At 40.5% G+C, this 60,948-nt stretch overlaps 2 protein-coding genes across 2 annotated transcripts in view; one reads left to right on the top strand and one right to left on the bottom strand.

Annotated features, from left to right (window-relative positions):
* Positions 1 to 8,462: 8,462 nt before the first annotated feature.
* On the bottom strand, positions 8,463 to 28,019 carry cnga4 (cyclic nucleotide gated channel subunit alpha 4). Its single transcript, XM_034187125.1, has 6 exons — positions 27,921 to 28,019; positions 27,732 to 27,838; positions 25,848 to 26,431; positions 22,699 to 22,944; positions 15,069 to 15,234; positions 8,463 to 9,127 (listed from the first exon to the last, which is right to left on the bottom strand). The coding sequence occupies exons 1-6, from the start codon at positions 27,962 to 27,964 to the stop codon at positions 8,463 to 8,465; spliced, it is 1,812 nt and encodes a 603-aa protein (XP_034043016.1). The 5' UTR covers positions 27,965 to 28,019.
* Positions 28,020 to 47,924: 19,905 nt separating this feature from the next.
* Positions 47,925 to 60,948, top strand: part of fam160a2 (family with sequence similarity 160 member A2) — a 34,655-nt gene continuing 21,631 nt past the window's right edge. Inside the window, 5 exon segments of the mRNA XM_034186279.1 lie at positions 47,925 to 48,227; positions 53,528 to 53,956; positions 56,641 to 57,001; positions 57,004 to 57,044; positions 57,182 to 57,412. Of these exon segments, the coding sequence (XP_034042170.1) occupies positions 53,828 to 53,956; positions 56,641 to 57,001; positions 57,004 to 57,044; positions 57,182 to 57,412 (762 nt within the window). The 5' untranslated portion in view covers positions 47,925 to 48,227; positions 53,528 to 53,827.

The following is a 60,948-nucleotide window of genomic DNA, read 5'->3' as shown; positions in this document are numbered from 1 at the left end:
TTTTCCCCTTTTGTTTTGCTCACTTTAATTATTGTCTGCCTTAAGAACGTCACATTTTCCACCATTAGTTTTCCACTCACTTAGCTCTCTGCATTACATTTTCCTGCCCTCATCCTCTCGCACCTGTTCATCTGTTAGCCACGCCCCCCTTTCCAGATCTTTCGTCCTCATGTGCGTCTTGTTTTCCTATCACCACCTTATTTAAACTGTGTCTGTTCACTCACTCGTTGCTCGTTTGTTGATTTTTTTATCACTTACCAGCACGTCGTCTCGTCCTGTTTATGCCAAGCTTTTTTTTTTTTTTTAACTCTGCTCTGTGTACTGGATCCTGCTTTTTGCCTCAGCTCTGGAAACCCTGACCCTGCTTGTTTTTTGACCATGTCCTCTGTCTTGCCCTGCCTGGTACTTTTGCACCGCGGACTGCCTTCCTGTTTACTGAACCCTTGCCTGCATTAAAGACCATCCTTTTTACTCATACGTCCTACATCGTGAGTTTGCATTTGTGTCCAGCCTCTGCCTGTGCCTCACCTCCACTCAGCCTGACAGAAATTCCTTTTTTTCAACAATTACATGCACTGATGAAAAGCACTACATTCCAAGCATGGACACAAAATAGGAAAGTGAAAAGAAGATTTTATAATATTCACTTTAATGTAAATTTATAGAAAACACCAAATATTTAGTCACTCATTGGACACAGTTTGGACTCAGGCGCCATGTGGAAATTCCCCAATATAAACTGAATTACATCTATAGGCCCCAAAACAGGAAGTTTGCCTCTACTCAATGTATATTTGTGACATCACAAAATTAGATTTTCAAGAGTGTTAAAACAAAAAATGTAAAACAAACAAACAAAAACTATATAGATTTGTGACATCGTAAAGTAAAATTTTGAAGAGTGTTAACTTTTAAAGGAAAACAAATTGAAACAGAACACGTATGAATTAAATTGTCCCTCATTCCAAGAGTCTTCCTGCAAACATTCAATAAATTTTGAAATACCCCACCTCAAATAAAAGATGAAAAAAAAGATACACAAATAATCTTGACCCTCCTCTGTTGCAAAAGAAACAGCACTATACAGTTTAAGCCTTTATATATGTGAAATAGAAACAATTAAAAATTGTATTAATATGTGATCATTTTAATTATTCACAATTATCACATTAAAAACCGCCTATAATGATTTCTTTGCATCTCTTTTCTTAGCTCATTAGTCAAGACTTGCATTGTCAGGAGACATTTGTATTAATATCAATCCAGCTGCTGATATCAATAAAACATTATAATAAAAAAAAGACTGTCGTGACTTTTCATTCAAGTGGGATTAAAGAAAGAAAGAGAGATAGAAAGAAAGACATTTTGACACAACCTGTCAGACATTTTAAGGGTTTAATGACAAATGCTGCCACCTAGCGGTCATATTCCATATCACCAGAAAATGTCTGCCGTTTGTCAGGACGGGCGGCAGCCCAGCACCGGGAGCTTGTGGACCCGCAATACAGACTCCCAGACTAGGCTTAGGGGTGGAGGAAAACATGGTCTTTATTCCAGCATCGGGTTCAGTACACATGTAGGCAGTCAGCGCGGCAGAGGTACAAGCAGGGACGCGCTGAGATGCAGTCAAAAACGAGCAGGGTTCAGAGGTACGAGCAAACACCAACATCTGGGATGAGGCAAGAGGCATGGTCGAAGACAACAGAGCAGGATTCGGAACACGGCAAGACAAAAATCAGGACTATGAATGGCGCTGGAAAGTGTACGAGACAACAATCTGACATGGAGGTGAAGGACTGTGAGATTTAAATACAGGTGGCGTTAATGAAGTGCAAGTGAGGAGAAGGATCTAGAAAGGGGGTGTGGCTAGTGAACAAAGATACTACATTGTGCAAGACAGTGAGGGAGGACAACACAAGGTGGAGAGAAGAAAAGACAAAGATATGTGAACAGGTGCACAGAGCGTGAGTGAAAGGAAACACAAAGCAGACAGAGTCACAGACAGAGACACGGACACATGGCAGGTGCAGAGAGAACATAATCAGAGGGGCGTGAGGAAAACAGAGAACAGAGACGGAGGATAGAATAAAATATAACAATGAAGAGGAACATAGCATAGGTCATGAACATGAGAACTAAAATAAGAACAGAACATAATAAGCAATAAGAACCTGCATGAGACGTGATTAGAGAATAAACAGTTGTTGTGTGGGCCACCCGAAGAGGAGGTACTGCTGGCCAACGCCAGAGGGCGCCCTGCCTGTTGTCGGGTTTCAGGCACTAGAGGGCGCAGTGGCCACCCAGGAGCCAGGACTGACAGCTGTCAATAATTATCATCAGCTTCACTATAAAAGCCTGGAGGAGACACCACATCTCTGCCGAGATATCAGCTTACCTCACAGGTAAACACTCAGCCGTGGTTTTGTGTCATACAACTTTCTGAACATTTGCAGGCGTACCTGTTTGACTGGTCAGCAGCTGGAAGCTGGGAGGAGACGACGTCTTCGCTCCTCGGATAAGTAGTCCTTCAGGCGCTGCACGTTTTTGTTCCTGTGTGACTGTGATTGAGAGGTGGAGGTGTTTCCCACCCTTAACCTGTTTTTGTTCCTGCCAGCAGTACCGGATCTGACAGCTGGAAGCAGAGGCCACCTGGGGACTCGGGACTTGGCGGCTTCGGTATACTGCAGGTCTTCGTTGGTGGCGGAACCTTGTGGACCCTGGCTCTTCTCTGGATAGGCGTCTCCTACCCTCGGGCCTGCCCACACGTCACTTATTGTATCTTGTGATTGATTGTCTAAAAGCAGTATTCGACCTGTTGTGCACATTTGCCACAATAAATTGTATTTATTGGATTATCTATTGACCGTTCATTTGTGCCCCCTGTTGTGGGTCCGTGCATTACACTTTCCCCAACAGGATATCTCAGCCAACGTCATGGATCCCGAGGGGCACAACCCACCCGTTGAACAGACAATGGAGACGCAAGGTGCACAGGCTTCTGCAGGAGGAATAATGGGTGAGTTGCAGCAATTCTTGGCCGCCTTCACTGCTTGGTTGGATTTGGTAACCGAGCAGAATGTACTACTCAATCGTAGGTTGGAGGCTCTCACCGCACAGGTGGAAGCGCGTGCACAGGGCACGGCTGCTGCTCCTCCTCCTGCCGACCTGTTGCAGAACAGGGACCCTCCAGTGGTTGTTCAACGGACCCCCACCCCCATCCCCGGAAGCATACATAAGTCCCCCGGAGCCGTACGGAGGCTGTGTAGAGACATGCGCGGACTTCTTAATGCAGTGCTCGCTCGTCTTCGCTCAGCGTCCAGTAATGTACACATCAGACTCCACCAGGGTGGCTTATGTTGTCAATTTGCTTCGAGGTGAGGTACGCGCCTGGGCTACGGCGCTTTGGGAGCAGAATTCACGGCTCCTAACGACATACACTGGGTTCGTACGGGAATTCAGACAAGTGTTTGATCACCCTAATCGAGGCAAATCTGCTTCCACTCTGCTGCTGTCCATTTGACAGGGGCGTCGGAGCACTGCAGAGTATGCAGTCGACTTCCGTGTCGCGGCTGCGAGGGCCGGCTGGAATACGGTAGCGCTCCGCGCCGCCTTCGTAAATGGACTGTCTTTGGTCCTGAAGGAGCACCTGGTGGGTAGAGATGAGCCGCGGGATTTAGACGGGCTTATTGATTTAGTCATACGTTTAGACAACCGATTGGAAGAACGTCGACGGGAGCAAGACGAAGGATGTGGCCGGGCACGCGCCGCCCCTCTCCCTTCACTGTCCGAAGCAGCCCTGCCTTCCCCGCGCTCCAGAGCCAGAATGCTCCGTGTGACGACAGCTAACCCCTGCTGACGAAGCTATGGACACGAGCAGGGCCAAAATAAAATTAGAAAACAGACAGAGGAGGCTGGCCCGCGGAGAGTGCTTTTTCTGCGGCTCTAATGAGCATTTGCAGAAACAATGCCCCAAGCAGTTAAACACCAACGCTCACCCTTAGAGACTGGGCTAAGGGTGGGCCATAACACACACGCGGGTAATGCACGAAAATCCGCACGAATCCCAGTTGTGATCCTCTGTGGGGATTTAACCCTTCAAGCCCCAGCACTAATCGACACGGGGTCAGAAGGGAATCTGCTAGATAGCAGATGGGCTAAAGAAGTAGGGCTCCCTCTAGTGGCCCTTCCTTCACCAGTGAGGGTACGGGCACTAGATGGCACCCTCCTTCCACTAATAACACACCAGACACAGCCCTTAACACTGGTTGTGTCTGGAAACCACAGGGAGGAGATCGTGTTCTTCGTAACACCTTCTACCTCCAGAGTTATTTTGGGATATCCATGGATTAGTAAGCACAATCCCCGGATCGATTGGCCATCTGAGGTTGTGGCTCAATGGAGCGAAGCCTGCCACCGGGAGTGTTTAAGATCCTCGGTCCCACCCGGTGTGACGGTTAAAGAGGAGGCTCGAGTCACTCCCAATCTCACGGTGGTGCCAGCTGAGTACTACGATCTTGCTGACGTTTTCAGCAAAGATCTGGCACTCACGCTTCCCCCGCATCGACCGTATGATTGTGCCATTGATTTGATCCTGGGCGCTGAGTTTCCGTCCAGGAAACTGTACAACCTCTCACGCCCCGAGCGCGAATCGATGGAGACCTACATCAAGACTCTTTAGCTGCCGGGTTGATCTGGAACTCTTCCTCCCCGTTAGGTGCTGGTTTCTTTTTTGTGGGCAAGAAGGACGGTGGACTCCGTCCATACATTGATTTTAGAGGGCTGAACGAGATCACGGTTCGCAACCGATACCCGTTGCCCCTATTAGATTCAGTGTTCACGCCCCTGCATGGAGCCAAAATATTTACAAAATTGGATCTTAGGAATGCGTATCACCTGGTTTGGATCTGGAAGGGAGACGAATGGAAGACGGCATTTAACACCCCGTTAGGTCACTTTGAGTACCTGGTCATGCCGTTCGGCCTCACTAACGGCCCTGCGACGTTCCAAGCATTGGTAAACGACATCCTGCGGGATTTCCTGCATCGGTTTGTCTTCGTATACCTAGACGATATCCTCATCTTCTCCCCGGATCCTGAGACTCATGTGCAGCATGTACGTCAGGTCCTGCAGCGGTTGTTGGAGAACCGGCTGTTTGTGAAGGGCGAGAAGTGCGAGTTCCACCGTACTTCTTTGTCATTCCTGGGGTTCATCATCTCCTCCAACTCCGTCGCCCCCGATCCGGCCAAGGTAGCGGCGGTGAGAGATTGGCCCCAACCGGCAAGCCGTAGGAAGCTGCAACAGTTCTTCGGCTTCGCTAATTTCTGTCGGAGGTTTATCAAGGGCTATAGTCAGGTTGTTGGTCCCCTTACAGCCCTGACCTCCCCAAAAGTTCCCTTCACCCGGTTGGATCGGTGCGAAGCCGCGTTTAGGGAGTTGAAACGCCGGTTCTCTACTGCGCCAGTTCTGGTGCAGCCCGATCCTAGCCGCCAGTTTGTTGTGGAAGTAGATGCCTCTGACTCAGGGATAGGAGCCGTGCTGTCCCAGAGCGGGGAGTCCGATAAGGTTCTCCACCCCTGTGCCTATTTCTCCCGCAGGTTGACCCTGGCAGAGCGGAATTATGACGTCAGCAATTGGGAGCTCCTTGAGGTGAAAGAGGCCCTGGAGGAGTGGAGACACTTGTTGGAGGGAGCTGTGGTTCCATTCACGGTTTTCACTGACCATTGGAACCTGGAGTATATTCGGACCGCTAAGCATCTGAACCCCAGGCAAGCCCGTTGGTCTCTATTTTTTGGATGTTTTGACTTCAGGATCACCTATTGCCCCGGGACCAAGAACCAGCGGTCAGATGCACTGTCCCGGGTGCATGAAGAAGTCAAAACCGAGCTGTCAGATCCATCAGAAAACATCATCCCGGAGTCCACTATCATCGCCACACTGACGTGGGACATGGAGAACATCGTCAGGGAGGCCCTGACGTGTCACCCGGACCCCGGCGCTGGACCACCTAACCGTTTGTACGTCCCACCAGATGCTAGGACTGCAGTTTTGGACTTCTGTCACGGTTCTAAGCTCACCTGCCATCCAGGGGTGCGAAGGACAGTGGCAGTTGTCCGGCAGCGGTTCTGGTGGGCGTCTTTGGAAGCCGACGTCCAGGAGTATGTCCGGGCCTGTACCACCTGTGCCAGGGGCAAGGCAGTCCACCAACCGGAGAAGGGACTCCTCCAGCCGCTGCCAGTGCCTCGTCGCCCCTGGTCCCACATCGGCCTGGACTTCATCACGGGTCTCCCTGTGTCCCAGGGAATGACAACCATCCTGACGATAGTGGACCGGTTCTCCAAGGCGGCCCACTTTGTGGCCCTCCCAAAGCTCCAGATGGCCCAGGAGACTGCAGACCTCCTGGTCCACCACGTCATACGTCTGCATGGTATCCCTGCGAACATCGTCTCAGATCGTGGTCCCCAGTTCTCCTCGCAAGTCTGGAGGAGTTTTTGTAGGGAACTGGGGGCCACCGTGAGCCTTTCGTCCGGGTACCACCCACAGACCAACGGACAAGCAGAGCGGGCTAATCAAGAGCTGGAACAGGCCCTACGGTGTATGACCTCCGCACACCCGATGGCCTGGAGTCAACATCTGGCCTGGATCGAGTACGCTCATAACAGTCAAGTTTCATCAGCAACCGGCCTCTCCCCATTTGAAGCGTGTTTGGGGTACCAGCCCCCATTGTTTCCGGCTGTGGAGGGAGAGGTCGGGGTTCCCTCGGTCCAGGTCCACCTCAGGAGGTACCGTCGGGTGTGGCGAACAGCCCGCTCTGCCCTGCTGAAAGCCCAGACGAGGGCGAAGAGCCATGCAGACCGCCGACGCGCCCCGGCCCCAGAATATCAGCCCGGGCAGGAGGTCTGGCTGTCAACAAAGAACATTCCTCTCAACACGGAGTCACCCAAACTGATGGACAGGTATATCGGACCATTTAAGATCACCAAAATCATCAGTCCAGCCGCAGTGAAGCTGAAACTCCCAGCTTCGCTGCGGATCCATCCGGTTTTCCATGTATCCAAAATCAAACCATACCACACCTCGGACCTTTGCACCCCCGGACCAGCGCCGCCTCCTGCCTGCATCATCGACGGCGAGCCTGCGTGGACAGTCCGCAGGCTCCTGGATGTTCGCCAGAGGGGTCGGGGTCTCCAATATCTGGTGGACTGGGAGGGTTACGGACCTGAAGAACTCCTCTTCAATCCTGGGTGAAGAGGAGCTTCATCCTGGATCCGGCCCTCCTGGCCGAGTTCTACCAGCGACATCCCGACAAGCCTGGTCGGGCGCCAGGAGGCGCCCGTTGGGGGGGGTCCTGTTGTGTGGGCCGCCCGAAGAGGAGGTACTGCTGGCCAACGCCAGAGGGCGCCCTGGCTGTTGTCGGGTTTCAGGCACTAGAAGGCACAGTGGCCACCCAGGAGCCAGGACTGACAGCCGTCAATAATTATCATCAGCTTCACTATAAAAGCCTGGAGGAGACACCACATCTCTGCCGAGATATCCGCTTACCTCACAGGTAAACACTCAGCCGTGGTTTTGTGTCATACAACTTTCTGAACATTTGCAGGCGTACCTGTTTGACTGGTCAGCAGCTGGAAGCTGGGAGGAGACGACGTCTTCGCTCCTCGGATAAGTAGTCCTTCAAGCGCTGCACGTTTTTGTTCCTGTGTGACTGTGATTGAGAGGTGGAGATGTTTCCCACCCTTCACCTGTTTTTGTTCCTGCCAGCAGTACTGGATCTGACAGCTGGAAGCAGAGGCCACCTGGGGACTCGGGACTTGGCGGCTTCGGTATACTGCAGGTCTTCGTTGGCGGCGGAACCTTGTGGGCCCCGGCTCTTCCCTGGATAGGCGTCTCCTACCCTCGGGCCTCCCCACATGTCACTTATTGTATCTTGTGATTGATTGTCTAAAAGCAGTATTCGACCTGTTGTGCACATTTGCCGCAATAAATTGTATTTATTGGATTATCTATTGACCGTTCATTTGCACCCCCTGTTGTGGGTCCGTGCATTACACTTTCCCCAACAACAGTAAGACAAAACGTAAGAGAAGAGAGTGGCTAAACAAAGTATAAATGAAACAGACTCAGTGATGAACAAAACCCAACACTAAAGCAGAATAGATAATATAACAAATGAGAACAAAATGGAACAGACAATGGCAGTAGTATGAAAAGCAACAAAAAACAAAGCAACAAGGCAAAACTAGAACAGAGAATAACCAAATCATGAAAATAATTAATAAAACAAAGCCAGGGCAGAAGGGCATGAATAAAGAGGCAAAATACAGATGAAAGCCTGGATCAACATGACACCGTTGCTTTTCTTAAAAATAATTATCACGTGTTGTAATGAAGAGTTTATTTGTCTGTTCGATGTCTGTTATTCTTGTTTCTTCTGTTTTGAATCTTCTGGTGTTTCTCGCGCCTCTTCACGGTCCTTTTCTTCTTGTCTTCCTGTTGGGTCTCGGCTCCGTCCCCTTTCCTGGTCTGTTGTCACCTCTCTCTCGGTTTTGTCTCTTACCTTCCTCCACCATGCTGTCCACCTCTCCCTCCGTCCTCTTGGTGTTCTCTCCATCCCCCTCTTTGGTCACCTCACCACCATCCTCGTACTGTTCTTTGACTTTTGTCTTTGAACCCCCCTTCTCTTCCTCACCCTCAGCTTCTTCTCGCTCCCCCTCTACCTCGCCCCCGACCCCTACACCTCTCCCCCATCCTCTGTCTCTTTCACCCTCTGGGGGCGGAGCCTCAAGCGTAGTCACGTGGTGCTCCAGCTGCTTCACTCTCACCTGCATCTTGCGGTTGCTGGACTCTAACTCCACCATGAGTCGAGCTAGTTTCGTCTGCAGGACCTCCAGGCTGATTTCCAGCCTTTTCAGCTTGACTTCCACTTTCTCCGCCTCCTCCTCCGCTCCGTCCTCGGTGTCCTCCAGCATTCCCATCTTGGTGAGGATCTGTCGGCCTTTCTCCTCCAAGAGCCGTTTGGCTGCCGGGAACTCGGACAGCACTTCTGTCAGGTCTTCTTTGGACAAGCTGAAAAGGTCAGAGAAGCCAATGCTTCGGATGTTGGCAGTGCGACGGTTACCCGACTTATTCCCTGAAAGAAAACGTACATCCGATCAAAAGCAAGTTATCAGGACACAGGTGACCATCCCTGCTCCTAGAGGTCACCAACACTGCTCCTAGAGGTCACCAACACTGCTCCTAGAGGTCACCAACATTGCTCTTAGAGATCACATCCCTGCTCCTAGAGGTCACCAACACTGCTCCTAGAGGTCACCAACACTGCTCCTAGAGGTCAACAACACTGCTCCTAGAGGTCAACAACACTGCTCCTAGAGGTCACCATCCCTGCTTTTAGAGGTCACCATCCCTGCTCCAAGAGGTCACCAACACTGCTCTTAGAAGTCACCAACACTGCTCCTAGAGGTCACCAACACTGCTCCTAGAGGTCACCAACACTGCTCTTAGAGGTCACCATCTCTGCTCCTAGTGGTCACCATCTCTGCTCTTACAGGTCACCAACACCGCTCCTAGAGGTCACCAACCCTGCTCTTAGAGGTCACCAACCCTGCTCTTAGAGGTCACCAACCCTGCTTCTAGAGGTCACCAACCCTGCTCTTAGAGGTCCCCATCCCTGCTTTTAGAGGTCTCCATCACTGCTCCTAGAGGTCACCAACCCTGCTTTTAGAGTTCACCATCTCTGCTCCTAGAGGTCACCATCCCTGCTTTTAGAGGTCAACATCTCTGCTCTTAGAGGTCACCAACCCTGCTCTTAGAGGTCACCATCCCTGCTCTTAGAGGTCACATCCCTGCTCTTAGAGGTCACCATCTCTGCTCCTAGAGGTCATCAACACTGCTCTTAGAGGTCACCATCTCTGCTCTTAGAGGTCACCAACACTGCTCCTAGTGGCCACCAACACTGCTCCTAGTGGTCACCTGCCCTGCTCCTAGAGGTCACCTGCCCTTCTTTTAGAGGTCCCCATCTCTGCTCTTAGAGGTCACCAACACTGCTCTTAGAGGTCACCAACCCTGCTCCTACAGGTCACCAGCACTGCTCCTAGAGGTCATCAACACTGCTCCTAGAGGTCACCAACACTGCTCTTAGAGGTCACCATCTCTGCTCCTAGTGGTCACCAACACTGCTCTTACAGGTCACCAGCACCGCTCCTAGAGGTCACCAACCCTGCTCCTAGAGGTCACCATCCCTGCTCCTAGAGGTCACCAACCCTGCTCTTAGAGGTCCCCATCCCTGCTTTTAGAGGTCACCATCACTGCTCCTAGAGGTCACCATCTCTGCTCTTAGAGGTCACCAACCCTGCTCTTAGAGGTCACCAACCCTGCTCTTAGAGGTCACCATCTCTGCTCTTAGAGGTCACCATCTCTGCTCTTAGAGGTCACCATCTCTGCTCTTAGAGGTCACCAACACTGCTCCTAGAGGTCACCTGCCCTGCTCCTAGAGGTCACCTGCCCTGCTTTTAGAGGTCACCATCTCTGCTCCTAGAGGTCACCAACACTGCTCTTAGAGGTCACCAACCCTGCTCCTACAGGTCACCAACACTGCTCTTAGAGGTCACCAGCCCTGCTCTTAGAGGTCACCAGCCCTGCTCCTAGAGGTCACCAACCCTGCTCCTACTCTAAGAGATGAAACACAGGGGTTTTAAACGTAATTAATACTGTTATTTTCAATATACTTGCAATTGTTAATTTTAGGGATTTAAGTAATAATATTTCATTTGATTTAATTAATTTCAACTACAATATTGTTTTGCACTTAGTTGGCAATGTTATGTGGAAAACGTTACCTTAACTTTATCAATTAAATTCAACATTTTCTTAGAGTGTAGAGGTCGCCAACCCTACTCTTAGAGCTCACCTGCCCTGTTCCTAGTGGTCACCAACTCTGCTCCTAGAGGTCACCTGCCCTGCTCTTAGAGGTCACCATCTCTGCTTCTAGAGGTCACCTGCCCTGCGTGCTTTCTGCTGGGGTCACTGCTGATTCGCCAAGTGATATCTCTTAGCTCTTGATTGGCTGAGCACACCTGACCTGGTTAATCAGCAGTGGGAGGAGCAGCACTGGTGCTTCCTGTGTTTGAGGGTCAACATTTTGAAAAGATGCTTGTTGCCGTGACACTTTGTCACTCTTCCATCTCAGCCAACATTCATGATCAGCAGCTGGAGCAGACTCATTCTGTACAGCGGCGGCTCCACAGCTTTTTGTCTTGGTGGGGTCATTATTATTTAGTAACCGAGAAAAATAAGTATGAAATCTGCAATCGGGCCCCTTAAAGTAAATTGTAAGTTCCTAACATATCCATTTCATTAACTCACACACACAATAGAAAAAAAAAAAGGTAAACCAAACGTCCACCTTCCATACATTTGAAGCCTCAGACACAACGGTTAGAGACTGTGACTGATCGTAGCAGAAAGATCACCATATCTGTGTCAGGTACTGGTGGAGTAGCTTTTGCCATCATTGTGCAAGTGAAATATTGACCCTAGGACCAGTGGACCCTAGGACTAGTCCAAAGCTTATATACACCTACCCCTTTTACCTCAGCAACTTTTACTTATCACAACAAAACCAAAAACAAAACAAAGTGAGCAGAACAGCAAAACACAGACATCGTAAAATAATCAGTAAACTCAAATTCCTCATCATAGCCACACCAACAGCACACTTTGCATAATCCAAAAAAAAACTCCAACAAAATTAATAACTTAATTGTCTATACTTTAACCAACAGCTATATACAGTGAGGAAAATAAGTATTTGAACACCCTGCGATTTTGCAGGTTCTCCCACTTAGAAATCATGGAGGGGTCTGAAATTTTCATCTTAGCTGCATGTCCACTGTGAGAGACATAATCTAAAAAAAAAAAAAATCCGGAAATCACAATGTATGATTTTTAATAATTTATTTGTATGTTACTGCTGCAAATAAGTATTTCAACACCTGTGAAAATCAATGTTAATATTTGGTACAGTAGCCTTTGTTTGCAATTACAGAGGTCAAACGTTTCCTGTAGTTTTTGACAAGATTTGCACACACTGCAGCGGGGATTTTGGTCCACTCCTCCACACAGATCTTCTCTAGATCAGCCAGGTTACTGGGCTGTCGCTGAGAAACACAGAGTTTGAGCTCCCTCCAAAGATTTTCTATTGGGTTTAGGTCTGGAGACTGGCTAGGCCACTCCAGAACCTTGATATGCTTCTTACGCAGCCACTCCATGGTCATCCTGGCTGTGTGCTTCAGGTCATTGTCATGTTGGAAGACCCATCCACGACCCATCTTCAATGCTCTAACTGAGGGAAGGCGGTTGTTCTCCAAAATCTCGCAATACATGACCCCGGTCATCCTCTCCTTAATACAGTGCAGTTGTCCTGTGCTATGTGCAGAGAAACACCCCCAAAGCATGATGCTTCCACCGCCGTGCTTCACAGGGACGGTGTTTTTGGGATGGTATTCTTCTTCCTCCAAACACGGCGAGTGGAATTAAGACTAAAAAGTTCTATTTTGGTCTCATCTGACCACATAACTTTCTCCCATGACTCCTCTGGATCATCCAAATGGTCATGGGCAAACTTAAGACGGGCCTGGACTTGTGCTGATTTAAGCAAGGGAACCTTCCGTGCCATGCATGATTTTAACCCATGACGTCTTAGTGTATTACCCACAGTAACCTTGGAAACAGTGGTGCCAACTCTCTTCAGGTCCTTGACCAGCTCCTCCCGTGCAGTTCTGGGCTGATTCCTCACCTTTCTTAGGATCATTGATACATCACGAGGTGGGATCTTGCATGGAGCCCCAGTCCGAGGGAGATTGACAGTCATGTTTAGCTTCTTCCATTTTCTAATAATTGCTCCAACAGCTGGTCTTTTTGACCAAGCTGCTTGGCAATTGCCTCGTATCCCTTTCCAGCCTTGTGGAGGTCTACAATTTTGTCTCTGGTGTCTTTGGACAGCTCTTTGGTCTTAGCCATGTTAGTATTGGACAGGTGTCTTTATGCAGCTAACGACCTCAAATAGGTGCTTCTAATTGGGAATAATAAGTGGAGTGGAGGTGGACTTTTTAGAGGTGGGCTAACTGGTCTTTGAGGGCCAGAATTTCTGCTGATTGGCAGGTGTTGAAATACTTATTTGCCACAGTAACATGCAAATAAATGATTAAAAAATCATACATTGTGATTTCCAGATTTTTTTTTTTCATCTCAGGGGCGGGATGAGTCTGATTACAGAGACGAGGTCAACTGACTGACAGTGTGGTGTTCAGCTAACAAACTGCCGCTGAACACCACAAAAACAAACAAATAATCCTGGACTTCAGGAAGAACAGGGCTGACCCAGCCCCGCTCTACATCCAAGGGGACTGTGTGGAAAGGGTCAGCTCCATCAGGTTCCTGGGAGTGCAGCTCTCTGACAGCCTCTCCTGGACTGCCAACACCAAAGTGGTGGTGAAGAAAGCCAAGCAGCGACTCCACTTCCTGAGGGTGCTCAGGAGAAACAATCTGGAGGAGAAGCTGCTGGTGTTGTTTTACAGAGCCGCCATCGAGAGCATCCTGATGTACTGCATCACAGCGTGGTACGGGGGGTGCACAGCAGCAGACAGGAGAGCGCTGCAGAGGGTGATCAAAATGGCCCAGGGGATCACTGGCTGCTCTCTGCCCAGCCTGGAGGACATTGCCAGCTCTCGCTACCTCAGCAGAGCTGCCAGCATCAGCAAAGACACATCCCACCCCAGCAACCACCTGTTTGACCTACTACCCTCCGGCCGACGGTACAGGTCAGTCAAAACTACGACAAACAGACTCAGGGTCAGCTTTCTCCCCAGAGCGATCACTGCACTGAAAAGTAACAAATCACTCTAATCTGCACCTTCAAGTTTTTTGTGCAATATCTGTAAACCATGTGCAATTTTCCGTGCAATATGATTCCACAGTTGTATATAATTCTCGTTTTTACATTTTACTTGGTCCATATTTTATTTTATCTTATGTTTATATTAGTTGTACATAGACTCTGAACAATTTACCATTAAATTTCTCTATCTTTTATTTGGCTAAAAATGACTCGCACCACGGAAAGCACCTTTATGGAGTTGCACTCAAATCTCGTAATGCAAATTGCAATGACAATAAAGACGATTCTGATTCTCCTGATTGTGATTTCTAAGTGGGAGAACTTGCAAAATCGCAGGATGTTCAAATACTTATTTTCCTCACTGTAATCCTTCATCCATGAATTTAATTTTCAGAGAATTTAGACAATTTTCACATATTCAGAAAACATCAGTTCCTTATATTGGCGTTTAAAATGATTGACATTTGGACATCACTTGAGTTCCTTCGCCAGATTATTCCATATTTTAGTAGGTGTTGACTGAAAATACTGAGGTAATGTCAAATGAAAGCACTTTTACTGGAAGTTGGGACTTTTAATGTTGAGTCTTCCAGACACAAATGAACTGTCGTTTTCAATTTTTCTTACATGCTGTAGCCTTTCCATCCACAATTACATTAATTTTTATTACTATTATTATTATTATTATTATTTTGAAGGGAAAAGATGAGCTTGGTATGATATCTACTTTTTTTTATTATACAACAAACCATGACTGTATAAAAAAATAATAAATAAATAAAATGGTGCTTTTACTGTAAAACACAATCGTTTCACATCTCTGCCCCACTAATCAATTCATGGTGCTACTGTTGTGGAATTAGAGTTAGTTTTTTTTTTTAAATGCATGAAAAAATTTTTCAAGGTAAAGAAATCAGGAAGGGGAAGGTGAAGCGCCTCCTAGACTGTGACTCCATCACTGGTTCTTTTCTGTTTTCACGTTCTTTATGATGCAGCATTGTTTAAGTACGAAAAGGATAATGTGGCATCATATTGGAGATGGACGCTGAGAAGGAGGTGGAGTCTGTATAAATCAACTGATTATTGATGGATTCATATAGAATAAGAGTTTTTCATGTCTTTTTAAATGTTTGAAGTCATATAAGTGCGGTTTGACGTTAAGCGCTCGACTTGCCTTTGATGTTGAGGATGCTGATTTCTCCGAAGAAGTTGCCCTCAGTCAGCACAGCGAACTCTGTGATCCCGTCGTCTGCAACCACCGCCAGCTTCCCCTCTTTGATGATATACATCTCATGACCCACGTCACCCTTCCTGCAGACGTATTCGCCGGGACTGAATACCTGAAACCCAACAGGACGAACTGAGCCTTCTGGTTGTTTCACTGCAAAATGGGCTTCCAAAGATAAATAATGGAGTTTTTTGTCACAGTACGTAGATACAACATAAATTTGTCCTGTTAACCATCCCAATTACAGTTAGACAAACTCCAATCAGGAAGAGCAGTAGACGGCTGTAGCACCTGGGGACAACTCCAAATCCAGAGATGCTGAGAAAAGGAGCAGATCCTAATGAGCAGCTTTTTGATGGTGGGAGGAAACTGGAACACCCAAAGGAAACCCACGTAAACTCCACACAGAAAGCAAGCGGGTGAATCACCGAGTCCCCATTCAGAGTCAGGTCGGCAATTCAGCTCCAACCGGATTTGAGCCGGACTGCTTTCTAGTCAGATAGCGTTCACACTTGTTTGCCAAATTTGGCTCATCTGACTCAATCCAGCTCAAGCCAAAAGAGATGTGCCTGGATAGGAGAGTGTGTGTGTGTGTGTGTGTGTGTGTGTGTGTGTGTGTGTGTGTGTGTGTGTGTGTGTGTGTGTGTGTGTGTGTGTGTGTGTGTGTGTGTGTGTGTGTGTGTGTGTGTGTGTGTGTGTGTCCCACAAAAACACAAGGTCCATGATCTGGAGTTGCATCAGAAAGGGCATCCAGCATAAATATGCTGCTAAATCAACATGCAGATACAACCTGGACCCACTGTGGTGAAGTAAAAAAAAAAAAAACAGAAAAAAATAAAAACACACACACAACTTAAGTCAAAACATTAGCACCAAAATTCAGAAAGGGTGGAGAACAGCACCACCTAAAGGAGAAGTGTTTGCGGTGTAGATAGTTTTTTTTTTCTCCCTGCATGTTTTCTAAATCAGGATTTCAATCCCATCTTAGGGCCCTGTCCCACTGGGGAGAGGATTAATTGCGCATGAATTGAGTACACAAATTACGGGCGTTCGTTGTCATCCGCAACAAAAATGGCTAAAAATGACAAATGTCCCAGTATGGATTACGGATATATTAATAATATATAGCAAATATATGATGAACAATCACGGTTATATAACGTATGTAGTGAGGAAACTGATCCGACATATTGAGATTATCACGGCAGTATTACGGGTGTATTATGAATGCATCGCGCACGTGTTGCGCGTGCACAGCATCTGCATTGCGGTCATAAAAGAAGGGCACTCGCTCCTTTCGGCATCACTATTCACACCAACAATACAGCCTCTGGAGCATTTGCTGGACTTGAACAAGTTGATCACAGAGTTAATGTTCATGTTGTCATGCGAGGATTAACTGTTCATGAGTTTGGGGAGCGGGAGGGGGGAAGCCGCTCAGGGCGTGAGACAGTGTTTTTTTTTTTTTGAGTGTCACAGAAAACAGATGTCAGCGTGAGTTGTTGGTAAACAGCAACTCTTCCTTTTGTTGGTGTTAAATAAAAGTTCTGGATTGCAGCAGCTATTACGTCTTTGTGGATCTACACAGCCGGACCGGCACTGACTGGCAGGTATGTCGCTTTCTGCCACACTTTGGGTTTACGTGACGTGTTTGTTATGCATTCACAGATTGTCCGCAAATCAGCTGCAAAGCAGATGTAATAAAAACGCTTTATTCGTGGCCAATTTGTATGCATTCGCTACAACTTATTTTAGTTTGTGATGTGGAAATGATGGGCACGATATATTTTACACACTGTCCCGGTCTGCTGCCAAGCCGCAAATCCCCGTCAGTTGTGGATATCAGCGGTTAACAGCAGATATACAGTGCATAGAGTGAGTATGTATCGTGTATGAATTGAGTATGTATGGAGTATGTAAGGCGGATGTCATCTGCATTCAGATTTTTGAACAGTGCAAAAATCCTGGCTGCACACATGCGTGCCTCTCTGGATGATCACGGACGTGTTTGGATGATGGCCGACTCATACAGGCATGTTAGACGGATATTGCGGATGTTTGGCGAATATGGGCCAATTTTGTGTGCAATCCATACGCAAATCCTCCTAAACGCCAGTGGGACAGGGCCCATAAGGATGTTTGTTATTTTTTAAACTACAGCTGCTATTGATAGTTCTGTCTTTTCTTTATTGTACAAGGTATCTTATAAAACTAACCGGCAGTTTTATAAAAAAAAAAAACTATATGGATTTGATTGACATGCGATTACACCGATCATGCTTGAACCCTCTGCCCGCATGTTCTTTCATTACAAAATGTCCGTTAACAATGGAATTGTTGGGAAGGTGTCGTAGCACGGACCCACAACAGGGGGCGCAAATGAACGGACAATGAGTAAACCAAAAGGTAACAATTTACTGTTGTGACAATACACAACTAAATGTACAGAAATTGCAAAGTCAATTAACACCAGGTGACGTGTGGGCAGGCTCGAAGATAGAAGACCCCGACGAGAGAGAGACCGCGCTCCACACGGCCTCCACCACCAACGGTCTGAAGAACACCGGAGCCGCCAAGTCCCGAATCCCCAGGTGACCTCTGTCTTCGGCTGTCGACCCTGGTACTGCTGGCAGAAAGCAGAGAAAAGATGAATGAGTGTAACTCCTTACACTCAGTGGTCTATAGTCTGTACACAGTTAGGAGGAGAACCTCCACCTCCGAATCACACACTCGTGCAGCTCCTGGTGTGACCACTTATCTGTAGCGCGGTTGTCGTCGTCACGCTCCACGCCACTTCCCAGATAAGGGCGAACACCACAGGATACCGGCTGCAATAAAAGTTCAGGTTATTACTCAACGTATTAGTCAGCAGAGAAATTACCTTACGGTAGTCGATTTCTCGGCGAGGAGGTGGAGTCACGATCCGGCTTTTAAGTTGGTGGTGATGATGATGAACGAGTGACAGCTGGTGCAGGGGAAGAATGACAGCTGTCACTTCTTCAGGGTCCGGCGCCCTCTCGTGCTTGGAGCCCGCACTCCAAGCAGGGCGCCCTCTGGTGGTGGTGGGCCAGCAGTACCTCCTCTTCAGCGGCCCACATAACAGGAATGTCCGAATAAACTCCTCATGCCGACGACTTCTGAAAGTTCTCTGTTCTCTGACGACTTACTGGGTCAACAGAGCCTGAAATGTGGAAGTTTTCAACTTGAAACGGCGAGACGCTGCCGCCTCGAAGCGCAGATCGCCGTCAGGCGCCGTGGGCTGTCCTTACGGCGACACTACCAGACCAAAATCTCTCATCAGCCATTAAAATTTTTAGCGAAAACCAGCTGAATTTATCGAATGGTGTCCACTCAGTTGTGCCTTACAGTTTTGAAAAAATTTTGATCAAACAAAGCAGCAGTCTCTGAGCCATTCCTAAACAATGAAAAAACGACGAGAGGGTGGGCCACTCCTCACTCAAAGACTGCCCACAGGCGAATGACGTAACCGACAGGCGTGAAAAAACTCTCGCATGCCCACGAGGGTTCAAGCATGTCTGATGTAATCACACGTGATTCAAATCCATATGGTTTTTGAAAAAAATAATAAGGTCGGATACTTTTCTAATAGACCTCGTATATTGTACTTTTGTTTTTTCACATGTTGCTGATGTACTTTTGTTTTTTTGTGTGTTGTTGATCTACTTTTGTTTATTCACGTGGTGTTGATCTACTTTTGTTTTTTCATATGTTGCTGATGTACTTTTGTTTTTTGTGTGTTTTTGATGTACTTTTGTTTTTTCGCGTGTTGTTGATTTTGTTTTTTCATATGTTGCTGATGTACTTTTGTTTTTCATGTGTTTTTGATGTACCTCTGTTTTTTCGTGTGTTGTTGATATACTTTTGTTTTTCACATGTTGCTGATGTACTTTCTTTTTTCACCTGTTCCTGATGTACTTTTGTTTTTTCGTGAGTTGTTGATATACTTTTGTTTTTTCACATGTTGCTGATGTACTTTCTATTTTCACCTGTTCGTGATGTACTTCTGTTTTTCGTGTGTTTTTGATGTACTTTTGTTTTTTCACATGTTGTTGATATACTTTCTTTTTTTTCACCTGTTCCTGATGTAATTTTGTTTTTTTGCATGTTGTTGATCTACTTTTGTTTTTTCGCTTGTTATTGATATACTTTTGTTTTTTCATGTGTTGTTGATCTATGTTTGTTTTTCCCCTGTTGTTGACCTACTTGTTTTTTTGCGTGTTGCGCATGTACTTGTGTTTTTTCACGTGTTGTTGATATACTTTTGTTTTTTCACATGTTGCTGATGTATGTTCTTTTTTCATCTGTTCCTGATGTACTTTTGTTTTTTCATGTGTTGTTGATATACTTTTGTTTTTTCCCCTGTTGTTGATCTACTTTTGTTTCCCCTGTTGTTGAGCTTCTTGTGTTTTTCGCGTGTTGTTGATGTACTTTGTTTTTTTGCGTGTTGATCTACTTTTGATTTTTCACGTGTTGCTGATGTACTTTTGTTTTTTCTCTTGTTGTTGACCTACTTGTGTTTTTCTGCGCGTTGCTCATGTATTTTGATTTTTTCATGTGTTGTTGATGTTAAGGTGGCAGTAATTAAACCATTACTTAAAAAGCCATCACTTGACCCAGCTATCTTAGCTAATTATAGGCCAATCTACAACCTTCCTTTTCTCTCAAAAATTCTTGAAAGGGTAGTTGTAAAACAGTTAACTGATCACCTGCAGAGGAATGGTCTATTTGAAGAGTTTCAGTCAGGGTTTAGAATTCATCATAGTACAGAAACAGCATTAGTGAAGGTTACAAATGATCTTCTTATGGCCTCAGACAGTGGACTCATCTCTGTGCTTGTTCTGTTAGACCTCAGTGCTGCTTTTGATACTGTTGACCATAAAATTTTATTACAGAGATTAGAGCATGTCATAGGTATTAAAGGCACTGCGCTGCAGTGGTTTGAATCATATTTATCTAATAGATTACAATTTGTTCATGTAAATGGGGAATCTTCTTCACAGACTAAGGTTAATTATGGAGTTCCACAAGGTTCTGTGCTAGGACCAATTTTATTCACTTTATACATGCTTCCCTTAGGCAGTATTATTAGACAGCATTGCTTAAATTTTCATTGTTACGCAGATGATACCCAGCTTTATCTATCCATGAAGCCAGAGGACACACACCAATTAGTTAAACTGCAGGATTGTCTTACAGACATAAAGACATGGATGACCTCTAATTTCCTGCTTTTAAACTCAGATAAAACTGAAGTTATTGTACTTGGCCCCACAAATCTTAGAAACATGGTGTCTAACCAGATCCTTACTCTGGATGGCATTACCCTGACCTCTAGTAATACTGTGAGAAATCTTGGAGTCATTTTTGATCAGGATATGTCATTCAATGCGCATATTAAACAAATATGTAGGACTGCTTTTTTGCATTTGCGCAATATCTCTAAAATTAGAAAGGTCTTGTCTCAGAGTGATGCTGAAAAACTAATTCATGCATTTATTTACTCTAGGCTGGACTATTGTAATTCATTATTATCAGGTTGTCCTAAAAGTTCCCTGAAACGCCTTCAGTTAATTCAAAATGCTGCAGCTAGAGTACTGACGGGGACTAGAAGGAGAGAGCATATCTCACCCATATTGGCCTCTCTTCATTGGCTTCCTGTTAATTCTAGAATAGAATTTAAATTTCTTCTTCTTACTTATAAGGTTTTGAATAATCAGGTCCCATCTTATCTTAGGGACCTCATAGTACCATATCACCCCAATAGAGCGCTTCGCTCTCAGACTGCAGGCTTACTTGTAGTTCCTAGGGTTTGTAAGAGTAGAATGGGAGGCAGAGCCTTCAGCTTTCAGGCTCCTCTCCTCTGGAACCAGCTCCCAATTCGGATCAGGGAGACAGACACCCTCTCTACTTTTAAGATTAGGCTTAAAACTTTCCTTTTTGCTAAAGCTTATAGTTAGGGCTGGATCAGGTGACCCTGAACCATCCCTTAGTTATGCTGCTATAGACGTAGACTGCTGGGGGGTTCCCATGATGCACTGAGTGTTTCTTTCTCTTTTTGCTCTGTATGCACCACTCTGCATTTAATCATTAGTGATTGATCTCTGCTCCCCTCCACAGCATGTCTTTTTCCTGGTTCTCTCCCTCAGCCCCAACCAGTCCCAGCAGAAGACTGCCCCTCCCGGAGCCTGGTCCTGCTGGAGGTTTCTTCCTGTTAAAAGGGAGTTTTTCCTTCCCACTGTCGCCAAGTGCTTGCTCACAGGGGGTCGTTTTGACCGTTGGGATTTTTCTGTAATTATTGTATGGCTTTGCCTTGCAATATGAAGCGCCTTGGGGCAACTGTTTGTTGTGATTTGCTGCTATATAAATGAAATTGATTTGAATTGATTTGATGTACAGACAGTTGCCCAGTTCCAGATCACCTTTTTTAAAGTCATAACGGAGTTTAAAGTTATAACGGAGCCATAATGCAACTGAATGTCCTTCATTGTGTATTGTTGTATTGGATATTTGGATGTTATCTAGCTGAAGAAGTCAGGATGGGGTAGTCCTTCTCCTTAAAGTGTGAAGCCACATTATGTGTGGTGCAGACATTTGCCAGAAATGGATCACTTTGCCCGGTTCCAGATCACGACACTTTGTGTCACTTTGGGTTCATTCCTGGCATCTGGCTGGAGTCCTTCTTATGCACAATGATACACACTGTGCCCGAAAATGTGTTTTGAACACAAAATGATATAAATTATACTTATTATATGAGAATTTACTTAGTTTCAAAAGGCGCCGTTATAGGTTTTTACGAGCAAAAAATGAAGTGTGGAGGTGAGCTTTCTCCTGAATTAAAATGTAAAAGCCCCCACATTCATGCCCATTCGTGATGTTGAGATGACCCCCAAAGTCCACATGGATCACAAGTACAGACACGAGGCTGCTGCTTCAGTGATCCACAACCGGCAAATTTTCGCATCAGAGATAAATGCGTGCAGCAATTAAACAGCAAGACATAACACACTGACATTTTCTACCCAAGTAAGTAAGAATTTTCCCACTCTAGACCCAAAGACACTAAACGGCTAACTCACCTTTGCTACTTAATAGAGATTGTCACTTTCGCACTTGCAGGAATGAGTGACTCAGAAAACACGCGCACACCACTGAGACCGGGATGTGTTGATTCCTCTGTTGATCACAAAGATGGCTGGATCAGGTCCAGCTTGTGGTCGTTTGTAGACAAAACATCAGGTCTTTCCTTTGGTACCAAGTATTAGCTTATTTGCGCTGATTACGAGAAACGGCGACACAAATACTATGTGATCCGGAACTGGCAATTATCCGGAACTGGGCAAATTACTGTACTTTTGTTTTTTCATGTTTTGTTGATGTACTTTTGGTTTTTCGCATGTTGTTGATCTGCTTTTGATTTTTCGCGTGTTGCTAATGTACTTTTGTTTTTTTCCACTTGTTGTTGACCTACTTGTATTTTTTCACATGTTGCTCATGTACTTTTGTTTTGTCATGTGTTGCTGGTTTAACTGTAGTTAACGAGACTGAGTTATACCTGAGGCGTTAGCTTTAGCACTAGCTCCTCCAGCAGGCTGGTCTCACAGTTCTGGAAGATAGTGACTTTGGAGAGTGTGGGAAGGTGGACGCTGACGGCGATGTCTGTCTGCAGGTGGACAGGCAGCTGCTGCAGGATTTCGTTCTCTCGCATGATCTTCTTGTTGATGTAAAGATGTTGGTACCAGTTGTCGATACGCTGTCGAAGCTCCTTGCTAATGTAATGGCTACGCAGGTAGGCCTTTACCTGAAAAAACAAAGGAAGATGAGCGTCCCATTTCAACAACTAGACGAAAGAATGTCATGGACAGAAATTTATTTCCTTCACTGAAAATAGTTTTATCTTTGATTCGCTTAAATCTGGGGGGGGGATCCCATGGGCAAGCTAAGAGGCTAAGACCCTGTAAATTGCATTTGCAACATTTTATAATCACTGTTCCTCAATAAAAGGTCAATATATGAATAGCTGTGGAAAGCTAATGTTACATCTACATCTAAAATGTTGAAATGGTAACTAATCCTGGGGATGGGTGGATACAATCCATGTAAGAGTCTGGATCTGTCATGGTCTGCCTTTGTCTTCCTCCCTGTACTGTCTGTTTATAACATTGAGTGTAGTTTGTGAGTTTTTTCCCCCAGATGGCGCACTCAGAGCTGAGGAACACCTGCTGTTTATCACTGCCACATACCTGGTGTGTATAAGCGGCTCATACACATACCTGACATGCATGGCGGCTGATTAGCAGCGGGCTACATAAACCCAGACTTTCAGCTCATCCATGCCAGGTTCTTCAACAAACCTTGCCAGATTCTTCAATGAAACTTCATTGAGATTCCATGATTGCTGATCATTCGCTGACCTTGACTTTGTCTTTGACCTGCTGCCTCCATGCACTTTGACAGTGGAGCTTTCCGCAGCGAATATTCAAGGTAACCTGGCCAACTCTAATTCCCGTATTAGAGCGTGTTGATTTTCCTTGTGTCCCAGACACTATCCTACGCGGCTTACACGCTGCATCTACTCCTGGCTCCACGGCTACCTGCACAACGACATCACTTTGGAACTCTCCGGCTCTCAGCTCAGAGCGTGAAGCTCTGCCCTGCTCCATTTAAGTTCCTTCATGTTCTGTGGGATTCTGTTCTCACACATTCCTGCCAGTGACTGTACATGACTAAGAGCTGTTCCAAGAACTATTTCCAAGAACTGTTTTCTAAGAACTGTATGAACTCTGATATTGCACCACTAAGAACTTTCCAAGTCATTTCCAAAGTCAAGTCCTGCTTAATTGGAACTGCGCCACAAGACTTGCAGCACTTGACCTCTGACCTCTGAAGATAATTCATGAACTGTGAACGATTCCTGAACAGCAAACCTTATTTCCTAAATGGCGAACATTATTTCCAGAACTGTAAATATTTCTGTTTTAAGCCTTCAGTGAACTGTTTATTGTTAAAGGCTTTCAGTGGTACGGGTGCAATCACTCACCATCTCTCTCCTCTGTTCTCCTAGTTACTGTTCTCAGTTTTGTACGTCCCACCTGGCCCCGGCTCCAGAATCCAAAACTCCAGGATTTCAGTTCTCTTTCAAGACTGGCTCGGGAACCTGCGGCTCCCTAACTTCTACCGCTACAAGCAGGCTGACTCTCCACTCTGCAGGCACCCCCAGTGCAGCATTTTTATTTTGTCCTTATTGTAAATAAATATCTTTTCATTCACAGCCAGCTCTGTTTCCTTGCTCCCAGCATTTGGGTCCATAGCCTGAACTGGTCCGGTCCTGTCCAGACCTCAAACCATAACAGGATCCAGCTGATCTTAAACCTGCCTCCTGTTACCTAAAAACAATGACAACAAAAGACCCCCTAAAATCAGATGTGCAATCGGGGTATGAAACCGTGTAATCAGCGATAATAGTGGCGTTGCAGAATGGAGTGACCAATTGCAAATTTTTTTAACATGTTCAAAAAAATGTGAGGTTGTGACACAGTGATCCACAAAAGTGAACAATCTGATGTAATTTGTGGAGATAGGGGGTAATAATATGTTTGCTGATATCTTTAAATCTACTCTGAAAATACATTGTCCAAAATCCCACCTGCCTGCCGCCTGCCCACAGTACAGTTTTGAACATGACCAGTAGCTCCAGTGACATGGGGCAGTGTTGTTTGTAATCTGCACTAACCTGGTGTATAATCGTGTATAAAATTATGAAAAACTTTAGACTGCTGTTGTGGACACTTGGGCCAAGTTACCTCTTTTGGATTTTGGAACTCAATTAAGGCCAGAAAATGGGACTAGGATACCAAAATTAGAGAAGCACCAGGGTGGTGAGACTAATGTGTTTTAAAATGTTCAGACTAAGAACTTTTGCAGTTGATGTACATTAGGGCTGTTCATGTTATACAGTGAAAAAAATTAAAGTTGTGAGCGATTTCGGGCCACATGTTGTTTTTGTTGCACTTGGGATGTTATAGGTGCAGACCAAATTTGAACTTAATCAGATAAGACTTAGAGGTCCACCAGAGTGACACATGTTCCTCTCCCTCCGCTGGCAAGGCAGCGTCACCCTAACGAGACAAGACTCTGATGCCATTATTTTTCTTTTACAGGTAAATGTGATGGCTTCTAATCACAAAACGTGGTGGTTGATTGGTCACCCAGAGGAGAACATTACTGGAATTACTGGATTACTACATTGCTTCTTTGGGGAAAATTGTTGCTTTGTGGGGGACCCCTAAACAATGTCTGATTACAATAAAATTTGGCACAGATCTTTTATTAGTGGAACAAGAACAACATGTAGCCCAAAAGATTTTGTAACATTTGACATTTTGAACAAGTCTAATCTACATTCAGGGTCCCGCTCCGGATCTGGCTGACCTTAGAGTAGTGGCCATCATGACAAAATACTTGTCATGATACTTGTTAAACCAAAAGTAGATCAACACACAAAAAAACAAAAGTACATCAACAACACGCGAAAAGACACAAGAAGGTCAAGAACAGGGGAAACAAAAGTAGATCAAAATAAGTTGTTGAGGCACATTTTCACTTTCCAACTTTGGATTGGTACCAGTGTAAAGGTGAATCTATGATCTGAATACCTAGAAACAACAACTTTGCTGCAATGTTATGAACAAGTTTCCAACTTACCAGATCATGGTTAGGGAAGAAGACATTATCACGATTCCTTAAGGTTGTTATGACATTACCAACGTTGCCAACAATCGATGCAAACACCAGCACAGCAATTAGCAGGTCTGCAATCATAAACAAGTACTCTTCTTTTTGATTTGGTAATGGTGTGTCTCCTACAGTAGTGAAAATCAGGGCAGAGAACCAGAAGCAATAGAAGTACTGACGACGCATGGAGGCAAACACTGGATTGGTGATGTTGGGGTAAACCCAAAGATCACTTCCAAAACCAATGTAGTTGGACAGTGCGAAGTAGAGACAGGCATTCCAATGGATCAGCACAAAGATGTAGATCATCAGCTTGGAGATGCGAAAAGTGTTGGGGTATGAGGTTCGAGTCTCCATCCGATCCAGGGCTTCATTAAGGCGTGCTGTACGGAGAAGGCGGTTGATCCTCACCAGTGGAGCTTGGATGCCAAAGGCAAAGTAGAAAAAGTCCGTGGGTAACACGGAAGCAAGGTCCTTTAAGAAACATTTGGAGTGCAGGTAGCGCTTCTTCAGCTGAGTGAGGTCCTTGATCAGGATCCCCTGATCCAAGTAGCCTAGAGAGGAAAGCATGAGAAGGCGGTTACAATGACTTTGTTGCTCTGGTGGCTTATGGCCACCAAGGAGGGTTTTGCATTTGCCATTGGGTGAAAAATTTTGTTTTGAGGCTCACTTATTCCTTACTGCATTCTGATGACACCTTATCACGACACCTGTCTGCACATGTGAGTGTTTTGACAATAACCTCAGAATACCCGGGCCAGAGCTTGACTTTGACATTAACACACATACAAACAGGATCAGATCCCCTGACCCTTCGGTTGCAGGACAGCTTGTGCTACTAACTGAACTCTGTTCTGTCCAAGTTATCATTGCTCACATCCAAACTGAGCTGCAATCCCGGTTTGGTCAGTGGCTGCCGTTGTGGCGTGACCAGTCCCAGCAGAAGACTGCCCCTCCCTGAGCCTGGTTCTGCTGGAGGTTTCTTCCTGTTAAAAGGGAGTTTTTCCTTCCCACTGTAGCCAAGTGCTTGCTCACAGGGGGTTGTTTTGACCGTTGGGGTTTTACATAATTATTGTATGGCCTTGCCTTACAATATAAAGCGCCTTGGGGCAACTGTTTGTTGTGATTTGGCGCTATATAAAAAAATTGATTGATTGATTGACTATGCATCCGTGTTCTGGTTTTCAGGGAGAAAGTAGTGCTTTTTGTAGGGATTTCATGGTAGTGCAGCAGATAAGTGAACATTTACTGAGGGATCCTTCAAATGGTGATGCAAGCACCAAATTTGGCACACATACTCCTTAGACATTACTCTTTTTAAAATGCCGAGTGGCCACATGAACTTTCAATAGGCAGCCAAGAAGGGGTCAATTGAAGAATTACACAGGGGTCAAAATTTAAAAATGCTCCAAACATATTGAAAAGGCATTCCATATTATTTGTCTGATCATAAAGATTCCAAAAAGGTATAGTTTGAACTATCTGTGAATGAATGTTATGGAGTTATGGGGTAAAAACAGCAAGAATGGTGACAAAGGTCAATTTCAGTTTATACAGGGGTCAAAAGTTAAAGTTGCTCCAATTTTGGTAAAAAGTGGTGCAAGTTACTGGTTGAGCTAATAGGATTAATAAATGGAATAGTCTTGACTGTGTTGCATGTTTGGTTTGCAAAGTAAAGGTTAAACAATGTCGGCATCCATTGGATTCTATGACATGTGACATATGCTACCCTGTAACATGATAACTAAGAAGGTTACATGATGCAAACCATTCCTTTTTAAAATTATATTCACTCAACTAATAATTTGCATCTGTAATTGTACATAAAAGACTCACTCTAAAGTGAAAACTTACCCGTGTGAACCTTGATGATCATGTCGGCCACATACATGAGGTCTGACAGGTAGTCCATCGTAAGCCACACTGCCAGGTAGTTCAAGGCGATGGCAGTGAAACACATCCTACAGGGACACGAAGGTTTGGTGGGAAAGTCAGATGACAGCACTGAGTTTAATTAATAACCATCTTTATCTGTGTCAGTACCTCAAGATGATAATCACCCAGTTGTAGAAAATGGGCAAGATCATGACCTGTAACCACACATAATAAAACCGCTCTGCAGGATCCACCACCCATTGTGTCCAACTTGGGGAAAAGAGAATGAAAGAGAGAGAGGAGCCAAATATGGAGAAAGTTCAAATACTACATGACAAGTTAGATCTCCAAAAACTGATGTTTTAGCTCAAATCCAGTAATCAGTTAAACAGATCAAATATTTTGTTTTTGTGGAAATTTGCATTAAAAATATATATTACTCACTGTTTTAACATTTACAGTCTTCCACCACTGACTAACCTTAACCCTAACCCTCTTTAGTATGTTACATTTTGTTTATTTGGAGGTCTGGGTATTGCATGAACTGGGTATTGGGTTGAGTTGTGGGAACTAGCATCATTTACTTGTGAGGAAAGGTTTGAAGATCTCAACTTCGTGGACAATGCTGTGATCTTTGCATAATCAATAGATACCTCCATCCCCAGCACTTGAGGAGCTGAGTGAGGGTTCTGAGTTGTTTGGGTTTGCTGTTGTCCTGGATCAAGACTAGGATTTGGACTTTGAATGACTTCTTGGATTCTACCATCAGAAGTGTATCTGTATGTGGTGGAAGTGTTGAACTTGTAGAGACAAACATGTCTCTGGGTCTTTGGACTGATATTGAGAGACACTTAAGAAGAGCTTATTGAGTGACGATGCTGGACAGAGGTGTTTGTTGATGTCGACACCTTTGCTTGAGATGGTTGTAAGACTTGGAGGCTAACCTGTTGAGTAGATGCCCACCAGATACCATTCCTGAGGCAACTCCACATTCCATGTAGAAATGTGGCAGGGGTGGACTTTGAACTGGGAACCTTCCGCACTGAAACCAAGTGCACTAACCACATGCATTAACCATTAACCCGGTGCACTAACTGCATTCACAATGTTGTAGTAAGTAAATTGCAGTTCACTTACTTTTCAACAATCTGGTGAGGGAATGTGAGACTGTGAGTGCTTAAATGCTAGTGGACTAATCAGGGTAGAGGTGGACGGATCGATCCTAATATCAATAATATCGATAGCAACGCTGGTATTAATATTGAACGATCCTCGTGTAAAAAAGATCGATACTCAAGCTTTTTTTCTCTCCTGCACGCACTGACTGCTGCACATGCAGATTCATCAAAGTCTACTCTCTATCTGTAAGAGCAGCGCTGCGCTGTGTCACACAACACTAGCAGCACACCCTCCCACCTCTGGTCTTTTGTTGTTGCGCCGTCACGTGGCTCAGCGGCACCAGCCAACAGCCATGCAGGTAGGCTCAGCCTGGCCCGCCCGCTCAACGCTCTCCTCGAGTCAGCCCTCTACCTCAGGAGATTTTGTTTCAAGTTGTTTTGAGTAATTTTTTTAAACAAAAATGTTGATTGTGATAATAAAGTATTTCATTGTCACGTACAATATTTGGTGAAATTCTATCCTAGGTCTTTTAAATCCTTTGGATCTATGAAGCTTAAATCTCTAAAAGTATCGGTATCGGTATCGATATCGGCAATACTGGGCCTGTATTTACTTATTATCGGAGCAATACCAAAATTCCTGGTGTTGCCCACCTCTAAATCAGGGTGTGAAATGAGGAACAGGTGTGCAGAAGGTTCTGGAAGGGGCGTGGCTGACAAACACAAAGGCGGGTACAAGATAGTGCAGTGGGATAGAAAGCAAAGCAAACTGGGGCAAGATGAATAAGTGACAGAAAAACCAACGGTGAAAAACGTGACGTGCCAAGACAAACAATAATTAACGTGAATAAAACAAAAGGAGCTAAACTGGGAAATAAAGTGACAAGCCAATAAAAGACTATGACCCAAAACAGAACTGATACTGGCTAAAGAATAAATTTAAATACAATAAATGATAATAAGATGGCAACACAACCTACAGACCGAACCAAAACAAAATAAAAGATAAACAGAGAACAAAACCTTTGACAAGAATTACCCAAGACGAGATGAACAAAACCAAACTAAGACTTAAGTGACCTGAGTGAAAACAAAAAGGTAATTCAATAAATGAAGACAAGATGACACAACAAACTACTATGACAAAACTAAACACATGGCTAAAGTATAAATGTAAATTCAATGAAGGACAACATGAAATAAATTATAAACAGCAAATGAAATAAATGACTAAAAGAACATAATCAGATTACAACACACAGAATATAAATGAAACAAAACCAATGACATGACATGAGCATGACCCAAATGACCTGACATGATAAAAACACAGAGGGCTCAGAACACGGGAGTGGAAAAAAGTCCAGAACTATAACAACTGGCCCTAAAGGGCCGGATCATGACAGATATTTAGTAAAGCTAAATGATTTTTGCTCAGATACTTAATAAACATGAATCAGCTTTCCTTGTGAAATTGATTAGGATTTACTAAATAGTTTTGAGTAGTATAACTCATCATTTGGTGTGCTATTACTAAATCCAACACATTTCAACTGTTGCTTTTATTAACATGTACTTAATTTTTTTGGTTAGGTTTAGTTAATATATTCAATACTTTTAATCAAAATTGTAGATTTTAAAATCTATTTAATTATATTATGTGTCACTGTGTTGCCACATTTTTTTGAGTAAACACTGGTTAAATTTTTTACAGTGCACGTGCAGTTTGCCCTCTACTTTTAAGCGAGTTATTGACAAAAACAAAACAATATGAAAGAAAGCAGCAAATCCAACCATATGTATAAAAAAATAGTTCTCATTCGTCCTCATAACTATGGAGGACCAAGTGTTTAAAAGAGTTCATACTTTTGAGTTAATCTGCAGATATTCAATCAGATGACATTCTTGGCAGTGATACAAACTGTCGCTCACTTGACTGTCAGTCTCTGATGGTGATGGTTGCCATTACGTTTGCCCTCCTCTTCTTCTGCGTCACGATGTTTTCTGAACAGTCTCCACCACCTGTTGCTTCTGATGCCAACATCTCCGGGATTGTTCATCCTTCAAAGTTGGTTGCTGCTTCAGATTTCGTAACTTGAACCCATCTGCTTCATCTACATCACTGAACGGCGGGAAAAGAAGCGCCCGAGCATCGCCTGGTGACACGGGTCTCTATGTGAGGAAACCACAACAGGTGTCAGGTGTCTTCTGGGAGTTTTGTCCTGATTGAAGCAGATACCCAGACTTACTAGGAATCAGGCCTCACATGGCTTCAGCCACAAGAAATCATAGTTAATTTAATATCGCCAGCAATATATAAAATGCAAGAATGCTTTAATAGATCCAGACTGCAGTTTTAAGATTTATAAAGATGCAGTTTGTATTAATGTTGTATTATGTTGTACGGAGTGACTTGATGACTCAGAAGCTGGAGAACTGTGTTTCATCTTGTTTGCAGCGTCGGGCGTCTACAGCAAAAATATGACGGAGTCAGCGAGTTTGCCAGGTTTATTAAATCAAAAACTATAAAGGCGAACATCTTGTACATTTACAACTTAAATAAAGGCATTAACAAGGACAAACCAGTTCAAATCAGGTTAACTAAAACAAGCACCTTTGTTTTGGCTACATAATCTTTTACTATTTTATTTCTGACTGGGTACTGCTGTGGCAGCAGCCAGCTAGTTGTAGGTGAAATGGTGGCTTCAACAGCAGAGGGCACTGACGTGCAGCTAAAGACATATTTACAGAAGGACGTCACAGAAAATGAGGCCTGTTCGATAGCGACATGTAGGTTGTGTGCAGCGGAACTGAACTCCACTTTCTGCTTCTTTCTTACATAATATATCAACTAAATAATCTAGGGGAGGTGATGGTCTAGTGGTTAACCTGTTGGGCTTGAGACCAGAAGATCCTCAGTTCAAATCCCAGTCTGACTGGAAATCACTAAGGGCCCTTGGGCAAGGTCCTTAATCCCCTAGTTGCTCCCGGTGTGTAGTGAGCACCTTGCTTGACAGCACCCTGACATCGGGGTGAATGTGAGGCATTATTGTAAAGCGCTTTGAGGATCTGATGCAGATGGAAAAGCGCTATATAAATGGAGTCCATTTACCATATAGATGACTATGAAAAACTTATTAACTAGCAAAAACAGTCATTGTGAAACCCCTAGCATGTACATTGACTAAGGTTGCAAATAGGTGAACTTGTCCTTTAAGTGTGTCAGCATCATGAAATGAAGCCAAAGTCAACACAGAAGAGTAGGAAAGGATTTTTCCAGTTTCTACTTCAAGTTCTAAATTGTTGCCAGAAAGGTAATGTATGATAACTCAAAATAATGCATATGAACTTTACAATCCCTGGTATGGGTCTGTTTCAAGAAAAAGAAATGAAAAGAAAAGGTATTTTAATATCTTTAATTTTGACACAGTTTAGTCTCCATTTTATTTTGACATCGTTTATTCTCCATACATAATTTGGGGTTTATGTACTCCTCCATACTCCAGCTTCCTCCCACATCCAAAGACATGCAGTTTAGGTGGATTGGAAACTTTTAATTGTCCATAGGTGTGTGTGTGTGTTTGTTTGTCTATATGTGTCCCTGCGTCAGACTGGCATCCTGTCCAGGGTGAACTCCGCCTCACGCCCCATGACTGCTGGGATAGAATCCAGCCCTTCGCGACCCGACCTTGAATAAGCGGTTGGAATGTGAGTGTGTGTCTCGATACGTTCTTCATTTAGTTTTGGCAGTGTTTATTCCCTACAGATAATTTGGGGGCTATACAGTCTTTAATTTTGGCAGTGTTTATTTGCCTTTTAATTTTGGCACAGTCTATTCTCCACAAAGGCAACTGAGGAGTTTTGAGCCTGACCCAGAAAAAGTAGGGTGTGGTTCTCCACCTTTTACTTTCTGAGAAACCAGCATTTCTTGAGAATGTCTGAAATTTTGACTCAACAGGTGCAGTGTTGACAAATCTTGGTTCTCAGAATGCAAAAGATGGAGAACCAGGCCTTACTTTTGCTGGGTTAGGCCCAAAACTCCTCAATCATTCCTCACAATTTGGGGTTTCTGTACTTTTGAATTTGGCAGTGTTTATTCTTCATTTCATTATTGCCGTGCTTATTCCCCACACAATTTGAGGTTTATGCAGTCTTCATTTTTGGCATAGTTTATTTGCCATTGAATTTTTGCCACCGTTTCTTATCTCTCTGTTAATTTTTGCCACCGTTTCTTATTCTCTGTTTATTTTTGCCACCGTTTCTTATCCCTCTGTTAATTTTTGCCACCGTTTCTTAGTCTCTGTTTATTTTTGCACCGTTTCTTATCCTCTGTTTATTTTTGCCACGTTTCTATTCTCTGTTAATTTTGCCATCGTTCTTATTCCTCTGTTTATTTTTGCCACCGTTTCTTATCCCTCTGTTAATTTTTGCCAGTGTTTCTTATTCTCTGTTAATTTTTGCCACCGTTTCTTATCCCTCTGTTTATTTTTGCCACTGTTTCTTATTCTCTGTTTATTTTGCCACTGTTTCTTATCTCTCTGTTTATAGTTGCCACCGTTTTCTTATTCTCTGTTAATTTTTGCCACCGTTTCTTATCCCTCTGTTAATTTTGCCACCGTTTTCTTATTCTCTGTTATTTTTGCCACCGTTCTTATCCCTCTGTTATTTTTTGCCACCGTTTCTTATTCTCTGTTTATTTTTTGCCACCGTTTCTTATCCCTCTGTTTATTTTTGCCACCGTTTCTTATTCTCTGTTAATTTTTTGCCATCGTTTCTTATTCCTCTGTTAATTTTTGCCACCGTTTCTTATCCCTCTGTTAATTTTTGCCACCGTTTCTATTCGCTGTTTATTTTTGCCCACCGTTTCTTATCCCTCTGTTAATTTTTGCCAGTGTTTCTTATTCTCTGTTAATTTTTGCCACCGTTTCTTATCCCTCTGTTATTTTTGCCACTGTTTCTTGTTCTTTGTTTATTTTTGCCACTGTTTCTTATCTCTCTGTTTATATTTGCCACTGTTTCTTATTCTCTGTTAATTTTGCCACCGTTTCTTATCCCTCTGTTTATTTTTGCCACCGTTTCTTATTCTCTGTTTATTTTTGCCACCGTTTCTTATTCTCTGTTTATTTTTGCCACCGTTTCTTATCCCTCTGTTTATTTTTGCCACTGTTTCTTATTCCTCTGTTTATTTTTGCCACTGTTTCTTATTCTCTGTTAATTTTTGCCACTGTTTGTTATCCCTCTGTTAATTTTGCCACTGTTTCTTATCCCTCTGTTAATTTTTGCCACTGTTTGTTATTCCTCTGTTTATTTTTGCCACTGTTTCTTATTCTCTGTTAATTTTTGCCACTGTTTCTTATTCCTCTGTTTATTTTTGCCACTGTTTCTTATCCCTCTGTTAATTTTTGCCACTGTTTCTTATTCTCTGTTAATTTTTGCCCCTTTTCTTTTTCCTCTGTTTATTTTGCCACTGTTTCTTATTCTCCTGTTATTTTTGCCACCGTTTCTTATTCCTCTGTTTATTTTTGCCACTGTTTCTTATTCCTCTGTTTATTTTTGCCACTGTTTCTTATTCTCTGTTAATTTTTGCCACTTTTCTTATTCCTCTGTTTATTTTTGCCACTGTTTCTTATTCCTCTGTTTATTTTTGCCACTGTTTCTTATTCCTATGGTTATTTTGCCACTGTTCTTATCCTCTGTTATTTTTGCCACTGTTTCTTATTCTGTTTATTTTTACCACTGTTCTTATTCTCTGTTTATTTTTGCCACTGTTTCTTATCTCTCTGTTTATTTTTGCCACTGTTTCTTATTCCTCTGTTTATTTTTGCCACTGTTGTTATCCCTCTGTTTATTTTTGCCACTGTTTCTTATTCTCTGTTTATTTTGCCACTGTTCTTATCCCTCTGTTTATTTTGCCATCGTTTCTTATTCTCTGTTAATTTTTGCCACTGTTTCTTATTCCTCTGTTTATTTTTGCCACTGTTTCTTATCCCTCTGTTAATTTTTGCCACTGTTTCTTATTCCTCTGTTTATTTTTGCCACTGTTTCTTATTCTCTGTTAATTTTTGCCACTTTTCTTATTCCTCTGTTTATTTTTGCCACTGTTTCTTATTCTCTGTTTATTTTTGCCACCGTTTCTTATTCCTCTGTTTTTTTTGCCACTGTTTCTTATCCCTCTGTTTATTTTGCCACTGTTTCTTATTCTGGTTTATTTTTGCCACTGTTTCTTATTCTCTGTTTATTTTTGCCACTGTTTCTTATCTCTCTGTTTATTTTTGCCACTGTTTCTTATTCCTCTGTTTATTTTTGCCACTGTTTGTTATCCCTCTGATTGTTTTTGCCACTGTTTCTTATTCCTCCTGTTTATTTTGCCACTGTTTTGTTATTCCTCTGTTTATATTTGCCACTGTTTCTTATTCTCTGTATTTTTGCCACTGTTTCTTATTCCCTCTGTTTATTTTTGCCACTGTTTCTTATCCCTCTGTTAATTTTTGCCACTGTTTCTTATTCCTCGTTTATTTTGCCACTGTTGCTTAATTCGTCTGTTAATTTTTGCCACTTTTCTTATTCCTCTGTTTATTTTTGCCACTGTTTCTTATTCTCTTTTATTTTTGCCACCGTTTCTTGATTCCTCTTGTATTTTTGCCACGGTTTCTTAGTCTTCTGTTAGTTTTGCCACGGTTTCTTATTCTCAGTGTAATTTTTGACACTTTCTCTTATTCTCTTGTTTATTTTTGCCACTGTTTCTTATTTCTCTGTTTATTTTTGCCACTGTTTCTTATTCCTCTGTTTATTTTTGCCACTGTTTCTTATTCTCTGTTTATTTTTGCCACCGTTTCTTATTCCTCTGTTTATTTTTGCCACTGTTTCTTATCCCTCTGTTTATTTTTGCCACTGTTTCTTATTCTGTTTATTTTTGCCACTGTTTCTTATTCTCTGTTTATTTTTGCCACTGTTTCTTATCTCTCTGTTTATTTTTGCCACTGTTTCTTATTCCTCTGTTTATTTTGCCACTGTTTGTTATCCCTCTGTTTATTTTTGCCACTGTTTCTTATTCTCTGTTTATTTTTGCCACTGTTTCTTATCCCTCTGTTTATTTTTGCCATCGTTTCTTATTCTCTGTTAATTTTTGCCACTGTTTCTTATTCCTCTGTTTATTTTTGCCACTGTTTCTTATCCCTCTGTTAATTTTTGCCACTGTTTCTTATTCCTCTGTTTATTTTTGCCACTGTTTCTTATTCTCTGTTAATTTTTGCCACTTTTCTTATTCCTCTGTTTATTTTTGCCACTGTTTCTTATCCCTCTGTTTATTTTTGCCACCGTTTCTTATTCCTCTGTTTATTTTTGCCACTGTTTCTTATCCCTCTGTTTATTTTTGCCACTGTTTCTTATTCTGTTATTTTTGCCACTGTTTCTTATTCTCTGTTTATTTTTGCCACTGTTCTTATCTCTCTGTTTATTTTTGCCACTGTTCTTATTCCTCTGTTTATTTTTGCCACTGTTTGTTATCCCTCTGATTGTTTTTGCCACTGTTTCTTATTCCTCTGTTTATTTTTGCCACTGTTTGTTATCCCTCTGATTGTTTTTGCCACTGTTTCTTATTCCTCTGTTTATTTTTGCCACTGTTTGTTATCCCTCTGATTGTTTTTGCCACTGTTTCTTATCTCTCTGTTTATTTTTGCCACTGTTTCTTATTCCTCTGTTTATTTTTGCCACTGTTTCTTATCCCTCTGTTTATTTTTGCCACTGTTTGTTATTCCTCTGTTTATTTTTGCCACTGTTTCTTATTCTCTGTTTATTTTTGCCACTGTTTGTTATCCCTCTGTTTATTTTTGCCACTGTTTCTTATCTCTATGTTTATATTGCCAATGTTTCTTATTCTCTGTTAATTTTGCCACTGTTTTTTTTACTCTGTTTATTTTTGCCACTGTTCTTATCCCTCTGTTAATTTTGCCACTGTTTTCTTATTCTCTGTTATTTTGCCACGTTCTTATCCTCTGTTATTTTTGCCACCGTTTTTATTCCTCTGTTTATTTGTGCATGTTCTTATTCCTCTGTTTATTTTTGCCACTGTTTCTATACCTCTGTTTATTTTTGCCACGTTTCTTTTCTCTTTTATTTTTGCCACTGTTTCTACCTCTGTTTATTTTGCCACTGTTTCTTATTCTGTTTATTTTGCCACTGTTTCTATATCCTCAGTTATTTTGCATTTTTTCTCTCTGTTTATTTTTGCCACTGTTTCTTATTCCTCTGTTTATTTGCCACTGTTTGTTATCCCTTGTTGATTTTGCCACTGTTTCTTATCTCTCTGTTTATTTTTGCACTGTTTCTTATTCCTCTGTATTTTGCCACTGTTTGTTATCCCTCTGTTTATTTTTGCCACTGTTTCTTATTCTCTGTTTATTTTTGCCACTGTTCTTATCCTCTGTTTATTTTGCCATCGTTTCTTATCTGTTAATTTTTGCCACTGTTTCTTATTCCTCTGTTTATTTTTGCCACTGTTTCTTATCCCTCTGTTAATTTTTGCCACTGTTTTATTCCTCTGTTATTTTTGCAACTGTTTTATTCTCTGTTAATTTTTGCCACTTTTCTTATTCCTGTTTATTTTTGCCACTGTTCTTATTCTATGTTTATTTTGCCACCGTTTCTTATTCCTCTGTTATTTTGCCACTGTTTCTTATCCCTCTGTTTATTTTTGCCACTGTTTCTTATTCTCTGTTATTTTTGCCACTGTTTCTATCTCTTGTTTATTTTGCCACTGTTCATTCCTGTTTATTTTTGCCACTGTTTGTTATCCTCTGATTGTTTTTGCCACTGTTTCTTATCCTCTGTTTATTTTTGCCACTGTTTGTTATCCCTCTGATTGTTTTTTGCCAATGTTTCTTATTCCTCTGTTTATTTTTGCCACTGTTTGTTATCCCTCTGATTGTTTTTGCCACTTTTCTTATCTCTCTGTTTATTTTTGCCACTGTTTCTTATTCCTCTGTTTATTTTTGCCACTGTTTCTTATCCTCTGTTTATTTTTGCCACTGTTTGTTATTCCTCTGTTTATTTTTGCCACTGTTTCTTATTCTCTGTTTATTTTTGCCACTGTTTGTTATCCTCTGTTTATTTTTGCCACTGTTTCTTATCTCTCTGTTTATATTTGCCACTGTTCTTATTCCTCTGTTAATTTTTGCACTGTTTCTTATTCCTCTGTTTATTTTGCCACTGTTTCTTATCCCTCTGTTAATTTTTGCCACTGTTTCTTATTCTCTGTTTATTTTTGCCACTGTTTCTTATCCCTCTGTTTATTTTGCCACCGTTCTTATTCCTCTGTTTATTTTGCCACTGTTCTTATTCCTCTGTTTATTTTTGCCACTGTTCTTATCCCTCTGTTTATTTTTGCCACCGTTTCTTATCCTCTGTTTATTTTTGCCACTGTTCTTATCCCTCTGTTATTTTGCCACTGGTTCTTATTCTGTTTATTTTTGCCACTGTTTCTTATCCCTCAGTTTATTTTTGCCACTGTTTCTTATCTCCTCTGTTTATTTTTGCCACTGTTTCTTATTCCTCTGTTTATTTGTGCCACTGTTTGTTATCCCTCTGATTGTTTTGCCACTGTTCTTATTCTCTGTTTATTTTTGCCACTGTTTCTTATCCCTCTGTTTATTTTTGCCACTGTTTCTTATCCACTGTTTATTTTTGCCATTGTTTGTTATTCCTCTGTTTATTTTTGCCACTGTTTGTTATTCCTCTGTTTATTTTTGCCACTGTTTCTTATTCTCTGTTTATTTTTTGCCACTGTTTCTTATCCACTGTTTATTTTGCCATTGTTTGGTTATTCCTCTGTTTATTTTTGCGAATGTTTATTCTCCATTGAATTCAGCACTGTTTAATCCTATATTTAATTTTGGCACTGCTTATTCCCCTATTTAATTCCAGGACTGCTCATTCTCCATTAAATTTTGGTGCCATTTCTTTTTCATTGAATTTAGGCACAGTTTATTCCCCATTTAATTTTGGCACTGTTTATTCCACTGTTTAATTTTGGCTCTATTTATTATTCCTTGGTTTAATTTTGGTGCCATTTATTCTTCTATTCATGTTTGACACTGTTTATTCCTCTATTTAATTTTGCCACTGTTTATTCCCATGTTTAATTTTGGCACCATTTATTAGTTCATCATTTAATTTTGGCACTGTCTATTATTTGTCTATTTAATTTTAGCACTCTTTATTATTTCTCTATTTAATTTTGACACTGTTTATTCCTCTATTGAATATTTGGCACTGTTAATTATTTTGCCATTTAATTTTAGCACTGTTTATGCTCAGTTTAATTTGGCACTGTTTATTCCTCCAATTACTTTTGGCAGTGTTTATTCATTCATTACATTTTGGAACTGTTTATTCTCATTGAATTTTGGCACTTCTATTTATTGTGGCCCTGTTTATTGTTCTACTGCATTTTGGCACTGTTTATTGTTCTATTTAAGTTTGGCACAGTTTATTCATCTGTTGATTTTTGGCAGTGGTTATTCTTGAGTTGATTTTTAGCAGTGCTTATTCTTGGGTTGATTTTTGACAGTGTTTATTCTTGGGTTGATTTTTGAGAGTGTTTAATCTTTGGTTGATTTTTGGCAGTGTTTATTCTTGAGTTGATTTTTGACAGTATTTATTCTTGGGTTGATTTTTGAGAGTGTTTAATCTTTGGTTGATTTTTGGCAGTGTTTATTCTTGAGTTGATTTTTGGCAATGTTTTTTTCTTGAGTTGATTTTTGGCAGTATTTATTCTTGAGTTGATTTATGGCAGTGTTTCATCTTGGGTTAATTTTTGGCAGTGTTTATTCTTGGGTTGATTTTTGACAGTGTTTATTCTTGAGTTGATTTTTGGCAGAGTTTATTCTTTGTTTGATTTTTGGCAGTGTTAATTTTTGAGTTGATTTTTGGCACTGTTTTTTCTTGAGTTAATTTTTGACAGTTTAATCTTGAGTTGATTTTTGGCAGTGCTTATTCTTGGGTTGATTTTTGGCAGTGTTTATTCTTTGGTTGATTTTTGACAGTGTTTATTCTTGAATTGGTTTTTGCAGTGTTTCTCCTTGGGTTAATTTTTGACAGTGTTTATTGTTGGGTTGATTTTGACAGTGTTTATTCTTGAGTTGATTTTTGACAGTGTTTATTCTTGAGTTGATTTTTGACAGTGTTTATTCTTGGGTTGATTTTTGACAGTGTTTATTCTTGGGTTGATTTTTGACAGTGTTTATTCTTGAGTTGATTTTTGACAGTGTTTATTCTTGAGTTGATTTTTGACAGTGTTTATTCTTTGGTTGATTTTTGGCAGTGTTTATTCTTGAGTTGATTTTTGACTGTTTATTCTTGGGTTGATTTTTGACAGTATTTATTCTTGAGTTGATTTTTGACAGTGTTGATTCTTGGGTTGATTTTTGACAGTATTTATTCTTGAGATGATTTTTGACAGTATATATTCTTGAGTTGATTTTTGACAGTGTTTATTTTTGAGTTGATTTTTGGCAGTGTTTATACTTGGGCTGATTTTTGACAGTGTTTATTCTTGGGTTGATTTTTGACAGTGTTTATTCTTGAATTGGTTTTTCCAGTGTTTCTCCTTGGGTTAATTTTTTGACAGTGTTTATTCTTGGGTTGATTTTTGACAGTGTTTATTCTTGGGTTAATATTTGGCAGTGTTTCTCCTTGGGTTCATTTTTGACAGTGTTTATTCTTGAGTTGATTTTGACAGTGTTTATTCTTGGGTTGATATTTGGCAGTGTTTCTCCTTGGGTTAATTTTTGACAGTGTTTATTCTTGGGTTGATTTTGACAGTGTTTATTCTTGAGTTGATTTTTGACAGTGTTTAATCTTTGGTTGATTTTTGGCAATGTTTATTCTTGAGTTTATTTTTGACAGTGTTTATTCTTGGGTTGATTTTTGACAGTATTTATTCTTGAGTTGATTTTTGACAGTGTTTATTCTTTGGTTGATTTTTGGCAGTGTTATTCTTGAGTTGATTTTTGACTGTTTATTCTTGGGTTGATTTTTGACAGTATTTATTCTTGAGTTGATTTTTGACAGTTTTTATTCCTGAGTTGATTTTTGACAGTTTTTATTCTTGAGTTGATTTTTGACAGTTTTATTCCTGAGTTGATTTTTGACAGTTTTTATTCCTGAGTTGATTTTGACAGTTTTTATTCCTGAGTTGATTTTTTGACAGTTTTTATACCTGAGTTGATTTTTGACAGTTTTTATTCCTGAGTTGATTTTTGACAGTTTTTTATTCCTGAGTTGATTTTGACAGTTTTTATTCTTGAGTTGATTTTTGACAGTTTTTATTCTTGAGTTGATTTTTTGACAGTTTTTATTCTGAGTTATTTTGACAGTTTTTATCCTGAGTTGATTTTTGACAGTTTTATACCTGAGTTGATTTTTGACAGTTTTATTCCTGAGTTGATTTTGACAGTTTTATTCCTGAGTTGATTTTTGACAGTTTTTTATACCTGAGTTGATTTTTGACAGTTTTTATTCCTGAGTTGATTTTTGACAGTTTTTATTCCTGAGTTTGATTTTTGACAGTTTTTATACCTGAGTTGATTTTTGACAGTTTTTATTCCTGAGTTGATTTTTGACAGTTTTTATTCCTGAGTTGATTTTTGACAGTGTTTATTCCTGAGTTGATTTTTGACAGTTTTTATTCCTGAGTTGATTTTTGACAGTTTTTATTCCTGAGTTGATTTTTGACAGTTTTTATACCTGAGTTGATTTTTGACAGTTTTTATACCTGAGTTGATTTTTGACAGTTTTTATTCCTGAGTTGATTTTTGACAGTTTTTATACCTGAGTTGATTTTTGACAGTTTTTATTCCTGAGTTGATTTTTGACAGTTTTTATTCCTGAGTTGATTTTGACAGTTTTTATACCTGAGTTGATTTTTGACAGTTTTTATCCTGAGTGATTTTGCCAGTTTTATTCCTGAGTTGATTTTTGACAGTTTTTATTCCTGAGTTGATTTTTGACAGTTTTTTATACCTGAGTTGATTTTTTGACAGTTTTATTCCTGAGTTGATTTTTGACAGTTTTATTCCTGAGTTGATTTTTGACAGTTTTTACTACCTGAGTTGATTTTTGACAGGTTTATTCCTGAGTTGATTTTTGACAGTGTTATTCTTGAGTTGATTTTTGACCAGTTTTTATTCTGAGTTGATTTTTGACAGTTTTTATTCTTGAGTTGATTTTTGACAGTTTTTATTCCTGAGTTGATTTTTGACAGTTTTTATTCCTGAGTTGAGTTTTGACAGTTTTATTCTTGAGTGATTTTGACAGTTTTTATTCCTGAGTTGATTTTTGACAGTTTTATTCCTGAGTTGATTTTTGACAGTTTTTATTCTGAGTGATTTTTGACAGTTTTTATTCTTGAGTTGATTTTTGACAGTTTTATTCCTGAGTTGATTTTTTGACAGTTTTATTCCTGAGTTTGATTTTGACAGTGTTTATTCTTGGTTGATTTTTGACAGTATTTATCTTGAGTTGATTTTTGACAGTTTTTATTCCTGAGTTGATTTTTGACAGTTTTTTATTCTTGAGTTGATTTTTGACAGTTTTTATTCCTGAGTTGATTTTTGACAGTTTTTATACCTGAGTTGATTTTTGACAGTTTTTATTCCTGAGTTGATTTTTGACAGTTTTTATTCCTGAGTTGATTTTTGACAGTTTTTATACCTGAGTTGATTTTTGACAGTTTTTATTCCTGAGTTGATTTTTGACAGTTTTTATACCTGAGTTGATTTTTGACAGTTTTTATTCCTGAGTTGATTTTTGACAGTTTTTATACCTGAGTTGATTTTTGACAGGTTTTATTCCTGAGTTGATTTTTGACAGTGTTTATTCTTGAGTTGATTTTTGACAGTTTTTATTCCTGAGTTGATTTTTGACAGTTTTTATTCTTGAGTTGATTTTTGACAGTTTTTATTCCTGAGTTGATTTTTGACAGTTTTTATTCCTGAGTTGATTTTTGACAGTTTTTATTCTTGAGTTGATTTTTGACAGTTTTTATTCCTGAGTTGATTTTTGACAGTTTTATTCTGAGTTGATTTTTGACAGTGTTTATCTTGGGTTGATTTTTGACAGTATTATTCTTGAGTTGATTTTTGACAGTTTTTATTCCTGAGTTGATTTTTGACAGTTTTTATCTGAGTTGATTTTTGACAGTTTTTTTCCTGAGTTGATTTTTGACAGTTTTATTCTTGAGTTGATTTTTGACAGTTTTTATTCCTGAGTTGATTTGACAGTTTTTATTCCTGAGTTGATTTTGACAGTTTTTTATACCTGAGTTGATTTTTGACAGTTTTTATTCCTGAGTTGATTTTTGACAGTTTTTATTCTTGAGTTGATTTTTGACAGTTTTATTCTGAGTTGATTTTGACAGTTTTATTCCTGAGTTGATTTTGACAGTGTTTATCTTGGGTTGATTTTTGACAGTATTTATTCTTGAGTTGATTTTTGACAGTTTTTATTCCTGAGTTGATTTTTGACAGTTTATTCTTGGGTTGATTTTTGACAGTTTTATTCTGAGTGATTTTTGACAGTTTTATTCCTGAGTTGATTTTTGACAGTTTTTATTCCTGAGTTGATTTTTGACAGTTTTTATACTGAGTTGATTTTTGACAGTTTTTATTCCTGCGTGTGATTTTTGACAGTTTTTATTCCTGAGTTGATTTTTTGACAGTTTTTTATACCTGAGTTGATTTTTGACAGTTTTTATTCCTGAGTTGATTTTTGACAGTTTTTTTATTCCTGAGTTGATTTTTACAGTTTTTATTCCTGAGTTGATTTTTGAAGTTTTATTCCTGAGTGATTTTGACAGTTTTTATTCCTGAGTTGATTTTTGACAGTTTTTATTCATGAGTTGATTTTTGACAGTTTTTTATTCTTGAGTTGATTTTTGACAGTTTTTATTCCTGAGTTGATTTTTGACAGTTTTTATTCCTGAGCTTGATTTTTTGACAGTTTTTATTCTTGAGTTGATTTTTGACGTTTTATTCTTGAGTTGATTTTTGACAGTTTTTATTCCTGAGTGATTTTTGACAGTTTTTATTCCTGAGTTGATTTTTTGACAGATTATTCTTACGGAGTTGATTTTGAAAGTTTTATTCCTGAGTGATTTTGACAGTTTTTTATTCCTGAGTTGATTTTTGACAGTTTTTTATTCCTGAGTTGATTTTTGACCGGTTATTTACCTGAGTTGATTTTTGACAGTTTTTATCCCTGAGTTGATTTTTGACAGTTTTTATTCCTGAGTTGATTTTTTGACAGTTTTATTCCTGAGTTGATTTTTGACAGTTTTTATTCCTGAGTTGATTTTTGACAGTTTTTATACCTGAGTTGATTTTTGACAGTTTTTATTCCCTGAGTTGATTTTTGACAGTTTTTATTCCTGAGTGATTTTTGACAGTTTTATTCCTGAGTTGATTTTTGACAGTTTTTATTCCTGAGTTGATTTTTGACAGTTTTTTATTCCTGAGTTGATTTTTGACAGTTTTTATACCTGAGTTGATTTTTGACAGTTTTATTCCTGAGTTGATTTTTGACAGTTTTTATCCTGAGTGATTTTGACAGTTTTATTCCTGAGTGATTTTGACAGTTTTTATTCCTGAGTTGATTTTTGACAGTTTTATACCTGAGTTGATTTTTGACAGTTTTATTCCTGAGTTGATTTTTGACAGTTTTTATACCTGAGTTGATTTTTGACAGTTTTTATTCCTGAGTTGATTTTTGATAGTTTTTATTCCTGAGTTGATTTTTGACAGTTTTTATACCTGAGTTGATTTTTGACAGTTTTTATTCCTGAGTTGATTTTTGACAGTTTTTATACCTGAGTTGATTTTTGACAGTTTTTATTCCTGAGTTGATTTTTGACAGTTTTTATTCCTGAGTTGATTTTGACAGTTTTTATTCCTGAGTTGATTTTTGACAGTTTTTATTCCTGAGTTGATTTTTGACAGTTTTTATACCTGAGTTGATTTTTGACAGTTTTTATACCTGAGTTGATTTTTGACAGTTTTTATTCCTGAGTTGATTTTTGACAGTTTTATTCCTGAGTTGATTTTTGACAGTTTTTATTCCTGAGTTGATTTTTGACAGTTTTTATCCTGAGTGATTTTTGACAGTTTTTATTCCTGACGTTGATTTTTGACAGTTTTTATTCCTGAGTGATTTTGACAGTTTTATCCTGAGTTGATTTTTGACAGTGTTTTATTCCTGAGTGATTTTTGACAGTTTTATACCTGAGTTGATTTTTTGACAGTTTTTATTCCTGAGTTGATTTTTTGACAGTTTTTATACCTGAGTTGATTTTTGACAGTTTTTATTCCTGAGTGATTTTTGACAGTTTTTTTATTACCTGAGTTGATTTTTGACAGTTTTTATACCTGAGTTGATTTTTGACAGTTTTTATTCCTGAGTTGATTTTTTGACAGTTTTTATACCTGAGTTGATTTTTGACAGTTTTTATTCCTGAGTTGATTTTTTGACAGTTTCTTATACCTGAGTTGATTTTTGACAGTTTTTATTCCTGAGTTGATTTTTGACAGGTTTTTTATACCTGAGTTGAGTTTTTTGACAGTTTTTATTCCTGAGTTGATTTTTGACAGTTTTTATTCCTGAGTTGATTTTTGACAGTTTTTATACCTGAGTTGATTTTTGACAGGTTTTATTCCTGAGTTGATTTTTGACAGTTTTATTCCTGAGTTGATTTTGACAGTTTTTATACCTGAGTTGATTTTTGACAGGTTTTATACCTGAGTTGATTTTTGACAGGTTTTATTCCTGAGTTGATTTTTGACAGTTTTGTTCCTGAGTTGATTTTTGACAGTTTTTATTCCTGAGTTGATTTTTGACAGTTTTATACCTGAGTTGATTTTTGACAGGTTTATTCCTGAGTTGATTTTTGACAGTTTTTATACCTGAGTTGATTTTTGACAGTTTTATACCTGAGTTGATTTTTGACAGGTTTTATTCCTGAGTTGATTTTTGACAGTTTTTATACCTGAGTTGATTTTTGACAGTTTTTATACCTGAGTTGATTTTTGACAGTTTTTACCTGAGTTGATTTTTGACAGTTTTTATACCTGAGTTGATTTTTGACAGTTGGTTTATTCCTGAGTTGACTTTTTGACAATTTTTATTCTGAGTTGATTTTTGACAGTTTTTATACCTGAGTTGATTTTTGACAGTTTTTATTCATGAGTTGATTTTTGGACAGTTTTTTATACCTGAGTTGATTTTTGACAGTTTTTATTCCTGAGTTGACTTTTTGACCAGTTTTTATTCCTGAGTTGATTTTTGACAGTTTTTATACCTGAGTTGATTTTTGACAGTTTTTATTCCTGAGTTGATTTTGACAGTTTTTATACCTGAGTTGATTTTTGACAGTTTTTATTCCTGAGTTGATTTTTGACAGTTTTTATACCTGAGTGATTTTTTGACAGTTTTTATTCCTGAGTTGATTTTTGACAGTTTTATACCTGAGTTGATTTTTGACAGTTTTTTTATACCTGAGTGTATTTTGACAGTTTTTATTCCTGAGTTGATTTTTGACAGTTTTTATACCTGAGTTGATTTTTGACAGGTTTTATTCCTGAGTTGATTTTTGACAGTTTTTATTCCTGAGTTGATTTTTGACAGTTTTTATACCTGAGTTGATTTTTGACAGGTTTTATACCTGAGTTGATTTTTGACAGGTTTTATTCCTGAGTTGATTTTTGACAGTTTTTGTTCCTGAGTTGATTTTTGACAGTTTTTATTCCTGAGTTGATTTTTGACAGTTTTTATACCTGAGTTGATTTTTGACAGGTTTTATTCCTGAGTTGATTTTTGACAGTTTTTATACCTGATGATTTTTGACAGTTTTATACCTGAGTTGATTTTTGACAGGTTTTATTCCTGAGTTGATTTTTGACAGTTTTTATACCTGAGTTGATTTTTGACAGTTTTTATACCTGAGTTGATTTTTGACAGGTTTATTCCTGAGTTGATTTTTGACAGTTTTATACCTGAGTTGATTTTTGACAGGTTTTATTCCTGAGTTGATTTTTGACAATTTTTATTCCTGAGTTGATTTTTGACAGTTTTTATACCTGAGTTGATTTTTGACAGTTTTATTCCCTGAGTTGATTTTTGACAGTTTTATACCTGAGTTGATTTTGACAGTTTTTATTCCGAGTGATTTTTGGACAGTTTTTATTCCTGAGTTGATTTTTTGACAGTTTTTATACCTGAGTGATTTTTGACAGTTTTTATTCCTGAGTTGATTTTGACAGTTTTTTATACTGAGTTGATTTTTGACAGTTTTTTATTCCTGAGTTGATTTTTGACAGTTTTATACCTGAGTTGATTTTTGACAGTTTTATTCCTGAGTTGATTTTGGACAGTTTTATACCTGAGTTGATTTTTGACAGTTTTATACCTGAGTTGATTTTTGACAGTTTTTATTCCTGAGTTGATTTTTGACAGTTTTTATTCCTGAGTTGATTTTGACAGTTTTTTATACCTGAGTTGATTTTTGACAGGTTTTATTTCCTGAGTTGATTTTTGACAGTTTTTATTCCTGAGTTGATTTTTGACAGTTTTTATACCTGAGTTGATTTTTGACAGGTTTATACCTGAGTGATTTTTGACAGGTTTTATTCCTGAGTTGATTTTTTGACAGTTTTTGTTCCTGAGTTGATTTTGACAGTTTTATTCCTGAGTGATTTTGACAGTTTTTATACCTGAGTGATTTTTGACAGGTTTATCCTGAGTTGATTTTTGACAGTTTATACCTGAGTTGATTTTTGACAGTTTTTATCCCTGAGTTGATTTTTGACAGGTTTTATTCCTGAGTGATTTTGACAGTTTTTATACTGAGTTGATTTTTGACAGTTTTTATACCTGAGTTGATTTTGACAGTTTTTATACCTGAGTTGATTTTTGACAGGTTTTATTCCTGAGTTGATTTTTGACAGTGTTTTTTTCTCCGTACCTGGACTGTGGCGTTTGTGGGTGTGGTCACAGTAGCAGCGGAGTGGGCGGAGTCACAGTAAGATGGCTGCGGTTAAAGGAGGCAGTGTTTGAGAATAACCGACTGGGATGTTTATCTCCGCGGTCTGATAGAAGGAGTGGTTTTTTATCGGCCTCTCCGGTTCTTCGAGCTCTATTTAAGCGTCTGTCTGCGTGTTTCTTTCCTCCTCTGCTGTGTTGACATTGTGGCATTCATTAACACCAGCTAGTCATTAACCATTAGCCTGCTAGCTGGTTGCTAGCAGTTTATCGGTGGAATCAAAGCTCTAAAAACAGACGACACTGTTCGGGAATCCTGACAAATACGCAGGTAAGAGACTCTCTTTGAACTAATATCAAAGTGATTTAAGATAGCTGCGTGAACCCACCAATGACGTTTGGCGTTTAACATGCTAAATCATCCACCGTTCGTTCAAATGCGTTGATTGTTGTTATGTCCGCTTCATTAGTAACTTCATTATTATTGACGACTTCAGGTTTAAAACATAAACGGGCGTAAAACACAACAGTATGCAAGCAGAGTCCAAGAAACGCTGCTTTTATTTAAATAGTTGCTGTCAGAAACAGCCAGTCGTGTTGCCAGATTCGATGAGAGAAACAAGCATCGTACTTGAAAACAAGCCTGGCAGATGCTACTGTTTTCTAAAAAGAGTGCAAAAATAATAAGCAACTGCTTAAAACGCTCAGTTATTTAAATGTTACGGTAATTACAGCTAAAAACTATAGGTAACACAACCAGTAAAAGGCTTTCAAAATCACTGGAATTTTATCCTGCTGACACACACTGAAAAATGTTTTAGTTTCCATAAATTTTCATTGGGTGTGCATTTTTTTCACATTGACCACAATGGAAATAAGTTCTGTATTACCATTTTGCAATTTTATTGTGTAATGCATAATATGGCTGATTTTTCCACAAGCCAGTCATAACTCAAAGGTGAAGTTATCCAGTGTGTACCTTTGCTAACTTGGCTCCATCGGACAGAAGACGACAGTCAAAATCGGACTTCTGTCCAGTCAGCAATGTTTTCAGGTGAGAATGGAATAAATATTAGGAAAATAGTGAGAGTTTAACATTTTATCCTATGAACCCAAAGCCAAGTTTGCCCTAATTATCACCATTTAAAGGTAGAAATTGACACAACCCAGTCTCAGTGTACTGTGACCCACACACAAATGTATGGTGGCCTTTAAGGGTGACGGCTATAGCTAGGTAGAGGTCAGTTAAAGATTTGGAGTGACTCCATAGCTGTTTAACCATTGTAACGTGTGTATATATATATATATATATATATATATATATATATATATATATATATATATACACATGCATGCAGTAAAAGCCACCTCTCTGAGATCTTGTGAGATTTCGCGGGATTTGAAACCTCAATAGGGTGAATTGATTATTGGCTACAGTGTGTTTGTTTTCGGTCACTGTTTAATGGCTATGAAGTCTCAGCCTTAAAGATTACACTGGGGTTAACATTTAAAAATAAAGCGATTAAATTATTCTTTAAACTAGACTATCTGCAAACTGGTATACCACCAACAACCAACTCAGAATATTAATTCCTTTTTGTTGCATATTGACTTAAGTTTGTTGCGCTTTGCCATATTTTCAATCCACAAAGCCCTTTTTGAATTTTGGCTCCCCTGACTCGGCTGATAGGACTGACAAGGTAACTGAACTCAAATGTGCAAACAGAAAGTAAAATGTATAAAGATTTAATAGAACAAACAGCCCAACATACAGCAGCAGCCCCAGAGACATTAAGTACAAAAAAAATTACATAAATAAAAATAACTAATGAAAGTAAAAGTAAGTAAAATAGCTTTAAAATTTTATTCTATCCAAAAATACAATCCAGTCATGTTCTGTATGCTTGGAACATGTTTTTTCTTGTATTATTGGACTTCTTGTTGATGAAATGATTAATCACATAATTCTTCATGAGAATAACGGCAGTTTGCAGGTGCACTTTAAAGTTGTTGCGCCTGAGAAGCTCGGATGAGGCAGACTCCAAAAACAGCTCTGCTTGGTTCAAAGTGCTGCATCCTGTGATGTCATTTCACTCATTAAATTTTCTGCAGTGAATCGCTGAACATTGTGCACAGCTTGACCCAGATTTTGCACATACCGAGGCGCACCGCTCAGGCGCCTATTGCTGCTGTTGCTTCCAGAACTCAGGCAATCGCTGTCGTTCAGCGTGCTCGAAGCTCTGCCCATTTGTTCATCTGTGCACACCTGAGGAAGACTGACATTAATGTCAGGATGAGTTTGTCTAAAGTATATGTTGACCTGTGGACTCGTCCTGTGAGGTTTTAATGTTTGTGTGCTGGGATTTGTCTGATTGTTAACCTTTGACAAGCAGTTTGGTTTATATGAAGGCAGCTCCCTGTGCTGGAATCTGTAGTTAAACCTTGACCTCTGCTTACTGTTGTCTCAATGCATAATCTGAAATTATTATTAAAATGTATTTTGTTGCAGTTATTTATTTTAATTGCTATTACTTACTGACAGTTTGTTTATGAAAATAGCTTTAGTATATTTTTCTTCAATATTTTCATTATTAATTAATATGTCAATTATTGTCTCAATTAATTGATTAGTTGTTTGAATCTTATAATGTTAGAAAACAGTGAAAAATGTTGATCAGTGTTTTCTCAAGCTGAACTCCTCATATGTCTTGTTTTACCCCCAGTCATAATGCTGCGTTTACACATAGGCAAGACGTGTTACGAATGTCATATTTGCATCATTCTTGGCACATTCCTGACATTCTTAACGTGACTTAATGCATCTGAATAGGTTTCTTAATAGTGTGTGTTGGTGCGTGTTATTCATGATTTTCTTGGAGCATGTTTTTAGGCTGTCAAAAAAATATTCCATGAATGTCACGCACCACCCTCATTTTGCCTCATGTCATGGAGGTCGGAACTGAACGAGTTGATCCGTCTTGATTAGTGGTGATCCTTTATAGAGCATGACAGTGTTTTATCTGACGTGCGCACAATTAAACCCTGCTACACCGCATTCAGTTTAATTGCTGCAGTATGCTGAAGAAGGGCAGTGACACCAAGTCGGCTAAAAGTCTTGTTCCAATGTTCATCAGCGCGCTCCTGCAGGTGTTCCACCTGCTGCATGTGCCTGATGTTTGGGAAAACGGGCGAGACGAGAGCCGCGTGGAGCCACACATCTGGCTCAGTCCGTGTCTTCCTCCTTTCTGCGCCACTCCATGGCACAGAGCCCAACTAAGCATGCAGTCACAAAGTTCTTTTGTTGTGGATTTTGAGGCGCAAACTGGAGCGATCTGAATTGTGCAGCAGCTGATGGATCAATATGGGGGTGTGTGGAGACAATTCACCTCATTCACAACGTGACAGAACTTAATGATACGCTGTTACGTGCAATAGCTGCAGGTCAGTGATGAGGGATTCGTCAGTGGGGACGTTTCCTGATGATTCAAAGTTTTTGGATGTGGCTCTTTAGATCCTTACTGCCGGTTCAGATTGGGCCAGAATTTATACATGCACCTACCTGCTGCACACATACACGCTACATGTGTGGCGGGCACGTGTGTGCCGTGTATAAATTCTGGCCCAATCTGAACTGACAGTAAGGATCTAAGGAGTCACATACAAAAACTTTGAATAGTCAGGAGTCATCTGCACAAAATCGTCCACCCGCATCACTGACCTGCAGCAGTCGGAGGAGGAGGAAGTAGTCATCGTCTGCACTGATGATCCCTCCTAAAAACGGTCAAATCAAAATGGACTTTTATATAGTAGTCTAAATGTTCGGGGTCCACAACTTGACTGCAAGTTCAGCCGAATTGTGACCTGCGCATGGGTGCAAAACCTCTGTTTGTACGGATTTCCGTCGAAATTTGTTTCCATGTTCCGTTTAGTTTATATCGTCCTATAAAACCGCTCACTTAAATATATACATATATTATGGCTTTTTAAAATTTTTTTTTTTATTTTATTTTTTTTTTTATACAGTGAATGCGCTCCTCTCAAAACATGTACTCCTCTTCTTCTGTGGCATATAACAGCCGGCATCCTTATTGTTGCATTGCTGCCATCTTCTGCATCAGTCCGTTATAGCAGTCCTAAATCCTCTCCATGACTCCAGTGTCCTTCAAGTATTTAAACAACACCTCCCCCTCTCACTTGACTTTATTGCTAAAATACTTCCTACAGAAGTATTTTAGATTATGTCTCTCACAGTGGACATGCACCTAAGATGAAAATTTCAGACCCCTCCATGATTTCTAAGTGGGAGAACTTGCAAAACCGCAGGGTGTTCAAATACTTATTTTTGTCTCTGTATTTTGAGGTAAAATTAGAGCACTGTGCTAAATACTGTACAGGTATATTCACTGGTTATGATTTTTATTATTTATATTACAAATGGTGGCATTTGAAAGTGCTACATTTCACAACACTTTATTTAGGATTCAATAGGTCTGGTGGTGGTATTTGCCATTTTGTGGTATTGATCTAGTGATGGTCTTTTTTAATTAAATTTTTTAACTATTGCATTAATTTTACATGACTTACAAGTGGCAAAAGACTTTTAATTTGTGATAGTTATGTCTTTAAAAGCAGAAAGGGTGTAGTTATTGATTTGTTTTATAAGACACACTTAGAATTTGATAAAGGTAGACTGAAAACAATGAAAGCAGAATTAGTCATTTAATGCAGACAGTCAGTCCATCTGTGGAAACTTATTACAGACAAAACATACAAGACAGAAACTAAATTTGAATGAAATCAAGACTTGAGACATATTTTGTTCCAGTGTAAGAGTCAAATGCCACTGTGTTTTAAACCCAAAAAACTGATCAAAATTGCAGCTTTTTTTTTATTTCGGGGGGGGGGGGGGGGGGGGGGGTGCCTTTTGCATCTGTGAGCAGAAGTTTATGAAAAAGTCTGTTCAGTGCCTCTGTTCAGTGTAATTAAATGCTTGAAATCTCATTTGCAAGACTCTTGTAAAATATAACTTCTTGTCTGATGTTAGCCTCATTTGTGTCCACACTGTTTACTGTATTGAAGCCTGGTCACATGAAACGATCCTTAACATTAGCAGCAGCAAAACAAAAACCAGCAGAGATGCTGCAGCAGCTCTCGTCTTGACCCCCGTGCTCCCCACGCTTCACAGTGTACTTTACAATAGTTTCAGGTCCGGCAGCCTCCGTCCCCTCACCTTTTGGCCTGGGGTGCTGCCGCACTACCACGATGGCAGGGAACACTTGTATTTCTTTGCAGAGAAAAGACAAAATCTGCTGTATGGTGCATTTGATTTAGGACTGAAGGTTTAAATGTTTGATGTCTTGGCATTAATGGTTCCTGATCTGAAACCACAGCCATCCTGGTGACCCACAGAACTACATATTTTTTTCTAGTCCCTGCTCCACAGGTTCTTGTCTGCAAATCAGGCATATTTAGCCAATCAAGAGGCTTTGATTAGTTGGACTCACCTGATAAATTGGGTTAACTTTTAGAAATTCCAGTGCTGTGGGTCTACAGGACCAGAAATCTGAAGTTCTGTTACAGGGTTTTGAAGGGGCATGTGTCATTTTCCTTTCTTTTGGCTTGTTTGCACAGCTCAGCGGAACTGTCCGGACTATGGAGTGGTGTTGGCTTCAGACTGGATGACAGGGTCTACACGGAGGACAAGGTTACAGTTGCTAAAGCAGTAGTGGTCTACACTGACATCAACAGGTGGTGGCAGACTGTTTGCTGCTCCTGACGTCCTTCCCCTGTGTCCAGTTGGACAGGATGTTCCTAGTCTTCCTTTTCTTTTCCCCTTCCTTCTTTTAATCTTCTTCTCTGTCTACTGTCATTTCTACAATCACCTTATAATTTCATCTTTGCGACCCTTGAGCTGACCTTTACTGGGTCAAGATGAGTTGGCTGAGCAGGCTAAACCCACGGGGTCCTGGGACTCGGTCCGATCGGAGCGCCACACCCTCCAGTCCTTGCACAGCAGACCCGGAAACCTGCCTCATTGTGTTTGAGAACCACTGGAGACAGGTGAGCTGCAGGTCTACTCGCACATATAACACCATAAAATGTCTGTAAAATTTGACAGACAAAATGCCCTTATATTAGGATTTTTCAGATTATGTTCCCAAACACACCTTCATCTCAGTCCCTTATTTTCTGTTCTTTGAACACTGTACAACAGAAACGCAACAATAACTACAAGATCTTAAAACAGCAAGCTATAAATGCGTAAATAAATACCTAAATGTAGAAAATGACAGACTCGCAAAATATAAGCGGCTGCTTCAGCAAAGCATGCAGCATCAAATAAAACAATAAGAACCCAGAGAATGGGCGCATGTGAAACATTTCCACACAATCAAACTGATGCAGTCTGAGGGTGACACTGTTGTACAATCTTAGGACAGGAGACTGTAAACAGCAAAAATCTGCTGCTCTGGTATCTGATCTGGGTCTGAATTAATGCTGACATGTTTGACTTTATGACCACTGAACACAAGCACAAGCTACATGGAATAAACCTCCACTGTTCTCAGCCTAAATAAAATACAGCTCTCTGGTGAACTTTGGCCTTGGGGGTGGGGTGTTTTAATCATCCCTGTCATTTGTTTCCAGATTCTAGGTCAGGGCTGGGCTGTCAGAACCAAAGATCACAGTTGCCCAAAGATGTGGTCTCGCACACGCGGAAAAATCAGCCTAAGCTAACTGTAGACACCGTAGCACAATCATAGTGTAAATTTAGCTCAAAGTTAGCACATCCAGGAGACCTCCTAGTGATGTCGAGGTCCCCTGGACATGTATGATAACCCTGCACACGCCACAAACGGGAGGGATTACCAAAGTGTACCAAAGTTTGTGACTGTTTTAAATAAAATAAAATAAAATACTGCCACAGTTAAAACAAGATCTTGAAGACCAAGTCTTCAAAGACATGGACAGTGTTTCAGACCCTGGGCTCTGTTTGTTGTGAGTCATGTTTCTCATGCTGTTCCCTCTGTCATTAAAATTCCCCTGTTGGTCATGCAGATTATTGGCTTTGTCAGGTTCAAGGACTCGCCTAATGTAGAAACAAACAGGGGACACACACACGCGCGCTTTCACTTGACACAAGGAATTAAAAAAAATCTCCTGATATACAAATAAGCATGTTCGCGTAACTGTATAAATTGACGTGGGACATCACTTTTGTCTTCTGCCATCAGGGTCTGATTTAACGCCATCTCTATAAAAAAGCACAGCTAATAGAAAAAGGATATGGATTTTACAGATGTGCTCAAAAGTTTACATACCCTGGCAGAATTTTTGCTTTTTTGGCCATTTTTAAGAGAATATGAATAACACAAAAACTTTTTTCACTCATGGTTAGTGGTTGGGTGAAGCCATTTATTGTCAAACAACTGTGTTTCCTCTTTTTAAATCAAAATGACAAGAGAAACTACCCAAATGACCCTGATCCAAAGTTTACATACCCCTGTTCTTAATACCGTATGTTGCCACCTTTAACATCGACAGCTTGGAGTCTTTTGTGGTGGTTGTGGATGAGGCTCTCTGATGGTGGAGCTGCCACTGAATATGTCTTGGACTTTATTTACATTAATTACAAAGAAATACAAACAATATGGCACTCTATGGTAAATCTGCGTGGAGTAGACAGTTCTCAAAAACTGAGTGACTGTGCAAGACGGAGAAGAGTGAGCAAAGCCACCAAGACACCCAGACAACCCAGGAGAAGTTATAGGCTTATGTGACTGTGATTGGAGGAATTCTGCACAGTGCTCCATGTGTGGACAGAGAGTGAAAACAGGAGGCCGAGAGCGCTGCGACCACAGCCTGCAACAAAGATGTCACCGCCTTCAGGTTAAACAGAACGCTGACTCAGAAAAACAAAACGTTATACTCTGATTGTTCCACAGCAGTTAAACTGTAAAATCAAATAACCACAAACGCACACCAGCACAACTGTCTTTGTTCTGTCTTTCTGTAGCTGTCCCAGTGCGTGTGCAGGGCTGCCCAATGTGCGGTCCGCAGGCCACATTAATTAGAAGTGATTTTTATTATGTTGAAACTTCAGTTTAAATTTAGAATGTAAAGTTTTGCTAAAATACAAAGCATTTAGTTTTAATTGAATGTAATTCACACAAGATAGTTATTTTTGAGTTCTTGTTTGGTCTTTTGTTCCTTTTTTGTTATTGTTTTTGTTTTTCCTTTAGTTTGTTTTTGGTGTTTTTCATTTTGTTTGTTGGTCTAAAACACACACATATCTACCCCCCCCCCCCCCAATTCAGATTTTATAGCCAAAGGTAAGAATTTGGGCACCTCCATTTAACTTTTTTGCGGGGGGGGGGGCACAGAGTCATAAGATCTGTGTATCCACGTGGATTACATGTCCTAAAACCATGTAAGTTCCATGAAATATGCCTGATTCGTAATAACAATAAACAGATAGTGGCACGCCATGTCTGTGTGACAAACTGCTGGATTTGATTTAATGTTGTGACTCTTTAAAAAAAAAAAAAAAAAAAAAAAGCAGCAAATATAAATGAGTAATCTGTGCATACTGTGCAGTAAATATAAATGGGTATGATTCAAATGTGCTTCATGTTTGAACATCAAAACTGGTCATCAATGGAAACATGTCCTTTCTGATCTTGTTGGACAGCCAATGTTGAGTGCAACAACATGAAGTTTTACTTCTGGTTCCGCTCTTCCAGGTCTCCTGGGTGTTGGAGCAGCACGAGCCTTCGTCCTCCAGTGACGACCTCACAGCAGTGAGGAATCACACCGACCAGATGCTGTGTCTGCTGGCAGAGGAACGGCCTGGTGAAGGCTCAGATGGCATGGCCGGCGTGCTGCCTATGGGGCCCATACTGGAGCTGGTGGCCACAGAAAACATTCTGGAGCGTCTGGTCCAGTGGCACCTCCGCCGTGGCCTGGACCCTGACAGCCAGGGGGCACTGCTCAAGCTGTTTGAGATGTTGATCGGACAGTCCCAGCAGCCCCTGCTGCAGCACACAGCAGTCCTTCACCCCCTGCTGAGGCTGCTGGGAGTGTGTGCTGACCCGGATGTTGGCTGCTCATCGGTTTGGAAAACAGTCTGGTGCTGCTGCTCAATCAGGTGCACGTGAACATTCAGTTATTCACGATCACACCAGACACACCAAATGCAAACCGCTGGAACACAAAACTGTCATCTGGGATAAAACATACTAAAGTTCTGCATGTCGATCAGCTCTTTCTTTAAATTGCCTCCAGGTCTGCGTGTCCATGGCCCGACAGCCGGTGATCCTGGAGATGTTGTTCCGGGCGTCGCCGGTGCAGCAGGGTTCCACCAATCTGCTCATCTTCTCTCTCCTTGTTCCGTTCATCCACCGCGATGGTTCGATTGGTCAGCAGGCCCGTGACGCCCTCCTCCTGGTCATGGCGGCCTCGGCAACACACGAGGCTGCGGCACGCTACATCGCTGAGAAATCCTACTTCTGCCCGGTTAGTGACAGAAAACATCAACTGCTTTAGTGTCTTTGTTCTGTTTCTTTTTTCTGGCTTTCAAGTCCACAATGTTATGTTTTTGTTTTGTACATTTGCATTGATTAGATTTTTAAAACAGTTCCCTGTAAATAAGATTGTAAGAGGGAGACCTCATTAAGATTTGGAGACGATCTGGAAGTTAATTGTTTTCTTTCATGTATGATTTAAGTGTGTGGGGTTTTATTTTATTTTTTATTAATGCAAAATGAAATTCCTTTTTATGCCCCCACTCACTGAAGTTGGATGACATTATGCTTTCACCCTGTCCAGGTGTCTGTCAGTTAACTTTTAGTTTCCACACAGTAACTAGCGAATGCCGTGTCTGGTTGAAACTATTTTCTCGTGCTGTTTTTGGGAGGAAGGTTTTGGAAATGGGGTCAGTACACCACATAGCAGCTATAAAGTGGAAATCTTTTGCTTCACAAATACACCGTCTTTAAAGCACCAAAATAAATTCCAGACTTAGTTATTCCCTTGACGAAGAAATCATAGACCAACATAACATATGATCAGGGCCATACACCAAGTTTTGCATTGGCTATTGTTTCCTTGAACTAGAGTGCCTTTATTGGAGAGAGTGGCGACACAGACGAGTGAAAAAAAAATCAGTCACATGACCTCATGGTGCCATCTTGGGGCAAAAATAGCGTTGACTGTTAATGTGTTTGCATGTAATCCAGCTATTTTAATTTATTTATTCGCTGAAAATGCAGGGTTGTTGTGCATTTGGATGCACAAATAGACACAACAAAGGCTTCAAGATGTACAGATTCCCTTCAGATCCGAACAGAAGAAAATTTAGAGAAATAAAGTCAGCTGTGTGGGATGGAAGCCGACATCAGCAAAGCTTTGTGAGGTAAATTTATTGTTCATGTCCCATGTACAGTAAACTCACCAAAACCATCATCGTATAAACCAGATTTTCACAGTCACTGGACAAAAAAAGTCCCAAAGTTTTTGTATTGTTTTCCGTGTAATAAACACCGTATATAACGGATTTTGTACAGCAGATTTTTCGCTCACATCAGATAAAATGTCCCATCCAATCGCAGTGTATTTCCATTAAAAACTCTGAGCAGTCTGGACGTGCAGAGATACAAATTAAAGTGGGAGAGGAGTCATTTCTGTGATTTAAAAGTCCGACCGTTTAGTTTTTTCAAACGGTGTTCAGACATGGATCCACAGCCTGACGTGCAGCTGTTAAATCAAATGCAAAAGGCTGTGATTTGACACTTTATTGCTTTTAATCCTTCATCTGCCATCATAGCAGTTTTTACAGCGTGCCCGCTGATAAATGGATCAGCACGGAGCTTTACAGCACGGAGTCGGTAAAAGAGGAAATTGTACAGCTTACCTTTTGATTTGGAGGTGATGATTGCAGAAAGAAAAGCTTGTTGAGGGTCAAATTAGTCCAGAATAAACCATAATCCAGAGATGGAGAACTTTAAAACTGTCAGGCATGACATGGAGTGACAGAGCTGCAGCTGCATAAATCAGGCTTTAAATTAATTAAATTATCATAAATTCTAAATTTGATAGCTTAACTATTTTTATATTTATTTTGATAGTACCTGTACCTGGGTGTGTTGCTGTATGTGGCTAAATGATAAAAAAAAAATGTTGAAAACACAAAACGTTCATTCAGTAGCTCAGTGCAGTTGGACCCAAAATGGTGCCCCGTTCTGAGTTGACGCCACTCTCCAATCAAGGCACTCTACTTTTAACCCCCCCCCCCCCCCCCCAAAAAAAAGAAAAACTACAGATGCGTGCATGCATATGTATGGCTTCGATCAGGCAAAAACCGGGGAGAGTTTAAATGGTCTGATAATGAACAGTTGATAAGACAAATATTTTTGGAGACATTAGCAATTTTAGCTAACCAATAAACAATGAGCATTGTGCTGCAATGCATCATGGGAGTTTGAGGTTTTAAATGTTATTGTGTTTCATGTTAATTTACCAGTGTTGTTAGTGTTATTGATTCATCATGTTTTTGTAGTTCAGTTGGTTTAGTCCATTTAGTTTAGTGTTATGTTGCCATGAGTGAGTTAAGTGTTTTGTTGGCACCATGAGGGAAATGTGTAGTCTTTAATGTCTTCCGCCACAGTCTGTTTGTCAAATTAAAAGCACCTGCGCACGTACAGCAGAATGCAGAAAAGACAAACAGCTGTGCATACAGTTTTAATCATGCACAACCTAACATAACAAAAACAAGGCACCGTTATGCAACACAGTGTGTCGCAATGACAGAGCGCAGATCATAATCTGATCTGTGTGAGTCGGCTCTTTATAAAGAGAAGTTGGGTCAGATACTGATGTACCGCGGGTGGTTACTGATAAGCATTGGTACATGATGGAGTGAAGGGGAAGGAGATGAGCATGCATTCTGAGAAACTTCAACCCAATCTACATCCTGTCTGCTTGTCTCAGTGCTTCCTTTCAGCTTCTTCAAGATCAGCGCAGCAGAACATCGAGTGTGTAAAAACCCCAAAACCATTTTTTTACATTAACATTGAGACTTCTGAACTTAACCTTGCGGCGTCACATACAGTGCCCTCAGAAAGTATTGGAACACTTGGTATTTCACACATTTTAATTTATGCCATTACAAATACAAAAAAATAAAAAATTGTAAAATTATTTTCCTTAAACTCAAATTTAAAGTAAATCTCTACAAAGTGACATAAATTAATTAAAAATATAAAAGTCAAGATGATGGGTTGCGTAAGTAATGGGCCCCTTTGGTATAATACCTGTAAATAATCAGTTTTAGCTCCAGTTTTCTTCTGACAAGTCAGGGGATGGATACATGAACATTTCCAAGTCACTGAATATGTCTTGAACTTTATTTACATCAGTTATGAAGAAATACAAACAGTATGACACTCTGTGGTAAATCTGTGTGGAGTAGACAGCTCTCAAAAACTGAGCGAAGAACAGTGAGGAAAGCCACCAAGACACGTAGACAACCCAGAAGAAGTTACAGGCTTCTGTGGCTGTGATTGGAGAAATTGTGCACAGTGCATGTTTGCATTTGTATCCCCAGTTATACAGCTTCATGATGAAGTGGTACAGAGGAGGATTTTATTAAAAAGAAGATCTGAATGTTCAGCTACAGTTTGTCAGAAGGTACATCTGAGATACAAGCCTAGATTTGACGTTTTGGTGAAGGAAAATCCTTCTGCTCTTCGTGGTTGAATTGTGTGTGTAATTGTCATAAATGCAGAGGATAAACTTCATTGTGTGCACAGTGACAATAAAGGCCCATCTTCCTTTTTGAAAACACCCCAAAAACAAACATCCACAAGCAGTCACGATCAGACGTCAGCAAACAGGCTGTCGGAGCCGGGCTGTGATCCAGTTCATCATACCAACATAGGGGAAAAAAAATAAAAACCCAAGGTTCTGTGACGGTGAGATGTTAGAGTTTGAAGCCTGACAGAGAAACACGGGGTGTTGGAGTGACCAGATTAAATAGGGGAGCTGATGGGGGT

This window comes from Thalassophryne amazonica, chromosome 14 (assembly GCF_902500255.1).
Source record: "Thalassophryne amazonica chromosome 14, fThaAma1.1, whole genome shotgun sequence".
In the NCBI taxonomy this organism is placed as follows: Eukaryota; Metazoa; Chordata; class Actinopteri; order Batrachoidiformes; family Batrachoididae; genus Thalassophryne; species Thalassophryne amazonica.
Note: the sequence above shows the minus strand (reverse complement) of the source record. Positions and strands in the feature narration are given on the sequence as shown.

Bases quoted from the DNA above. Each gene is read 5' to 3' on its own strand.
- cnga4 (XM_034187125.1), bottom strand. From the start codon at position 27,964: ATGATCTTGCCCATTTTCTACAACTGGGTGATTATCATCTTGAG. The intron at 27,839-27,920 runs GTACTGACACAG...GTGTCCCTGTAG, and splicing joins TGGGTGATTATCATCTTGAG to GATGTGTTTCACTGCCATCG. The intron at 9,128-15,068 runs GCAAGTCGAGCG...GTTTTCTTTCAG, and splicing joins CAGCATCCTCAACATCAAAG to GGAATAAGTCGGGTAACCGT.